General features: G+C 32.3%; 8 protein-coding genes across 10 annotated transcripts in view; 4 read left to right on the top strand and 4 right to left on the bottom strand.

The window, feature by feature from the left end:
• Positions 1-5081: 5081 nt before the first annotated feature.
• Positions 5082-9664, top strand: LOC130827923 (U-box domain-containing protein 35-like). The gene is made up of 8 exons (XM_057693827.1): positions 5082-5345; positions 5923-6011; positions 6110-6231; positions 6677-7339; positions 7422-7593; positions 7667-7768; positions 7860-8270; positions 8851-9664. Exons 1-8 carry the CDS (start codon positions 5174-5176, stop codon positions 9541-9543), a joined length of 2424 nt encoding a protein of 807 aa, XP_057549810.1. The 5' UTR covers positions 5082-5173; the 3' UTR covers positions 9544-9664.
• Positions 9665-11796: 2132 nt separating this feature from the next.
• Positions 11797-23467, top strand: LOC130827924 (U-box domain-containing protein 35-like). The gene is made up of 12 exons (XM_057693828.1): positions 11797-12205; positions 13099-13193; positions 14273-14394; positions 15388-15681; positions 16786-16839; positions 16929-16988; positions 17242-17310; positions 18195-18282; positions 18786-18887; positions 19945-20352; positions 21987-22503; positions 22998-23467. Exons 1-12 carry the CDS (start codon positions 12034-12036, stop codon positions 23174-23176), a joined length of 2160 nt encoding a protein of 719 aa, XP_057549811.1. The 5' UTR covers positions 11797-12033; the 3' UTR covers positions 23177-23467.
• Positions 23468-24923: 1456 nt separating this feature from the next.
• LOC130827925 (casein kinase 1-like protein 2) lies at positions 24924-34135 on the bottom strand. The gene is made up of 14 exons (XM_057693829.1): positions 33578-34135; positions 33430-33470; positions 31705-31774; positions 31463-31611; positions 31276-31371; positions 31100-31170; positions 28234-28295; positions 28022-28085; positions 27855-27939; positions 27634-27760; positions 27466-27548; positions 27322-27376; positions 26703-26824; positions 24924-26177 (listed from the first exon to the last, which is right to left on the bottom strand). The coding sequence occupies exons 1-14, from the start codon at positions 33654-33656 to the stop codon at positions 25899-25901; spliced, it is 1383 nt and encodes a 460-aa protein (XP_057549812.1). The 5' UTR covers positions 33657-34135; the 3' UTR covers positions 24924-25898.
• A 1535-nt stretch (positions 34136-35670) lies between these two features.
• On the top strand, positions 35671-44003 carry LOC130827926 (probable phospholipid-transporting ATPase 4). Its single transcript, XM_057693830.1, has 11 exons — positions 35671-36106; positions 36976-38902; positions 39013-39123; positions 39367-39643; positions 39715-39803; positions 39984-40071; positions 40160-40369; positions 40546-40671; positions 42344-42442; positions 42551-42742; positions 43123-44003. The coding sequence occupies exons 2-11, from the start codon at positions 37122-37124 to the stop codon at positions 43792-43794; spliced, it is 3645 nt and encodes a 1214-aa protein (XP_057549813.1). The 5' UTR covers positions 35671-36106; positions 36976-37121; the 3' UTR covers positions 43795-44003.
• A 1174-nt stretch (positions 44004-45177) lies between these two features.
• On the bottom strand, positions 45178-51699 carry LOC130827927 (coatomer subunit zeta-2-like). The gene is made up of 6 exons (XM_057693831.1): positions 51499-51699; positions 50970-51129; positions 47870-48017; positions 47683-47760; positions 46322-46406; positions 45178-46126 (listed from the first exon to the last, which is right to left on the bottom strand). Exons 1-6 carry the CDS (start codon positions 51520-51522, stop codon positions 46067-46069), a joined length of 555 nt encoding a protein of 184 aa, XP_057549814.1. The 5' UTR covers positions 51523-51699; the 3' UTR covers positions 45178-46066.
• Positions 51700-53498: 1799 nt separating this feature from the next.
• LOC130827929 (cytochrome P450 736A117-like) lies at positions 53499-56873 on the top strand. Its single transcript, XM_057693832.1, has 2 exons — positions 53499-54599; positions 55951-56873. Exons 1-2 carry the CDS (start codon positions 53682-53684, stop codon positions 56572-56574), a joined length of 1542 nt encoding a protein of 513 aa, XP_057549815.1. The 5' UTR covers positions 53499-53681; the 3' UTR covers positions 56575-56873.
• Positions 56874-61019: 4146 nt separating this feature from the next.
• LOC130827930 (serine/threonine-protein kinase AFC2-like) lies at positions 61020-65132 on the bottom strand. 3 transcript variants are annotated; one of them, XM_057693833.1, is made up of 12 exons: positions 64875-65132; positions 63776-63971; positions 63461-63487; positions 63222-63375; positions 63061-63109; positions 62854-62968; positions 62555-62646; positions 62237-62393; positions 62074-62138; positions 61881-61978; positions 61661-61763; positions 61020-61569 (listed from the first exon to the last, which is right to left on the bottom strand). In XM_057693833.1, the coding sequence occupies exons 1-12, from the start codon at positions 64974-64976 to the stop codon at positions 61423-61425; spliced, it is 1305 nt and encodes a 434-aa protein (XP_057549816.1). In that variant the 5' UTR covers positions 64977-65132; the 3' UTR covers positions 61020-61422. The 3 variants fall into 3 exon arrangements, with proteins under 3 accessions (XP_057549816.1, XP_057549817.1, XP_057549819.1); XM_057693834.1 differs by lacking the exon at positions 63776-63971 and having other exon boundaries at positions 64875-65031; XM_057693836.1 differs by lacking the exons at positions 62854-62968; positions 63061-63109; positions 63461-63487; positions 63776-63971; positions 64875-65132.
• Positions 65133-68858: 3726 nt separating this feature from the next.
• LOC130827932 (serine/threonine-protein kinase MHK-like) overlaps positions 68859-71076 on the bottom strand; it is an 8964-nt gene continuing 6746 nt past the window's right edge. The window contains exons 15-18 of the mRNA XM_057693837.1: positions 70565-70599; positions 70405-70453; positions 69563-69635; positions 68859-69296 (exon numbers count right to left, since the gene is read on the bottom strand). Of these exons, the coding sequence (XP_057549820.1) occupies positions 69173-69296; positions 69563-69635; positions 70405-70453; positions 70565-70599 (281 nt within the window). The 3' untranslated portion in view covers positions 68859-69172. The remainder of the gene's footprint in view (positions 69297-69562; positions 69636-70404; positions 70454-70564; positions 70600-71076) is intronic.

Consider the following 71076-nt stretch of genomic DNA (forward strand, 5'->3'; position numbering starts at 1 on the left):
AAATTTCCAAACAGAAAGTATTTTAACTGGGAAAAGATTGAATGTGACAGTTTGTGATTCAACTGATGAAAGAAATCCTTTGATGTACGGACCCAATGATGATCATACATTCTTTGAGAAAGGATTGAATGATGAGTATGTTCTTGGATTGAATTTGGATTTGATTGAATTTCATGGGTTAAAAAAAGGAGATCAAATTGGTATTTCTTATGATTGTTTGGATCATATTTTTTTCTTTAGGGTTTTTCTTGATACGTCAATTAAATTGTAATATTTTAGAATTTAGAATTTAGAATTTAGAATTGTGCGTTCTGAGAAAAGATTCTATATTCGATTTGAATGTGATTACTTGATTGATTCATTCTTACAGGTATTATATTGACTTTTTTTTTTATTGTTATTAATTAGTTTTCATTGATTCTTGAATGTACGTTGATTATATTGGAAAAAAAAACCCTAAAACCCTAATTTCAAGTACTATATCTAACTCCTTCCTATTCGCTTTACGTGCATTATCTCATTTACTTTTTATTACTATTTATTAATCACTTTTAATTTAAACTTTATTCTTAATCTAAGTTAAAATTTAGTCAAGTGGAATCTTCTTTAATTCATCACAATGCAAGGATTATTAATACTCCCTCGTTCCTTTTTGTTTGTCCACTATACTTTTTACGTATTTCAACGCAAATTTTGAGTCTCGATATCTCATACTACGCATAATAAAAATTGTAAAAATTATTTGTTAAAATTCTTTAAATCAAGACGAATCTAACAAGATCCCATATAAATATTTTTTGTCTTGAATATATACTTCAAAAATTAATTTTTCTCTCTCATTTAGTAGAAAATATTAAAGTGGACAAACAAAAAGAAACGGATGGAGAATTAATTTAAAATATTACCTCGACAAAAAGTAAATGAGACAAGTAAAATGAATAGGAGATAATATTATTTGTTTTTTCTCTGTCTTATTAAAATATGATATGCCATTATTATTATTATTATTATTATTATTATTATTATTATTATTATTATTAGCAAGTGAGATCATTTTATCGTTAGATAGGTCCACGCAAAAGACTTATTAGCAAAAAAACATAAAAAAATAATGAAAACAAAATTCCCACTTGTACAGAAAGTGGTTATTTTTTTAAATAGTTTGGACTGACCTTATTAAAGCCGTCTTACGGTGAGACGACCGCAATAAAGAATTACTGTATATTATTATTATTATTATTATTATTATTATTATTATTATTTGATAATTAAAAGGAATATAGTGACTCAAAAAAAACCTTTTACAACCTAGATTATAAAAGGAACACTTCCCTAAATACATAAGGGAAGCACCACACAACTAGAAAGCCAAACAACCAACAAACAAATCAGCCAAAACAATTAGGCAATTAAAATAGAAAACAACTCCAACTACAAAATGAGACTATTTCTACTAGCATCATCTAGCCTAGTAGCAACATGAAAAATGATAGTATGAGCAACTTGACTAAGAGATATAGTATTTCCCCCAAACACCTTGGCATTCTGTTGCTACCACACCTCGTAGAGAGTTTTAGTCCAAATCATAGAAGAGATAAGAGATTTGCTATTCTCTTCCTACACGCCTTGTTCATAATCTTCACAGCCATATCAAAAGAAGAAGGCCAAGGGAACTGAAAGAAAAGAGAAGTGAAGTGGTGCACCTTTCAAATGAACTCACAATCATTGAAAAGATGATCTCTATCCTCAATCCCATGCTGATAAAAGACACAACAAGCATCACTGATAACGCTTCATTGAAGAAGTTGAACCTTAGTAGGGAGCCTATCTTGGAAAATTTACCACATGTATAGAAAATTTCTAGGAGAAGCCCTATTATTACACCATAACACCCGCAAAAGAAGCTTAGGCTCAGAAGCAATCCTCTTAAATTAGGCTTTTTTTATGGTGAAGTTCCCATTAACACCCAAACTGCTCAGCTGATTCATATCACTTACAAGATTCCTACTATCAATAATTCTAGCCAACATCCAAGACCTCGTACTGGGAACTCTAAAGTGCATAATGTCAACTCTCTTGATGTAGTAAGCATTCACCCATTTAATTCATAATCTGTCTTTCTTTGAGGCCAGAGCCTACAAACTCTTAACGAGAGCAATATAATTTCAAATTTGAAGATTACACATATTCAAGCCCCTAAGAGATTTAGGGAAACAAGCATGAGCCTAAGAAATTTTGGGTTTAGACCGCTTTTGAGCATCTAGAGACCAAATAAAATCATTATAAATTTTCTCAATCATATGGGTAATTGACCTAGGAAGCAAGAATACCTGAGCCCTATAAGCATGAATACCATGAATAGTACTGTTCACCAATTGAACCCTCCCATCCATTGAGAGCTTCCTACTAGTCTAGTGTCGAATTCTGTCAGCGATCTTATCCACTATATGATGACAATTTTGAATAATGATCCTCCTCTTAGAAGAGAGACGAAAACCCAGGTATCTAAAAGGGAGTTCACCTTGAGGTATTCAAAGAGTCAGCAAAAACCTAACTTTCTCCTCCTCAAGAATACTAGCAAAGTAAATAGCACTCAAACTGCTATTATTATTATTATTATTATTATTATTATTATTATTATTATTATATTTTTTATGTTTATTAAATAATATATATAATTAATGATGGAAATGAATTAATGTGAATGATTTCTTAAATTTAAAAACAATACACGCAATGGCAACGACATATATAGAAATAAAAAAAAAGTGATGTGATAATTTAAATAAAAAATACAAATTCTCGTATAAAATGGTTTCATTTAGAGAATTTTAAATTGGGCTAGATAACCAAACAAGTAAGTTATAAAAACATCTACTTTCGTATTTAACATAATTTCATTTATAATGAAAAACTCTTGTACGAGATTGTCTCACGATGAATAAATTCAAATTGGTTCAGTTAAACAACTAAATTGCGTTCTAATATCCAAAGTGTTAATCATGATTTATCCAAAATGAGATGGTAAATATTTAACAACTAAAAGTGAGTATCTTAAATACCATAGTAAATACTTTAATTGGTTTAGTTTGATTAGCTATTTAGCCAATTTAAGACTATCTAAAAATAAGGATATTTTTTATGAGAATTTATAATTTGTAGTTTATATTTGTTTGATATTTAACACTTAACTTTCACCTTATAAATGGCTCTTTAGTTCTAATAGACAAAGAATTACTAGTCAATCTTAATCATTTAGTCTCATTGTTAAGTAACACAGAAATTAAAAAATTGATTATATTGAGTAAAAGTAGTAGTATGTATTTATGCAAAAATTTGAAATGTATAAGATAATTTATCAAAAAAAGGAACAAAATAGTATAAGTTAAATAATGTTGAAACTTATACTATTTTGTTCATTTTTTTGATAAATTATCTTATACATTTCAAATTTTCCATTTATGCATGATGGGGTTACGTCGAAAAATAAATATGAAATCTTGGCCCATGGGCCTTTTACATCTTATAAAGTGAACCCAAAATCTTGGGAAAATTTGAAATAGATAAGTAAAATTATCAAAAAAAAAAAGCATACATTAAGCTATGTTTCAACTTATTTCCAAATATAAGCGCCTAATTCTCAAACATGAGGTATGAGTTCTGTTTGCACTTACTAACTACGAACAAAGGGTTTGATTCAAAAAAAAAAGCCAAAAGAGTTGTTCGCACTTACTAATTGTGAACAGAGTTGTTGGTTTTTTTTGACCAAATATCCTGTTCGCAGTTACTAACTGCGAACAGGTTGGTTGAATTTTTGGACCAGTTTTCCATTGTTCGCAGTTACTAATTGTGAACAGAACCGAACCTGAGCTCTGGGTTGAAGGCGCTTACATTTGGAAATAAGTTGAAATATAGCTTAATGTATGCTTTTTTTTTGATAATTTTACTTATCTATTTCAAAAATTCCAATCTCGGTCCACATAATTTTTGAATGGCTTTTTAATGCAAATCTTGTATGAAATCGTCTAAGACAAACTCATATAATCAGTCCATTCTCTATAAAAAAAAAAAAAAAAAAAAAAAAAACACACACAGTATGAAACTAATTTTTTAAGAAAAAAATATTTCAAAATGTTATTCTAGACAATAAAATAGAAAAAAGTGCTAAAAAATTGCATCATTATCAACTATAAATCATGGGAAAATTATTTTTTCTCATACTCCATCAATCTAAAATGCTTAAAAGTAATTAATTTTTTAATATAATAAATGATAATAGATGATTATAAATGGCTTTAAAGTAATCAAATTTCAAATATGTATTAAAAACTTCTTTTTGTTTGATTTTTCAATTTCTTGCTTTTTGTTCTTATTTTCCAAAATTATTACATGTATATTTTCCGACACATTATTCGATTTTTCATCGCAATACAAAAAAAATCCTAAATTAAACACTATAACACAAAAAAAACATATAATTAAGAAGTAAAATGAATATAAAACTCTAATTCTTCGATATATAATCAATAAAAAAATTGAAACATGTGAACATTATCTAAAAAAATTTATTACTCATTGTTGCTCTCACAATAGATTCTAATAATTTGATTTAAAATTTTGAAGAAAAAAATTTGAGTTTTGTCACTAGACAACTCAAATAGGTACCTAGATCTGCCTCTAGGCAGTGTTATCTATATTATTATCTTAATTTTCACAAATAATATAATCTTTATTTGTGTATTACAAAGGTACTAACCTAGGTATTTTTTAATATGTTATAAAATCAAATAAGTTTGTAACATATAATATTATCATATGTTATATAAATTTATTCATGTACATTATATAAATATTGTATGAACAATGTGGCTATATGGTGATGTTAAGACAATTAGCTTGATTTATCATTGAAACCAACCCAATATCATTTTACTAAATTTAGTACTCTAAAAAAAATAATTGATAAAAAATTAATAAAAATATTAAAAAAAAAAAGGTTTATTTAAGCTTTGAATTAATTTTATGTTCTGGAAATTACTCTTCCGAAATAAGGGGATATAATTTAGATTAGATAGAAAAAATTCATTATTGGTTGCTTCGCTGAAAGAACGAAGCAACCAAAAAAAGGAAAAAAAAAGAGAAAAAAAAAATTATAGGCAAGGAAGATCTATGAATGGCGCCAGCAGCACCCATTGAATTGGGTCATAATGCTGTTGCAGTTGCTATTGATAAGGGCAAGAACAGCCAACAGGCAGTTAGATGGGCTATTGATCATTTCATGAAGGGGAATAAAACTCCCATGTCCGTTGTTTTGATCCATGTCAAAACACATAATTATAATCCTCGTTCGTACTTTTTTCATTCTTTTAATTCCGTTCATATTTTGATCGTTTAGTTTTTTGAATTTGTTTGTTCGTGTTTTTTTTTTTTTCATTCGAGTATAGACTAGAGGAAATTAATCTGCGAAAACATTAATAACAAACATTGGGAAAACTCGTAAACAACTTTTCTCTTGAAGAATTTCTCATTTTGTTATGTAGGTAATGGGATGTGGGAAAATTCACAAAGTTTTTAGGCATGGTGCGTTCTTAAAAATACTATGAAGAGGATTGAGGATATGATTAGTTCTTTTCTGTGTAACATTATTCGCTAGTTAATTTCCTTTTTCAATTCGTAATTCGCTCAAGTTTTCCCAAGAATAGCTTAAAATTGACTATAATTCGCTTTTTTTATTTGCAATTCACGAGGAGATTAGCAAATTTTGTGATACTGGTTCTTTCATACCAAAACATTTTACAACCTTTTTTGTCTCTAAGTACTTTAGTATCGGTCAAGCATGGTGCACATACCCAGATATTGATAAAAGATAAATTTGATCGAGATAAATTCTATGATGACTTTTTTGGTGGTGTTTTAATGTAGAGGCGGATACCGCAACGGCTACAACTCCATCAGAATCCGAAGTACAACAATTATTTCTTCCTTATCGAGGATTTTGTAGTCGAAAAGGGGTTAGTCATTCATAATGTCCTTACATAGTTTAATGTTCAAAGATTTGGCTAATTTTTAGGGTTCCTACATGACTTATGTAACGATTTTTCCCTTTTAGATAGATGCAATGGAAGTTGTACTCCATGATATTGATGTTGCAAGTGCACTTGTTAGCTACATTGAGGGCAACAACATTGGCAATATCGTTGTCGGAGCCTCGAATCGTAACGCTATCACAAGGTTGTTTGTTTTTCAAAAAAAGAAAACTAAAATTTTTGTTAATTGTGATTTGCAATTACGTTATGGATTTGTCTAGCAAATGACTGTTGGTTAGAACTGTTTGCTGGTTTGATCAACTATAAATATAGGCCGATAAGGCGATTGTTTAAGTCAGAACTTTAAGCCAATTATTATAGAGATGTTTGGTTAAAATCATTTGTTGATTGTTAGTTGTTTAATCCAAAAACCAATTTTAAAAAAACTACTCACTAAGTCACTATAGATTTTTTTCTTTTTGGCTTAAAACCCAACTTTTCAGTATAAAATGCCAAAAGTCAAAAGTCAACCAAAAAACTAATGATAAAGTCGTTTACCAAACACATTGTACGTCTTTAAGACGAGTTTTTCATACTACATGTTGAAAACAATGAGTCATGACTTAGTATGTGTTCTTAATTTTATATAGGAGATTCAAGTCAACAGATGTTCCCACCAGCCTAGAAAAATCAGCACCAGATTTTTGTGCAGTATATGTAATATACAAAGGCAAAGTACAAACAATGCGCCCATCAAATGTATGTCTAATACCCTCTGCTGCCAACACTCCTAGCTCAAGATCGAGCGTTACATCAGGCGGTTCCTCGACTTATTGGACTACCCATTCCAAGAACAGTTTCAGTGGGAGTAGTATCAGTGGAAGTTCGACCTCAAGTGTGGCCCAATCGGAGAGGTACTACTCATCATCGTCTGGTGGCAGCAACCCGAGGATTTCATATGGTAGCGACTCATCAAGTAACGTGCACAACCATAATAGACGGTCTTCTGATGGTTACAACAATCCTAAAGCACCCATGGGTGATTCACCGCGGGGTTCTTCTTACAATGTGAGGAGATCGGATGGTAATTATGGCAACCCAAATATGCAAATGGGTGAATCACCGCGTCATTCTCCTTACAATAGTAGGAGATCTGATGGGATGAGTAATGATTCACCGGGTCATTCGCCTTATAATAGTAGGAGTTCTGATGGTTATTCGGGCTACTCGAATCAATCTCCCAATCGAATGATCGGTATGGGGCCCCCACCTACACATCCTTATAGTAACAGCAGCACGGATTATAATTCCAGGTATCCCCACCCCAGTTTCACCCACGACTAGACCAGTAACTCAACCAAAAGCTTAAGCTGATCTATGAAATGATATATGCAGGAACTCATCAGAGACTTATTCATCGAGCAACTCGAGTACACCAAGTAGATACAATCAAGGACAAAATCCTTACAATGGGTCGAACCAAAGTAGTTACCAATCAACAAGTAATGTGTCTATTGATAACAACGATCAATCTACTCGAGCATCGACAAATTCAAATAGTTTTTCAGTAAGTTTCAACTTTCTAGCCTGTTTTACTTATACTTATTGCAACCATTAATTGGGTGTTTTTTGTTCAAAAGGAGGAACTTGATGCCGAAATGACTAGACTAAAGATCGAAATAAAGAACACCATGGAGGTTTATCAATCGATTTGTGAACAAGCATCTGTGGCAAAACAACAGGTATTAAGTTGACTCAGTCGTTTTCATCTGATCCTGCCCCTATATATATATGTACGTATATTGTCTTGATTTATATAAGATATGTTGTTAGGCGGATTCTCTTCAAAGTGGAGACGATGATGATATAGAAGAGATAAAACTAGCAAGAGAGGCTGCAATGGTCGTGGCGGATTTAGAGAGGCTAAAGTGCCAAGCAGCAATAGATGCTGCACAGATGACAGAGAGATTAGTAGAAATGGAGGGTCGTAAACGAATGATTATTGAACAAAAAGCAGCAAGACGAGAAGAAGAGGAAAGGAGAGGACGGAAAGCAAGTGCTATTAGCTATAGGGTGTACTCATTGAAGGATATTGAGATTGGAACCGATTACTTTTCGACATCTTTGAAGATCGGTGAAGGAGGGTATGGACCTGTGTACCGTGCCATGCTTCAGCACACTCGTGTTGCTATTAAGGTTCTTAGGCCTGATGTTTCTGAAGGGCTTAAACAATTTCAACAAGAGGTAACTTAAATTAGCAACCATTTTATGGATTTATGTTTCCTAGAACTTATGTAGTCCATAGCTATAAACTTAGTAGACCTTAACTGAACTTCAAAGTCACCAAATGTGTAAACAAACCAACCTGACCAAAAACTTAAGCCCAAGCTAGAATGTTGAAGTTTTAGTCCATCACACAAGAGATAGAATGTAAAAATGGTCAATCATTTGCGTAGGCCCGCCTGTCAAATGGATCAAGTTCATGTTCGAGTCATATATAAAAGGGTCAAAACCGTTTGACCCAAATCTAGCCCGTTTAGTTAATTGGGTTGAAAATCACAACCTTAACATAATCCGTAATAAATATGGTCAACCTGTTTTCAACCCATTCAATCCAAACCCATTTATTTCGGATTAGGTTTAGGTTGAGTTAGCAGGTTTGGGTCAGCTTTTGTCAGGCCTTGGTTTAGGTCGACTAATTTTCAAGGGAGTCGATCCAATAGGTAGAAGATTAAAAAAAACATTTAATGTCCCTTAAATGAGATGTAGTATGTAGCCCAATGAAATGAATAAAAAGTTTTGATGTAATGATTTGTTGTTGGAGATTGAGGTGCTGGGACGCATGAGACACCCTCACATGGTACTCCTAGTAGGAGCATGTCCAGAGTACGGGTGCCTAGTGTACGAATACATGGAGAACGGAAGTCTTGAAGACAGGCTATACAGAAAAAACAACACACCCCCGATCCCATGGAAAATTCGGTTCAAGATAGCGGCGGAGATAGGCACAGCACTACTGTTCCTGCACGATGCAAAACCAGAGCCAATGGTGCACCGCGACTTAAAACCAGCGAATATTCTCCTAGACGCAAACTACACAAGTAAAATCGGGGATGTCGGATTGGCACGTCTAGTACCAGCAACAGTGGCGAATCAAATGACACAATATCATATGACAGCTGCAGCAGGCACATTCTGTTACATTGATCCAGAGTATCAGCAAACAGGACAACTTGGGACTAAATCTGATATTTATTCTCTAGGAGTAATTTTACTTCAGTTGATCACTGCTAGACCTCCTATGGCCTTGTCTTTCCATGTCGAAGAAGCTATTGATGCTGGTACTTTCCATCACATACTCGATCCCTCCGTTTCTGATTGGCCTTTTCAAGAGTCCTTAGCTTTGGCTCAATTGGCTTTAAAGTGTTGTGAACTCAGAAAGAAAGATAGGCCTGATTTGGATTCTGTTATATTACCTGAGTTAATCAGGTTGAGAGATTTAGCCTTCTCTTCTTAATGTGTCTCTTTTTTTTTTCTTCCTACTCTCTCTTTATATGCAAATGCAATGCAACTTTAACTATCATTGTATCTTCTTGATTGTAAACTTATTTCTTGTACATTATAAACTAGCTAGCTAAATTATTAGGTCAAATTCAACGTCATCATTATTATCATATCCAGTTTATTCCGCTTATAGAAAACTATAATTAGGGCCGGTTTGGAGAGAAAAGAAAGGCGCCAACTCATACACACAAAGGAAAGTGTGGCCAAAGAGTTCCTTGACTCGAGAAAGATCCACAAAAAAATAAACATCAGTAGTCAACATATAAATAAATAAAAATAGGTAAAAACGAATAAAAGAATGATACGTAAAAAGGCAAGGGCAAAGATAAAATTCAACATAACGGATAAAAATATGAGCAAGGAAGGTTTTGAGCATGTTCAACATGCTCGACCACACAATATTTCGAGAAATTGGGGGTCTCAAGAAATTAAAGCTACAAAGTTGTTAGAAAAATATCATAATTTCTGAAATTGTACAGGACTTTTAAATAATTTATCTCAATTTTTAGCAAGGGTATGTTGCTAAAGATTATGGCACAAACAAAGCAAATTAAAATGCTTGTTGATAATGATCTAAATTTAGGATGCTGATAAAAGAATTCACCTCCATGACCACGTTTGCCAAGATATATATTGAATTTTTAATATCTCTAAGATCTAAATTTAAAAATTATAAAAAGTTGATAATAATAATCCTTGTGTTGAGACGAATCAAATAAGATCATTAAAAAATCAAATGGAACAATTTCACTGAAATAGAAGTTATATAATTTATACCGCCAATTAATTGATAGGCCAATTAATTGATAGGGTTCATGCGTACAGCAAAGCCATTTAGCATGTTAATGTGATTTGTCAGTCTGGTATTGGTTAACCAAGATGAAAAAAAATATATTATAATGATTATTCAAGATAATTTTTTCTAAAAATATATAAAAAAAAATATGGATATTCATATTGATTTCATATCTTTAAAATGATACCAACATTGATATAAATTTACAACATTTAATGGATGATTTAGCTCGCTTTGAGTTACAAAATTGATCATTTTTTATAGTAAAAGTTGGTTATTCAGAGGAAGTATAACTAATTAAGGGATGATTCAGCTCGCTATGAATTAATCTTTTTATTTTTAGACAGATTCAATCATCGATAAAATTTAGAGATTAATGTCTTTAAATTTCTTTCTGTTAAATCCTTATCATTTAAATTTGTTATTCAAACAAAGAAAATTTTATTATTTAATTAAAATGTTAGAGATCAAAAAAATTTTGAAAATCGATTTTAAACTTATCGGAACACAACAGTTCACTTTTATGATAATTATTAAGGGAAAGACAATTACGACATTTACATCGAAGCACGTATATTCCTTTCGTCTCGTCTTCACTACACGACATACTTAATTTGTTTCTCACCTATACACTTTAAATTTTCATCACACTTCATCAAAAACACCTCAAATTGTAACCAAATACAACCCTAAACACAAACCAAACGGCAAACAGCCTTCAAACCCTTGATATATTGTTAACCTTGTATGTTCCGATTATTGCCCCGAGCAAAAAAATCTATTTTTACGAAATATTTTCATATTTAATTTAACTTCGAGCAAAATTGAAGAAATTCTTTTCACGAAATAAAAGATAAATCATTGATCTTTGCTAATATGTTAGGTTTTTCATAGTATAGTATGAATTAAAGTAACTTTTTACTATTGAATACTCATATTTTTCTTGTTAGGAAAGAAAATGAATCACTCAATATATTTTAATTTCAAATTTCAAGGTATAATACTATGATAAAAAATTAAATGCAAACATTATTAACAATAAGTTTTGTATGAGACCGTCTCATGGGTCCATACAAGAAGCTCAAAATTAAACTTACATAGCAGTTAACTAGATAAAAACAGTTTTTTTCATTTAATTTTTAAGAATTTAAAAATTGGATCAACTCATATTAAGCTGTCTCATAGTATGACGGTCTTAATAAAAAATTTGTCAAATTATTAGTGGAAAACAAGGATTTTATTACAGCTAATTAACACCCATAAAATTATTACAAAACTAACGGTAGACATTACATTACTCGCGAAACGATCATAGAGAGAGAAAAAATTTTATATTTATTTAAAAATAGAAGTATTTATTTAAAAAAAAAATGTGAAATTTTATATTTCAATATTTTTCTTAAACGATCATAGAGAGAGAAAAAATTGGTGGAAAAACCTCCTGTTGGTTGTTAATGTTCGCGAAAAAGCGAAGCAACCAAGAGGAGGTTGAAGATTAAAGAAACCGATAAAGAAAACAATTTTATTATATGATCTGAGTTGAAAATTCATGAATATTTAAAAAAATTAATGCTCAATTAAGGTATTGATTAAGGGTGATTAATAATTGAAGGAGTTTAATTGGTTTTCATTTAATTTATTAAAAAAATGGCTATACCAGAAGCCATGGAATTTGGGCATAATTCTGTTGCAATTGGGATAGAAAAGGGGAAGAGTAGCCAACAAGCTGTACAATGGACAATTGATCAATTTTTGAAGGGTGCAAAAGACTTAAGTGTTATTCTTGTTCATGTTAAAACCCATAATCATCACATTGCTCGTAAGTGATTTATATATTTATTCAAAAATTATTTGTGTATTACAGCTTTATAAAGTTTAGCTCATTTATGAAATATAGTTTTTTTTGCGAATTTCACCTATTAAAATATCAATGTCTACAGCGTTCATACCATATCATCGGATTTCAAACATTTGAGATGTCGGAATTTTAGGTTAATTGGTCGAAATCTTGCGATTTGGCCTGAATACTGTAGAGATTGATATTAGGTGGTTGTAGTTCGCAAAAAATAAAATTGATGTTGTAATTTGAAAAAAGCCTAAATTTTAATGTTGTATTAATTCGTAAATTATTCTTTATTAAATAATTTATGTTATATTCTTCTTTATGAATTCGCAACACTATAACATACGACATAAATATTATTAAGAATGTCGTGGGGACAGAAGACATTGAATCAACTTGTGTGAATGATATCAAAGCAGATAGAAAAGTCTATTTATGAGAATTCAAAATGTAATAAGGATATCTTTATAAATACGTTGTTGAATGAAACGGAGGGATAAAAGTGTAAGATTTGAGCGGATAATTTATTTAATATTGGCTCTGATCCATGTCAAAATATCAACTCTATTCAGTCGAAAATCTTATTAATTCATGCTCGGAATCTTAGTAGGTTTTAGGAAAACTCGAGAAGAAAAATAAAAGTAAATGTTGAATTAAGAGAAGGTTGCTTATAGTACGGATTATTTTGAGTTAAAAGATAATAATGTTTATTTTGACAATAATAAGTTTTTATTTTGAGACCATAAATAAAAAATTTAAAATATTTATATTAGTTTTTCACAACAATATGTTTAAAAATTTACATGTTTATCTATTTTTCAATAATATAATCTTCTATAAGCTAATATTTGGGTGGTGTGTGTTTGTAGAGATGAATAACGGTGGTTCAAATGGTTTTGCACCGTCGGAATCTGAAGTAAAACAATTGTTCCTTCCTTATCGTGGATATTGTGGTCGGAAAGGGGTAAATTAATTGTTAATTTATTTTTTATGGGAAATTATAGAAAAAATTGACGAAAATAGTTTAACATTTCACCTATCCGCTATGAATATTCTCATCTATTGATTATATTCTAATAATTTCATCTTTAATATGTATTTGCTCCTAGTATAACCGGTGTGGAACGAGAGGGGTTGGCTTATGGTGGTTCAGGGGCTAGGGCGATGGTGGTTCAGGGGCTACTGTATATGCTGAGAGCAAACACGCAACAATAAAAGTTGCATTATCAGATAACAATCTAAAGGTGACATTATTCACAGCAGATGTGTGAAATGTTCGATTAAATTTTGACAATTTTTCCAAAATGATATATACATACAGTTCTTAAAACTGTTTTTAAGCATTAATTAAATTCATTTTTTGAAATAAAACTATATTTATGATTTTAATGCAATATATACAAATAGCGATTTAGTTTATACTTATATTTGGCTACATATTTTTATTTTATCTTTTTATCTACAGCAATATATATATATATATATATATATATATATATATATATATATATATATATATATATATATATATATATATATATATATATATATATATCATTATCCGATTATTATAACTTTATTCCAAAAAGTACCTAGTAAAAAAAATTTTGCCAAAAAATACCTAATAAAATTTTTTTCTTTTCCAAAGAGTACCACGTTACGTTTTCCTTCAGTTAACCGTCAAATATAACGGTTGACTGGTAAAAATCAAAAATTGTTCTTCCTCATATTCAATTTCTTTTCCAATTTTAATTTCGATTTTGAGTAAAAAGTAGAAGAAAAAGATAGTGAAGAAATTGAATTGGAAAAGAAATCGAAATAAGAAAGAAGAATTTTCGATTTCGACCAGTCAACCGTTATATTTGATGGTTAACTGAAGGAAAACGTTACTTGGTTCTCTTTTTGGAAAAGAAAACAAATTATTAGGTATTTTTCTACAAAACTTTTTAATTAGAAATTTTAAAAAAAAAATTATTAAATACTTTTTGACAATTTTCCTTGTTTTTATTTTTTTTACAAGTTTTATTTTGACCTTTATTTTAGGTGACTGCATACGAGGTGGTTATTCATGATATCGATGTTTCAAGTGCACTTATTAGTTTCATTGCCAAAAACAACATTGGAAATATTGTTGTTGGAGCTTCTAATCACAACGCCATTACAAGGTTTTTTCCAATTTCTTTTTTATAAACTAATGAATAAAATGATAGAAAAATCTGATCGTTTTATATGAGACCGTCTCACCATAAGATATAATTAGTCTTTTTTTAATAAATCACTTTAAAATTATAATTGATCACTTTAATACATTAAATATACATAGGACAGCACAATATTGGCCAGTAGAAATGATATCTCCATAAGACAGTCTCATTTAAGAATTTGTGTAGAACAATTTTTCGTGGATATTTTCATTAACAACACAAATTCTCATATGAGACGATCTCACGGTGAGACCATTTTAATTGGCTTAGCCCAATGTACATTTATTTTTAAAGTGATGACTTTTTATAGTTTCAAAGTTACACTTATAACCTTAAAGTGATCACTTACACTTTTAAAATGATCTCTTAGAAAAATGGACTCACTTATATAAACTCGTCTCATAGTGAGACAGTCTCATATAAGACGGGCTGAATGATCAAAGATATGTGTATTTCGGCCTAACCCCAAAACACTATAAGAAAAAACTTTTGGCGACAACATTATTAACTTTTGGGCAAGAAGAAAACTAAAACATTATTGGTTTTTTCTTTAGAATAATGGTTTATACTAATATGTATTATTGTTTGTTGGATCCTTCAAGCTCTACTCAAGTTCAACACAAAACACAATTTTTAGTAGTAGTAATATATATAAAGTCAAACACTATTCCACTATTTTAAAAATTTAGCCATATTCATTATTAAGTATATTTTTTGGGTTTAAATCTCACATTTTCGTATCAATTTCATGCATCTAGAAATTTACTATCTCTTTTCATCTAATCTATATAATTTTTTTCATTGAATTATATCTTAACCTTTAACTACAAATAAAAAAGTGACCTTGTATTTATCCTTCTAACAAATTCAAAAAGACAAATAAAATAAAAACATTACCGGTCAGATCCTATTTCAGAAATGAAAAAAAGAAAGTTGTTTGTGATGTTGGTATAGGAGGTTTAAGCAACAAGACGTACCAACAAGTTTAGAAAAATCAGCACCAGAATTTTGTTCGGTGTACGTAATATACAAAGGGAAAGTACAATCAATGCGTGCTTCAAATGTGTGTCAAGTACCAGCACGAACAAGTTTCAGCTCAAGGTCATCGTCACGGTCCCATTCAAGTATGGGTAGTGGTTTTGATAGTAAGTCTAGTGGCTCAAGTCATTCGGATAGATCATCGCAATCAAGCTTGAGTGGTGGTATCACTCCATACAACAACCTTGGCGGCTACGATAACGCACCCCGGTATATCTTTTTATTTCTTATGATCATTGTTTGTAGCAATCTTAAAATGGACTCAAGAGCATTATGTTACTATAGCTAGGGCTAGACATTTTAAACTGTCATTGAATCATTTTATCTTTTATGTTGATGGGTCAAAGATTTATAGTTCTTTTGTTAGGATGATTTGTCCCACTCGATGGATAAAGATGATGTACGCACTATATATGTCTTTGGAACCTTCCTCACATTGTTATATGGTTTTGGGATGGTATTTCTTGGTTATGAAGCGTATACACCTTGTATTTTTCCGATTATATGCTAGCATTGACAATAAGTATAGCCCAATTGAACATGGTATCAGAGCCGAAGGTTCAATTAGAAAGTGAATGTACTGTTAAGTCCGAAAAGCATGTCGTTCATACCCTAATTGATTATTCTCACATGCGAACTTGATGGGGGTTCTCATTTGAGGATGTTGTTGGGATAGTTTGTCGATGGTGTGCACACTATATAAGTCATTGGAGCTCTTCCTTCCATTGTCATATGGTTTTGGAATAGTATCTTCTTGTTTATGAAGTTTGTGCATCTCGTATTTTTCCAGTCAAAGTTGGCATTGACAATAAGTCCAGCTCTATTTGACATGGTATCAGAGCTAAAAGTTTGATTAGAAATTGAAAGGTACGTCCAAAAATAATGGCGTTCATGCCCTAATTGATTACTCCCATATGCAAACTTAACAGGGATTCGCATGTGAGGGGGTGTTGGGATGGTTTGTCCCACATCGATGAATTAAGATGGCATGCACTCTATACAAGTTATTGGAGTTTTTCCTCCCATTGCCATAGGGTTTTGCAATGGTATCTCTTTTGCTCCTGAAATGTATGCACCGCGTGTTTCCCGAGTCCAGTCCAATTTAACATCTTTGGTTTAGGATTATAACGGACTCCAGTATAATGGTTCATCAAATCATGCGCATTATTTATTTATGTGAAGTTGTAAATGATATCTGACACCTAAGCGAATCGAAAATAGTTTCTTTTGTGCGTCAAACCACTCAATGATATTATCGAATTGTAAGACCGTACCATTGTCGTAAATATGATTGTTTGATCGATGATTTACTAGGAAGGCACAAGCAGCTCATCCACACTCGAACGACAGCTATGAAAATCCATCCAGGTAAATGAACAAAATTTGTTTGTTAAATTAATTATATTTCTTAAATCAATTAAATAATTAAGTATTTTTATTGGTCAATAATTAACTAGAAAGCAAGGTATGGGGCATGCTTCAATTTCACATGGTTCAAGTTATGATAATTCTTCAAGGTATGCAAATGCTCCTATTTCTTTTTAATTTTTTAGATAACATTAGAGGCTGAGAAAAGGGGTTAAGTGAGAATCAAATTTAAATTTCTGTAAATTATTATTTATTTTCTAATTGAAACAAGATTCGATTTTTCGTATTTTAATCTTACAAGAACGTTATTTGCACTAATTTAAAATAGAACATTTGACTAACTATTAACAAGATTAATTGCACTTAATTTGCTCATGTTCATGATTTCCTGGTATGTTATAGGTATCAAGGAAGTATGGGCCCACCATCTCATCTACACAACAACACTAGTAGTTTCGGTAATAATCCGAGGTAATTTGCAAATTTTTATAGAAATTGTTTTGGTAATGACTTTTGGAATTACTTTTTATTGAAATGAGTTTGTCATTGACATTTTAGTTAGGTGAAAAGCTGACTTTAAAACTAAAATAAAAAGACTAATTTGTTGGTATTTACTTGGCTTTTGGCTTGTTTATTTATTTTTTCTTTAATAAACAACTAATAGTCAATATATAATTTTATCAAAGATCTCTTTAAACAACTAGTTTATCCGGCTAACTTAAAAACCAACAAAAAATAAACTTTCAGCTTGTTAAATAAGTCAATTAATACAGCCAACAACTATTTGCCAAACACCTCTTAGTCTTTCATAATTTGATTCGTTAATTGCTTTATTCGTTATTTCAAAAATGACTTTTACAATAAAATAATAGAAATAAGGAAAGAGAGGGGATAATTAATTAATAAATATAATAAATAATAATCTAATATAACATAACATTCTGTTGCAAATTTAAAGTAAATGACTTGAATAAAAGAAATAAAACCTATCTGAAAAACCATAAAAAGGTTAAAACACAAAATTGTGAAAAAGTAAAAAAAAAAAAAAAAAAGCTTTGCCAACAAAATAAACCTTAACAGTCCATTTGATTATTGGTATTAAATAGTGTGAATAGCAAATTGACAATGAAATGTTGGTGTAGTTTTGTAGAAAAAATTCGTAACAAGTTTAATGATATGTTTATTTTATTTCAATCATTTTATTTTCTTCGTAAAATTTCATTTCAATACATTATTATTGAGGGGTGTAATAAGACAACATTCAAATAATAATAATAAAATACTTAAAAACTAATAATAAAATACTTTTTTCGCTCTAAAATGTTTTACAAGATTTGGGTAATGTTGTGGTGCAGAAACTATAATAGAGAAAGTATGAACAAGCCTAGCGAGTATAATGAGCATCATCCTCGTACAACAACCAATCCCCAGAGCTACGTTTTTGTAAGTCAATTATGATATGTATTTTTATGATGAACTTGTCGACGTATTGGCATTTTATTAGTTGTCTAAGTAAATATAGTTATATATTTATAGTTTTGTATAGTTACAAGTTTAATTAGTTGTGTAAATTAATACTATTAATTAAAATAGCAGATATATTAGCTGTTAGAACATAATTATTTGATAAAATTTGTAAAAAATTTTAAATCATTACTTTTGATTTCGAGATGCAACAAGTTATAACGTTCTAAAAATGACCAAATTACCAACAAATACCACTTAAGTTGCTACCTTACTGTGTGGTGACTTTTTTGTAAAGTAGTGGTTAACACGTATAATTTCTTTTTGTTATTATTATCATAACGATTTACTATCATATTTTTTGTCATGAGTTTTAATTTTTATGTAATTAATAATCCATTGTAAATTGGACAATTTTAAGGAAAAATATAAAGTAATTAAAATAAATACATCTTTTTTTTTTTTTTTGTTCCTTAAATAAGGAGGAGATAGATACAGAGATGAGACAAGTAAAGCTTGATATAAAGAAAACAATGGACCTATACAAATCAGTTTGCGACCAAGCTTCACTAGCGAAACAGAAGGTAAGCCATTAAAACTCATAAAAAAAAAAAAACCAATTAAAAACTAAACTTTGCACTTTCTTTGTTTTTTAGTTACTTTGAAACACTTTTTATGTAGCCTAATTCATTATTTGGATTATTTATAATTTAGAGTTAAAAATTATGATATTTTAATATTATAAAAGTACGCGAATAAAATAAGATCTCACATAATTTTTTTTTATATTAGCTGCAATATGAAAAATAACGTTCGATGATAAATTGTAACAAAATGAGTTTTTGAGCAATTAAAAAACTGAGAAAGTATGTTTGAAAAAATGATTTCGGTTGACTTTTGGTTTCCCTTTTTTTTTTGTTTGATCAAATGGTTTAAAAAAAGTGTTTCATAAATACTTCCTCTGTTCTATTATACTTGTTATATTTAACTTTTTACACTATCTAATGTGTTATTTTGATCATTTATATATTGAACTATGCGTGTGTAAAAATTATAAAAAGTTAATATATGAAAGTATGCGATTAAAAAATTCAAACAAGATTCCACTTGACTATATCTTTCTTACACATTAGCCGTAATATATAAAATAAGATTGATAAATAGTGTTAATAAACATAATGTAACAAGTATTTCCAAACGGAGGAATTAATTTTCAAGTCAACTAAAATGTTTCCTTTTATTCAACTAAAAGTTACCTTCTAACGTAAAACTAAAAGGCTACCCATTGTAATTTTTTATTGGTTTTTGCCTTTTTATCATTTTTAAATAGTTAACAATAAATAAATATTTTTCACCAAATACCTCCATAAGAATCGAGTTATAGTCTAGGGGTGTACAAAACAGACCAGGCGGTCAGATATTTATCCGACCTTATAACCGAACTCAATTTGACTCTACTTAAAATAAATATACAATAATGTAAAAACCAATGTGCACACAAAATCCAATTTTAAATCAACCCAAAACACCTTATCTGAAATAGACCCAACAACCCAAACCAATCAACAACTATTTGCGAAAAAAAAAAAACATATAATGTTTGTTTGTACGTTTGTTTGTTTTATGTGATATGTAAAACAGGCTGATCATCTTCAAGGCAGAGAAGATGACAACATAGACACAATAAGACTAGCACGAGAAGCCGCAATGATAGTAGCCGAATTAGAGCGAAAGAAATGCAAAGCAGCAATGGACGCAGCGCAAATGACCGAAAAACTAGTAGAATTAGAGACACAAAAGCGAAAACTCGCGGAGGAACGAGTAGCTCGACGTGACGGAGACGATCAAAGGTCAATCGGAAGCTGTGTGAGCCACCGAGTGTACAACTTTAAAGAAATTGAAGTTGCAACCAATAACTTCTCTAAATCATTGAAGATTGGTGAAGGTGGGTATGGACCCGTGTATCGTGCTATCTTACAACATACTCCTGTTGCTATCAAGGTTTTGAAGTCCGATGCATCACAAGGACTCAAACAATTCCAACAAGAGGTACGTTAACTTTAGCCGATTCTAATTTGACTCGAAATTTTAACTCAAATTAATTTGAATGAAAATTAATGGGTTATAATCTGTAGATTTTTTGACTTATAATCTCGAAATACCAAGGTAAATTGGGTCAAATTCGATCTGAAATTAAAACCTAAAAATTTTTAGTTGTGACTTGAATCCATTCTTTTTGACCCATTTTCAAAAAATGGTGAACTTTTTAGTTTCTTATTGGGATTATTTTTTAGTTAGGACCCAAAGTATTTCTAATTAACTTTTGTTTGTTTAAAGCAGCCTTTAAATCGATATATTAACCTTTTTTTATAAGAAGATACTTTCTTTGTTTTCATTTGTACTTTTTATTCACTTTTTGCGTATATTTTAATGCAAACTTAAAAGTCAAATAATTTTAATTGAGAGTTTTTAAAATTTTTATAAGTAAATATTAAGAAATATATATTGAGACGAATATATCAAGATCCCACATCAATATATTTTTTAATATAGATTGATGAGAAATCATGGTCAAAGTTTGACACTAAAATTCATAAATTCTATTTGAGAACAAAATATAAAAACGAAGGGAGTACTTTTTATTAAAACAAAAATATTATTAAATTTGAAAATATTTAATAATAAGGATTTTAAATAATATTTGACGTGTTGGGTTGACACAAACCCAACTCGATTGAAAAATGATCCGAATCAAATTGAGACGACCTGAAACTTGAAACTCAGAAATTTTTAACTCAACCGTTTTGACCCATATTTTATTATTTCACATTGGGATCATTTGTAGTTGTGACCCACTACACTTCTAGTCAACATTTGTTTGTTGAAGGTAGGGATGCAGGCGGGGCGGGTCTAATAGGAGACCCGCCTCATCCCCGTTCCATCGGAGCGGGGATGGGTCCCGGTTTGATGGGTCATGGGGCGGGTACAGGTATAAAATTCATTCCCACCGCGGGGATGGGGATGGAGATGGGTTTTAGGTGATACCCGCGGGGATGGGGATGGGGATGGTGATGGGAATGCGAAATGAAATTGGATAGTGATGAGATTATTCTGGATTGATTTACTTTGGATGGTTTTGAGTTGATGTTGAAATACTTTTGTTTTAGATATGTATTTTTATTTGAGACTTTGGTTATATGTTTGTTTGAGACTTTGGATATGTAATTGTTTGAGACTTTGGATGGGTGGTGGGGCGGGGATGGTTTTAGGTACAAACCCATCAGGGCGGAGACGGGGAAAAAAATTATACCCGCTGCGGGGATGGGTACGGGGATGGGTATTGCATTAACAGATGGGGATGGGGATGGAAATTCCAATACCCGCCCCGCCCCGTTTGCATCCCTAGTTGAAGGCAGCGTCTAAAACAACATATTAACGTTTTTACTAAGCAAAACTTTCTAAAAACCAAAAATATTATTAAATATAAAAATATGTAATGATATGAATTTTAAACAATACTTGACATATTGGGTCGACACAAACCTAACTCAATCGGAAAATAATTTGAGACAAAATTAAGTCTACCCGACACCTAAATCACCTAATTCTATCGAAAAATAATTCGATTCGAAATTGACTTGCTAGTAATATGTTTTAAGAAAGAAATTATTTGGGTGCAACAGATAGAGGTGCTAGGGCGCATAAGACATCCAAACATGGTACTCCTCCTAGGAGCATGTCCACAATATGGGTGCCTAGTTTACGAATACATGGAAAACGGAAGCTTAGAAGACCGACTATTCCGTAAAAACAACACACCTCCAATCCCATGGCGAACTCGATTCAAGATCGCAGCCGAGATGGCAAGTGCACTTCTATTCTTACACGAAGCAAAACCCGAGCCATTAGTACATCGTGACTTGAAACCAGCCAACATTCTCCTGGACACGAACTACACGAGCAAGATTGCTGATGTCGGGCTTGCTCGATTAGTCCCACCCGCGGTTGCTAATCAAGTTACACAATACCATATGACAGCTGCTGCAGGCACATTTTGTTATATTGACCCTGAATATCAACAAACAGGAAAACTTGGTACAAAATCAGATGTTTATTCTTTAGGAATCATTTTGTTGCAATTACTTACAGCCAAGTCTCCAATGGCATTGGCTTATCATGTCGAAGAAGCCATCGATGAAGGTACTGATAAATTTGTTTACGGGCTTGTACATAATAAGACCTGCATAAGAAGAGAGTTAGTTGCACATAGACCCGATAAGGTTCCATCCTAAAACTAATTGGTTATAGGAGTAGTAGCCCATTAAGGTTATATGTTAGTCAACCACTCTCTAATTGTTCGATTTGGGATCACATGTGGATTATTTTTACAGCACTCCCCCTCACATGTGAATCCATTTCTTAATTGAGCGGGAACATCATTCTTTTCAAATCCGCAAATTTTTTTTATGGACGACCGAGATATTTTATTTCCATTTGATCGGAAATCGTCAGCTCTAATACTATGATAAATTTGTTAACGGACCTATACATAACAAGACCCACACAAGAAGAGAGTTAGCTGCACATAAACCCGTTTAGGTTCCATCCTAAAACCAATTGGATATAGGAGTAGTAGCCCATTAAATTTATATGTTAGTCGACATGGAATTACACGTGGGTTATTTTTCCAACAGGTACATTTTCAGATTTGCTTGATCCTTCTATTACCGATTGGCCTGTTGCTGAGGCTTTATCAATGGCTAAATTGGCTCTCCGATGTAGTGAGCTACGAAAAAAAGATCGACCCGATTTGGACTCAATAATTTTGCCTGAATTGGTTCGGTTAAGAGATTTTTCTGTCAATTGTTCATGATTCTAATCGGTGGCGAATCTTAGGCGGAAAGTTATGGGGAGCCCACATTATTATCTTAACAAAAACATATGTATTCTGCTTTGATTTCATAAATTTTTGGAGGGGTTGGCCAACAGATCCATGTTGGCCGACCTTAAGATCCGCCATTAATTTTAATTAATAATTTAAGTTTTCTTTTCTTCTGGGTTTTTGTTTCTCTCAGCGGCAGGTAGAGAGTGTGATGGTTGTGGCTTGTTATTATTTTAACATGCTGTAGTACCAGAAGCTGTTTCTAATTAATGGTTATTTGTTAAGATATACTCTTAGCTAGTTTCATTTTACATTATTATCTCTTTAATATTATCTTTTATTTTGGTAAAACTATTTTTTATTTAACAATTAAACTTAGCGTATTTATACGGTAATTCTATAGGGGTAAGGGGTTGATGAAATTAAAAAAAAAAAAAAAAAGGTATAAAACTTAATATCTAGTTTAAGATCATTTTTTAGCTTTTCTTAAAATATAACTTTATTTAGTAGATAACTTTTTTATTTTCAATTATTGTATTAGCCTTTCAATTGATTTTTTAATTAATAAGAAAAATGGTGGCTTAGAATTCATTAGAGTAATCAATTGTTGAGTTTATAACATGACCTAAAAATTTTCAAAGGGGCAATCCCTGTTTGGCCCTACAAAAAATGTGCCGTTGTCGATGGCGGCAAGTATCATGTTCTTCAAGTGAAATCGAATTCAATTCTCAGTAGTCCCTTTCATCCTATCTAATCATTAACCAAAAAAAATAATTAAGTGTAAAACTCAATTAAAATATTGTTTTAACTACCCATTAAACTTGATTTTGAAATATTCATCTAACTTATTACTTTCGTTAAAACACAAGTTCTTATACTTCCTCCGTTCCATATTAATTGAACATTAGAAAAAATGGCACTATTCATTCATCATTCATCCCTCTTAATTTGTCATTATTTTATAATCTAGAAATTAAAACATAATCAAGTAAGATCTTATTTGATTCATCTCATTGCAAAGATTATTAATATTAAATTTTTATAATTTTTTATTATACATAATTAAAAATATTAAAAATTAAATTATTACATTGAACAGTGTGAAAAAATAAATATTGCAAGTACATTGGAAAGGAAGGAAGTAATAACCAAATATTAGTTGCATGAATAATAACTAAATATTACTAAGCAGAATCAATATCAGAGAATTTAGAAGTATGATGCCAGGAAATTTTATTGAACATTTGAAGAAAAATTGCAATTAAATATGGAAAATACTCTCTCCACCCAATCAATTTGCGAAAATTTGAAATCAATAATAAAAAAAATTAACAAAATAATCTAAGTTTCAAATTTATTCCAAAAGTAAGCTTGAAATTCCTAAACCTGAGGTTTGGGGCTGTTCGCAGTTACAAACAGGTCAAAAACGACAAAATAGTTGTTCGCAGTTAGTAACTGCAAACAGCTATTTTGACCTGTTTTTGTGGAACATGCTGTTCATAGTTACTAACTGCGAACAGGTCAAACAGGTCAAATAGCTGTTCGCAGTTACTAACTGCGAACAACTATTTTGTCTTTTTTGACCTGTTCGCAGTTAGTAACTACGAACAGCCTCAAACCTCAGGTTTGAGAATTTCACGCTTACTTTTGGAATAAGTTTGAAACTTAAATTATTTTGTTAATTTTTTTTATTTTTTCACTTATTGATTTCAAATTTTCTAAATTTGCTCATGAATTATCATTGTCTTATTTCGCAACGGTTTTTCCCTATGCCTTATAAGATTCAACTATTTACACAATTGCTATTAAATTATCAAATTTTTTCTTATTCACTCCTCTCATAAAATCCCATGTAGTCCCACACCCATGCATCATCTAACAGAAAATTTGATCAAAATAAAAGGGAGTACAATATAGCAAATTTACTTGGACGGAATAGTAAGTTACTAACTATTGATTCCTTGGTGAGTACAAATCCAACATTATTTCCAAAGATATACAAACTCAAATAAATTAATCAAGACACACAAAGGTTATTTCATACAAATAAAATAATTTCTATAAAATGAAATTTTCCACAAAATTGAGTTGCATAAACCAAATAAATTGATCAAGTACTATAGAAAGGAATGATATACCTTCTAATGGAAGTACATACCATAGAATTAGTCCAATACATATATACATGATGCATATAAATAGACATCTTTCATCTTTTGATGTTAAGAACTACCCAAAATATTGATTATATTGTTTTTGATGGTTCAATAAATTTTGTAACAAGTAGGTGCATAAACCTTTTTTTGATATGGTATACGCTAGGGGAAGGGGCGGGGCAGTGAGAATCAAACTCATGTCTTTCTGAGAAAAGTAATACATGTTGCACCTGAGGTAAGACCTAATTCTCAAGTAGTAAACTGATCAGTGGCGAACATGTAATTTGCATTCAACCTCCATTAATGAGAACTAGGAGTATAAAAAAAACTTTACAAATGCTACCCAGAGTGTGCTTACCTCTTCCAATATCATTCCTTCCATTTCGGGCTTTAGCCTGTCCGAACAAATTTTATAGAAAATTAATAGGGGGAAGACGAAATGGAGCTTAACGAAATAGGACGAAGAACGGTAAACGTCCATATAAATAAACAAACTGTTGTGTTGAGATTAACATGGGAGAGAAAGTGAGGTCTAAAGGAGCTGGGCTAGTAGGTTATTACTCCAGCCTCTCTTCATTGCTAACATTAAGGCCTTCGATTTTCTTGATGGTAGATTCAAGAGTATGTTCATTTGACGTTACTCTAGCGGAAAACGAGGGAAGATGCTCTAAGGATACAAATGGTGAAATACGAAGCCCACTTTTTACTTTCTGAAGACCGGAATCCCCAGTAAGGCGAGTCGTATCTGCGTCACTCCAAGCAAACACTGCATCCCGACTGCTTGACCCTGCAGCACGTTTAGCTGATGTGCTCGTTCTTGCTAGGGAATTCGATAACTGCCAAAATATGCAAAGAAATCTATAATATGAATGCATTTTACAATCTTAAACAATCAAAACAACTGAACTTGGGAAAAAATAACATTGGCAATTTGACATTAGTGAGGATTGGTTAACAATGAGTCTTAGAATATTTGATCCTAAAAATACACTGAATGGGGGAGAATTGTTATATGAATAGTAAGTTCACTCACAAAGGAAAAGAGGGCAATATTGGCAATTGAGAAAGAAGTTTCTAGAAGTAATATTTTAGCTTAAAAATAAATTATTACTTCGTTATTTCTTGCTAAGGAAACCAGCCCCTTTCATGTATATATACGAAGGGGAGGAGAAGAAAAGGATTATGCTTTTGTATTGACAAGTGTTTGACACACTTCAAGAGCTTAAGTATGCTCGATATACTCACTTATCATTTCTAAATCTTTATTCACATTTCTGCTGGTTACAATATGTACATAGAAACGCACCCCCAACACCTACAAATAGTTATTACATGTGGAAAACATCTGAAAAAGAACTTACCATGGGATCTTTTGTGGCTGCTGGATCGCTTGTGGCAGGACTTTTCTGTTTCGGCAAGCTTGTTAATCTCCTACGAGATGAGTCTGCTGAAAACCAATTAGAAGGTCTCCCTTCCTCAGCACCTATAAGATAAAATTTACATCAGCTTTGTTGAACAAAAGGTGTATAGCTGCAATAAGAGTACAAAACAAGATAGAAGTTAATGAGCCACAAAACCTATAGTCCCATCAATTTTGGGGCTAGATGGATACTTATATCCTACTCCAGATATTCCTACAAAGAGGACATTTAATCTATCTAGAGAAGGAAAAAGTAATAATCCTAGATAAGTTTGTAGGTAAACTGAGTTTGCAGTTAGTGAACCATTATAAAACAGTAAATGAAGCCTAATGCTATATTCAAGATTCTTTATACAACTCCTTCACCATTTCTCTCTTTTATTATGAGGCTTAAACTTTCTTCCTAGTTCTTTATAGATTCCTCCTAATTAACCTAAGCCATCAATGCACAAATGCCTTTTCTTATAATGATCATATAATGATGTTGCCTAGTAGACAAGTATAACAGATCGAGTGGATAGGAACAATAATTAAAAAAAGATAATACAGCAGAAATATACCAGATTGTCTGTCATTGGCACCATGAGGTAGCCTGGAGCTTGGTCCAGCAGCACCCTACCAGAGCACAAGCCATTAATAAAGTAAATAAAGAGCTAACTGTGAGCGAGTATCAGTCAAATAAGGCCAAGATGATGTTCACTTACTTGAGCGCGAGGAGGAGGAGCAACAATCTGGGATTGCTGATATTTCAAGATGGTCCAATCGAAGACATAATCAAACTGAAATCCTGAAAATTAAAATGCAAACCACACTCAAAATCTGTGGCACCTCCAGAAAACATAAATACACATTAAGGCTAAAATCTTTTACACCTTCTCGAATAAACAGGTCACGGAAGATCCTTTTCAGATAGGCATAATCCGGCTTATCATCAAACCGCAGTGAACGGCAATAGTGAAAGTAAGATGCAAATTCTGTTGGATAACCTCGACATAAAGCCTAAAGGAAAATGACGATTTTAAAGACAATATTATTAAACAGAAAACCATGGGGGGGGGGGGGGGGTTCTACAGTACTAGGAAGACATTATTACCTCAATAGAGGTCGATACTTTTTTCTCACTAATCTTTTCATACTTCTGTTTTTTGTTCCCAGCTTTCAGCCCCTGCCAGGGAAGACTACAAGAAATAGAGACTCAACATCAAAAAAACAACTGAAAGCAGCAGAAGACTACAACTCATTTGCTTAACGAGCACTCACCTTCCTCTCAAAAAATACATGAGAACGTAACCCAGTGATTCTAAGTCATCCCTCCGACTTTGCTCTGTACACCAAAATTGAGTGTAGTGTTATCACTAGCCTTTTAAATGCCAATCCATTCAAATAACTAAACTCTAATGACTGGAAAGAAAAGAGACTTCTATTCTGGAAGAAAAAATGTTCCATGCACAATAGAACAGAAAAAAATATACCAATTCCTAGGTGAGTATTCATGCTTGCATATCTAGCAGTCCCAGTCAAATTCTTGTTCTCCCTACAATAAAGAACCAAGCAATTTAGTTTCAGAGATACACAATTTAAGTGTATGATTTCATCTTTCTCACCCCCTCTTTGTTATTTTCTTTTCTCATTTCTGCCTTTTCTTTTTGGGGGAAGTACATACAAGCGGTAAACCAGAACGTTCACAACAGCATAAGACCATTTGGGAAACACAAATCATTTGATGAAGCAGACTTCTAGTGAAATACCACAAAATTGTAAAGCCTTCATAACAATACTCAAGCAAAAAAGTAGCTTACAAATGAGCATGTGGACTACCTACAAACTTCATTTTGCTATTAGATGATTAAGCATTGACTTGTTTCTTCTAGAGATTCAAAAGATTATCAAGAACCTATAGAAAGACTACAAAATATTCTATTTCATGACCAAAAATATGTGGTTTGGAGAGGGAGAAAAAAGGAGAGAAGATGGTGAAGATAAAAATAAGAGCGGTAGTAGGGAAGAGAGGAGAGAAAAGAGAAGATGTGTGGAAGGATGATAAAGTTATGCACACTAATCAATAAGATTGAGTTACCAAAACAACAGACAAATGCGCTACCCTTTGGGCATCAGGCGCCCCAAATCGTTAAAAAAATTGAACTCCAAAATTGAACCAAAAAAAAAACCCAAAAGAAAAGAGTTGCTTCGAGACTAAGACTGCGTGTTTAGGGCTTTGAGGCACTCCCGACCAAGGCACTACAAGCGCTCTTAAGGAGCTCACATTTAGGAGTCACTAAGCCAACCCATTGCTCGCACGAGGCGCTTGCCTTAGTCGTGCCTCAGCAAGATTTTCAAAACTAAGGGAATAATAGATTCTACATTGGTTCAATAGTACAGCTAACATTTAAATTCATGCCTTACATCAAGGTAACGAAGATTCGAAATCGGTTTGATGAAAACAACATAAGTCAAAACCAATTTGATTCCAAGTAGTTTGCCATTTTGGGAACATCATATACACACATACACTTACTAATTTACTACAACCATATGTAGCAAATAGATCTTTGTGCACTAAGAGGCAAGCTTAAGATAATGTCAATATAATGTGATCTTAAATACCTGGCTAAAGATAAAAGGGCGTGTGTACATTTAAACTAGAGAAAGCTTACATAAGTCTAAGACTAAAAGATAGACATGCATGCTCATACATCACCCACTCCTTCACAAGCAAAGATGATTGAAGGAAAAAGACAACAGGTCCATTAGCGTAACTTGCGTCTATATGGTGAGCAAATAATCTTTTGTGGTTCCTCAATATTAGGAGTTTTCATAAGCGGGTACCTGGCATTTCGAATATCCGAAAAGTCAGGAACCCATTTTTAACGGCCCGTGTCCCGACCCAATTTATCCGAGTACCCGGATATCGAGTATCCAGAAAATTCAAGTCAGGACACTGGGTTCCCGATTTTAATTGTGTCGATTTTTTTATTTTGTGGCATAATTTTAATATGTCATGCAGTTAACACAATAAACATTTGCTGCAAAAAAAATTTAAATATAGCCAAAATCAGCATTTTGTAGCAGAATTTGCGAAGCTAGACTTGAAAATTAGATGAAGAAGAAGTACGAAATGAAGAGGGACTGAGGGAGTGACGCACTGACGCTCTAAGCAGTGACTAAGGACTAAGGTAAGGTTTCGTTATTAATTTTTTAACTTTTAATTGGCGCCTACTAATACAGCAACATTAATATTTTAAAAATTAAATTTTCCTCTAATATAACAGGTTGGCAGGTACCCGACTCATTGTATTTTGTGGCCCACGATCCAACCGGGTTAAGGGGGAACCCGTATCGTATTATTTTATTTATAAATTGACGCGCCATTTAGGACGCGGGTCAGCAGGTCGGGTTTTTTTGAACACCCTACTCAATATGATGAAATACCTTCGTTTTAGAAATTAAAAACTAGGGAATTCGTGAAGCTATAAATCGAGAAAAGCACTTGATTTGTTTAAAAAGAACCATGCAAACATTCATATAGAGCACTACACTATATTGTATTATCAGTCAAATCATAAATACACATCCTTGGTTTGCAGCCTTCTTTTTTACTATTATTATCTTCATTTTATTTTTCAAAAAAGAAAATCAAGACTATTTTTCACATTCTAAACATTAGTTGATTTGTCATCAATAAAGTGTAATTCAAAAATTGAGCACCCAGCATCGCCTTACTTGAGAAATTAGGTATTAGTTTATTGGAAACTATAAGGTAAACCATCAAGGATGAAGCATAGAAAAAAATTGTGAATGTTGTGGCAATTGCGATTACAGTCAAACCACCTCTTGATGTTATGACTCGTTTTGCAAACATCGCAGTGTGAATTGTTAACTTGAAGAAAATATATTGTATCATAGTAATTTTTGTTGAGCATATATTTAAATTATAATTTATGATAGGCTTTTTAGAACCTAATACACTTTTAGAAAAGATAACAAAGTCTAATATGTTAGAATAAGAGCTTAAAATGGTTGTTACACCATGACTCCAAATCACAAGTTATATAACAGAACGGCCTCATTATTATTCAATGGATGAGACAATTCAGTAAAACAACTCAAATCAAACATTCATTTATGATCTATGAGATAAAAAGATAAGTTAAATGTGTGGATGAGAATTAAAGTGTGCATCATGGCCAAAAATAGAAATGGGGCAAATTTGATGAGACGGACTAAAAAGAAAAGTGGAGCAAATTTCGTGAGATAGAGGGAGTAGTAAATTGTCAAAAGTTTAAGATTTTAATACAGAGAATATGTAATATGATTTGAAACACTCCAAAATAAACTCACCTATAAGGAATATGTTGATGGGTTGAACTGTCCCTATACTTCTTCGCTAGACCAAAATCAATCATGTAGACCTAAAAAGTTAACACACATAAAATGCATCAAAAATGAAAGAATCATAATCCGGAAACAATTTCCAAACTAAAATGCTTTTGACTCTCTAGATCATGCAATCACACCTGATTTGCGCGTCGACTTAATCCCATGAGGAAGTTATCTGGCTTTATATCTCGATGCAAGAAGGATTTACAATGAACAAATTCAACTCGATTGATCTGAGAATGTAAAATCAATAAAATTTCAATGATTCTAGCAAACAATGATTAAATGAAGACAGTTAAGGCAAAAATATTAAGGGAATACTACCATTTGATCAGCAAGCATAAGAACAGTTTTTAGTGAAAACTTTCTACTGCAGAAGTTGAATAAATCTTCTAGGCTGGGTCCTAATAAATCTATGACGAGAACATTGTAGTCCCCTTCGACACCATACCATCTCAAATTGGGAATTCCAGCTGCCATCATCAGAAAAATCAGAGTTAGAACAATATTAGAATTCAAGAACAAAATAAAAAATATTTGATCTAAAATAATTGTAAGTTCATTACTTCCTCCTTGTAGAATTTTATATAACTTGGACTCATATAGCAGTTGTGGATGCTTTGTTTTCACATTTTCCTGAGATATTGAAACAATCAAAGATTCAATGAAAAATACACAATTCAGAAAGTTGTTTCAATAATGGGGCATAACATGATCTTTAGGACAGAATAACATACCATTACCCCAATGCCAAATACCCCCGCCTAGATTATATACAACCTTACTCTTGTAATAACAACGAGGTGGTTTAAAACAAATCGAACATGAAATCACATCATCACCATGTTAAAGTCATAGTGCAAAAACAAGGTCACAGCACAGAGCATCGCATAGATAGCGTTGTAAATAAAGATGTAATAAAATCACATTATGGGTTGTTTCAAGGAATATCTCATGCTTTGATCCAAAATTTGGTCTTATGATAACTGCATCATCCCCATTACCGTCACCATGTCATTACCATAAAAGTATTGTACGTGCTTTTTTGAAAAGATTAGGTTAAGAATTGTTGGAAGAATTGCGATTGCGCCACATTTTTTCACTGTAGCTCAAGGATAAGATCCTAAAATGTAACACATTGATGTGTGGACTGAATGAATCAAGTTGGTTACTACATAATGTTTAATTTATGATTATAAGAAGCCCTCTTAATGTTCACACCCTTCATTCCAAATTAGCCTTGATACAAATTGATCAGCACTTATAAATCCTATTCTATGTTAGAGGATCAGCACTTATAAATGATTAAATTATGATTTGATGGACTACAAAATGATTAAATTATGATTTGAAGGACAACAGTTTCATGAATTATTAATGTATTTAGAGGATCAGCACTTATAATTCCCATTCTATGTTACCGTAAAAACGCATGTTATCTATTGAAGGTCTATTCATGATTCTTCGCATCATAAAGCTCAAAAATCTCTTTATTTTTGGTTAGTACCTAAAGTTTTCTTCCTAGTTAAAAAAGCCTCTTCTTTATCCTACAAGTACAATTAATCACAAACCACAAATAATGTCGCTGACAACAATGTATATCCAAGGACAAATAGCTGAGAAGGCATATAGAAACCGCAATGCAACTGACATCTTACTAAACCCCAGATTGAACATAAGGAAAAGATCTAAAGTGAAGCTCAATGAATATAGTGTTAATTGTCAGCACCCACTAAAATGACTCCCAAAACAATTTACAAAGCCTACAGCCACAAAAACAAGACTACTACCAAAACTCGACCAACACATGCCCAATTGACAACATCAAAACCAGATCTCAAAGCAACAATTAGAATTTAGAACTACCTAAAGCAATAACCCAATCAAAAACGCAAAAGCTTAAGTTAACATAGCAAAAGCAATTGTTGATATTAGTATAAAATCATCACCACACCCACTACTCAGTATTCCGCTCATAAAAGATTCATCAACAAAAAATTCCACCATATCATACCATAAACACATATATATCTTACATGAAAGACTCATATCGATGATATTAATCCAGCATTGTAGGAGTATCTAGTATCATAAACTCTGACCAGCCCATTGGACACCTCTAAACCTCATTCACCACTTTAAAATATAAAGCTAACAACTTTACCAATCAAGCATGCTCCAATCATAAATGAATCAGTCCAAAGATGTGAAATATTAAATTTTTAGATTATTAAACAGCACCCAGTACCAAAATTAAAATTCAAATTAAAATAGTGAAGCAAAATACTCACAAGCTTAATTGCCACCTCCTCATTAGTCTGTATATTAACACCTGTCCAACAATAAAATTAATCGGATTTAGCAAAACAATATATCTGAAAAACCCAATAAAAATTAAGAAACTTAATAATAAAAAATAAATAAAATTAAAGAACAAACCAAGTAAGATCTCTCCAAATGAGCCACTTCCGATCTTCCTACCAAGCCTAAATTTGTTGCCAACTCTAGGTACTTCCATGTAAATGGAATCAATTTATCAATAAACTTAAATTCAAAAATCAATCAAGAAAATACTAGCCCTAGTTAGGTTTTTGATTTTTGTTGAATAAATTGTAATCAAACTGGAAAAAGGAAACAATGAAGAGAGAATTTAAAGGTATTCCCCATGGAAAAATAAGAAATCACTCAAATCAATAAAATGATATGACAAATGATTTAAAGATGGGAAAAAATGAATGTCTAAAACCAATTTTTTTTTCTAAAATTTTTGATTGATTAAATTATTATTTTCTGAAATTTGTGAAAAATTTATTTATGCGATGAACTTTCGGAGATGGAGATTGAATAAATTTATCAAAAGGGAAAAATTTTGAGTTGAAAGAAAAAAAAATGGGGAAAGACCAAACAGGGGAGAGAGAGGAGTGTTGAGATCGATCCAACGGAGCCTTGCTACTATTGCGTTCATTAACAGCTTTTGCTTCTTCTAATCTCACGCTTAATTCATTCAAATTTAATATCTACTTATATTATTTATAATGTATATGTATATTTAATGTATCATTAATATCTACTTACTTACCGTATGCTTATAGTGTTCTTAAATGTCTGCTTACAATATCTTTAATATTCACCGAGTAAGCACACAATACTTACAATACTTTAAATGACTACTTACACTAACCTTAATACGTATGAGTAACTTATTCTATATTTTCTTTTATGGGTTAATTCAATTAAAAATGATCACTAAAAAAATGATCTTTCACAAAAAATTTTGTTTTTTTTTCTATTGGAGTGTGGGTGTGAGTCCAGTGTCTTTAGACCAAATTCGATTTAGAATCTAAATTAATGATTGATATGAATGTTTTTTATAAATTATGTGTTTATTACAAAGTAGCTGCTTATGGTGTTTTTGGCAATTGGCTTATTTGACTAATTGAAAATGTTGGTCGTTGTTGTTGGCTTTTAAATTAACTAAGAAAGTCAGCTATTTATGGAAATATTTGGTTACTTATATATTAACTATTAGTTGTTTATTTGAGAAAAAGTAGACCAATAAGTCAAAAGATAACAAAAAAAGTTAACTGGGATAACCTTTTTATATTGACTTAAAAATCAGCTTTTTAGCTGACTCCAAAGCCTATGTAACCAATAAGCCAATAAGCCAATAAGCTACTTTAGTTGTTTATATTAGCTACTTTTTTTAGTTGTTTGACCTGCCAATAAGCCAAAAGCCAAAAAACTAACCAATGAGCCTATGTAAAAGCTAAGTACCAAACACCCCTATGTCAAGTAGGTATTTAGAGTACGTAATTCATAATACATGAATTAGATGTTGATGGCACCTAAAGTAGGTGTTAATGTGCCTCGAGTAAATATTTATGATGCTTCAAGTAGGTGTGTATGGTACCTCAAGTAGGTGTTTATGGTAGGTAAAGCGTGAATAAAGTAGGTATTTATGATAAGCGGGCCATATAATCTAATTGAGATATATATAATAAGAATTATAGGGGCGGATCAAAGACTATAGAGATTTTTTTTACTTCAGAAAATAAACATCATTTGTTAACTATTAATCGTAAAACGGAGACCAAATTATATTTTATGTATGTAGATTTTAAACCGCTAACCAACCATATCACAGGAAGGTACATTACAAACTGAGCAACACTTAACTAATGAACTATTAGTGAATTTGTTAATTTATGCGATCCTTGTTTTCTAAGGGCCATAGATGATCGGACACGAATGGGCCTAATTATGGTAATTCCGACTTATATAAAAGAAATACTCTAATAACATGAAATCTTGTTTTATTCTTCTTAAAACATAATTTTTTAATACGTAATTTTCATAATTTTTTATTTAGTCAAAATAAAGATATTTAATAATATAAAAAAATAGCAAATATTGGATGACCGAGGTAGTTTGAACGTATAACGAAGCACTTTGAATGAATAAAAAGAAGAAAATACTGTATAAATTTAAATAAATAGTAAAATAGAGATATAAAATAAAATGACCAGACCAATGGTGCTAAATGCTAATTGGTTTGAACGAAGTTCTCAGGAGGACCACATAGATAGAGAGACCTGGTTATTTCTGTTTTCTCTCTCCTCCCCTGTCTTTCATTTCTCTCTGCATTTCCTCTCCTTTCTCTCTTTACATTTTCGTACATTCATTATGATCATTTTGATAAGGATCTCCACTTACAAATTGATATGATTCGAAATCGAAATGAATGTAGAAGAAGCATTTGTGTGAACAACCATCAAAATTGAAATATTGGTTCATATAGTCGATTTCGATCCTTTGTGAATTGTGATAGGTTCTAGTATTATTGTTGTTGTTGATAGAGGCGGTAACTTTTCGTTAGGATCTCTTTTGTTTTTAAAATTTGAATTTTGGTCTTTGTTTCGAATTTCTTTGGCAAGGATTTCAAGAATTCAAGCATTGTAATTATTGCAGGTAATTCTTCTTTTATTTTTAATTATGCTTTTAAATTTTAATGTTCATTAGATAGTTTTTTCCTTTTTTATTTGTTGATGAAAATTTTAAATCTTGGGTAATTTTCTTTAAAATTTTTCGGGTTTAGCTGAGTTGATTATTTTTGCGTTCTTTGAAAATTTTAATTATTTTTTGGACATTTCTTGGCATGGTATATTGGATATTCATTAATGCATGATCAGAAATCAGTTGATATCGTTCTTCATTCTTGGATCATCTTATTAACATTTTGATGTATTTTTTTTGTGTTTCCTTCGATTTGCTTTTATTTTTTTCTATTAAATATTTTTTGTTTATGGTTGTAAAAGTTATGTTCTGGTATATGTAGGTTTTCTTTTTGTTTGGTGACTTTGTTAATTATGAAATTTAATTCAAATGGGAGTTTAAGAGCTAGTTATATTGTGTTTTTGGGTACATTTATCATATTGAATTGTAACATATTTTAGAATTGGTTCAGATTAGCAAAATTCTTTTTAGGTTCGGTTTATGGCTCATTGAAGCTGCATATGATTTGCTAGCAAAGGTCGATTGGAAACATGTTTGTTAGTGCAATCACTAACAATGTTAATGTTGCGTACATCCGATCCTTTAACCTCATCCTAGGCGGGAGCCACTTGATGGCGTTTTGGTACTGTAATGTTGTTATTGTAGGTTTGTGGTCTTGGAATTATAGCTGTAACATTATTTTTTTGAATCTTTGGCTTGTTATATATATACGAATTGGAACTGGTTCATATTAGCAAAAATCTTTTTGGGTTCAGTGGTTCTATGGTCTTGGAATTTTAACTGGATCATCATTTTTTTGAATATTTGGATTGTTATATATGTAGGAATCGGAATTGGTTCATATTAGCAAATATGCTGTTTGAGCACAGGGGAATTCTAGCTGGAATTAAAAGGGTTAGATCCCTGGATTGTAAATTGCTTTGAGTAAGGTGCCTCAGCTGAAACTTGTTTGAATAAGAAAGATTAAGATATGGCAAAGGGTAAGATTAGGGGGAAGATTCGTAGGAGTCATCTCTACACATTTGCTTGTGGCAGGCCTCATCCAGGTAAGAATCAGGATCTGAGCTCATTGCCTGATGGACCTGGCTTTTCGCGAATCATATACTGCAACCGATCTGATCTTCACCGTAGAAAGCCTCTTAGATATCGAGCTAATAACATATCGACTACCAAGTACAACATCATCACTTTTCTTCCAAAGGGTCTATTTGAGCAATTTCGTCGTGCTGCCAATATGTACTTTCTCTTGGCTGCTTGTCTATCTTTCACCTCAGTTTCACCCTTTGGTTATGTTAGTATGATTGCTCCTTTGTCCATTGTGGTTGGGCTTACTATGGCTAAGGAAGGTATTGAGGATTGGCGTAGGTTTATTCAAGATATGAAGGTTAACAGTCGAAAAGTTAGTGTTCACAAAGGTGATGGCATTTTTAAGGATACACAATGGCAGAAGGTTTGTGTAGGAGATGTGGTGAAAGTGAAGAAGGATGAATTTTTCCCGGCAGATTTATTGCTTCTGTCTTCGAGTTATGAGGACGGTATTTGTTATGTTGAGACTATGAATTTAGATGGTGAGACTAACTTGAAAGTAAAGAGAGCTATAGAAGTAACCTTACCACTTGATGATGACACCTCATTCAAGGAGTTCAAGGGAACAATCAAATGTGAGGACCCAAACCCAAATCTTTACACCTTTGTGGGTAATCTGGAGTATGAGCGTGAGATTTTCCCTATTGAGCCAAATCAGATTCTTCTAAGGGACTCAAAGCTAAGAAACACTGCTTATGTGTATGGAGTTGTTATTTTTACGGGACATGATAGCAAAGTGATGCAAAATGCGACAGAATCCCCTTCAAAAAGAAGTGGGATTGAAAAGAAAATGGACCATATCATTTACATTCTTTTCTCGGTGCTTGTGTTGATCTCCTTGGCTAGCTCTGTTGGATTTTCTGTGAGGACCAAGTATGAAATGCCAGAATGGTGGTATTTGAGAGCACCCGATTCTCAGGGCTTGTATAATCCTAATAAACCGGCATTATCTGGTCTTTTCCATCTTATCACTGCACTCATTCTTTATGGGTACCTAATTCCAATCTCACTGTATGTTTCCATAGAGTTTGTAAAGTTTCTGCAAGCCATCTTTATTGACCAGGATATACACATGTATGATGAAGAGTCAGGTACACCAGCACAAGCTAGGACATCAAATTTAAACGAGGAATTGGGCCAAGTCGATACAATTCTGTCTGATAAAACTGGTACTTTGACATGCAATCAAATGGACTTTCTCAAGTGTTCTATTGCTGGCGTTGCATATGGGACTCGTTCAAGTGAAGTTGAACTCGCTGCAGCTAAACAGTTGGCTCAGGATCTAGATAATCAGACTCTGGAAAATACTATATTCAGAAGATCAGAAATTGAGTTGGAAACTGTAATAACTACAGGAGATGAGAGAGACCTTAAGCCTGTGATCAAAGGATTCAGCTTTGAAGATGATAAGCTTCTTGGTGGAAAATGGGTAAATGAGCCTAATAGGGAGATGTTGTTGTTGTATTTCCGCATTTTGGCAGTCTGTCATACTGCTATCCCAGAACTGAATGAAGAGACTGGCAATTACACTTATGAAGCAGAATCTCCAGATGAAGCTGCCTTTCTTGCTGCTGCCAGAGAATTCGGTTTTGAATTTGTCAAAAGAACCCAATCAACTGTTGTTGTTCGGGAGAGATACCCTAACTATGGGCAACCTGTTGAAAGGTCAGCTAGGGTCAACAAGCTCCTACTAAAAGATTTACTACACATCTTGCCCTGTTTTGATTCTTTTGAACTGTTTTAAAAATATATTTTTTCCGTGTGAACTTTTTCAGGGAGTATAAAATTCTTTCACTATTGGATTTCACAAGTAAGAGAAAGCGGATGTCTGTAATTGTGCGTGATGAAGATGACCAGATTCTTCTCTTCTGCAAAGGAGCAGACAGGTTTTTATCTTTGGTTTCACCATTGCTTCTTTACATTTCCAAAAATCAGTTTATGTAATCTGGGACATGCAAGCACTCATAACATTGTGCTGAAAGTAATCAGATTGGTTTGTTCTTTTCTGAAATGGGTCTGGTTTGTGGTTTCTTTTTCCTTCACATCCTGTAGCTTTATAACTTGATCTTAAATCTTTAACAACTAACAAGTGCTTACTTCAATTAACCATGAATTTGATGGATTTACAGTATAATTTTTGATCGGCTTTCAAAGAATGGAAAAACATATCTGGAAGACACTACAAGGCATCTGAATGATTATGGAGATAATGGGTTGCGTACATTAGCCCTTGCTTATAAAAAACTTGACGAGTCTGAATTTTCTGCTTGGAACAATGAGTTCATGAAAGCAAAGAGCTCCATTGGGGGTGATAGGGAAGCTAATCTGGAACGGATTTCAGACATTATGGAGAAAGATTTAATTCTTATTGGCGCCACTGCTGTTGAAGACAAGCTGCAGAATGGGGTATGTCTCTTTGTTGTCTCGGAAGTACGAGTTACTGTGATCCACCTAAGTTTACATCTCTCTTATTATAGGTGCCTGAATGCATTGATAAACTTGCCCAAGCTGGTCTCAAGCTCTGGGTTCTCACCGGTGATAAAATGGAAACTGCTATTAATATTGGGTTAGAATGCTCCTCCTTCCTTCTTAATTAGAAGAGGTAGCTAAAATTCATTTAGTCCTCTATTCATTGAGGGAGCTGGAATTTGCAGTGCAATATGAACATGATTGGATACTAGTTTTTCGTTTATGACTGAGGCCTGAGCAGAATCCAGCACACTAAATTTTTTTTCTTCTTCTACAGCTTTTCATGCAGTCTTCTACGTCAGGGCATGAAACAAATATGTATATCAACCATGAACTTTGAAGGGACCTCCAATGACTCTAGAGAGGTACCTATTATCTTCTGAAATATTCAGGAAACTTCATTTTAGAAAGTAAATTATGTCATACTAGAAAGTTTTGTTGGTGACTAACCAGGCTATCAAAGAGAATGTTTCACTACAAATCACCAACGCGTCTCAGATGATTAAGCTTGAAAAAGATCCACATGCTGCGTTTGCCTTGATTATTGATGGGAAAGGCTTGACCTATGCTCTAGAAGATGATATGAAGTACGACTTCTTGAGTCTAGCTGTTGAGTGTGCATCTGTTATATGCTGTCGTGTTTCTCCCAAGCAAAAGGCATTGGTATGCTGTCTCACTTTATTTGTCTTGAACACTATGCTATGTTACTGGCCTGCTGCTTGATTTTTCTTCCCTCTTAATGAGTATTCATTTGTGCTTTCACTCCCCCCCTTGGCCCCTCCCATTTATTTAATAAAAGGAATAAGAAAATATCTTATGTTTCTTTTTTCTGTATGTAGGTGACTAGGTTGGTCAAAGAAGGGACGAGGAAAACCACATTGGCCATTGGTGATGGTGCGAATGATGTTGGAATGATTCAAGAAGCTGATATAGGTATTGGAATTAGTGGGGCTGAAGGTATGCAGGTAGGTGGTGTCCATAACAGTTTTCCCCCTCTATCCTGTTACTTTCTTACATCTGCATAGTACCAATTGTGACGGTTGATAGTCATCGCCTTTGCTGCTCTTCTCTTTTCTTTCTTGATGTGCAAATTTTATTTAACCGCAAGCGTACGGTGTATGTGTTGTCTCAGGTCGAACACAAGGAAGCAAGTACAAGGAACTTGCTAATTTCTACTAATTATATTGCTCAAAGAGAAAAATGTTTGATTGATTTTTGTCTAACAAACTAAAAATGCAATATGAAATGGGCTAAAACTATATGATGAAGAGATCTAAGGTGTCGGGAATCCCCTAAATTTTTGTATGATCAATTTCTTGTTAGTGTCTATGAAATGTCGGATTAATTACGTGATTAAATATGATCTTGTTAATCTCAAACTCTCGCTCTGTTGATTAACTATTAAATTTAGACCCTATTAATTCGATTCTCACATGCTAGTTTAATTGAATGAATTAATAAGAATTTAACTAAAATTTACCCTAAAGCAAAGTTGATCCAAATCTTACACGCTAGTTCTTAATTAATTGCCCCTTATCAACCACTAAATAAACCCTAAGAAGTTAATTAAGAATAAAGATAAAAGAAAATAATGCAAAATTAAAGTATTGAAAAATGGGCTACACGGATTCCAGAAGAAAACGCCTAGTCAGCGGCCTCTTCACGACCACGCAGCCGCGTCGGCTTTTTTGGCTGACAATTTCAGCAAACTTCTTCATTTCTTGTTCGGTTATCGAAATTGGGCATATAATATACCGTTGGAAAGCTCTTGAAGTCTAGTTTTCAATGCCACAAACCTTGCATTAATGCGATCTTCCTATCAAAAGTCATGACCAAAAGAGTAGACATGTATCAAATTTCACCTCAAAACTTTTGCCTTATAAACACACTTTTACTCTTTTGCTCATTTTCTTTGTAGAACATCTTCACCTAAACTAAAATCCCCTTAGGAAACTCCGTCATTATTAAAACCCATAAGAATTATGCTTAAAACAATCAAAACCACTCAAAATCAACATGAATAACCAAAAAGAGTAAAGTAGCATAAATCTTCAAAATAAGCACGGAATTACTAACAACGACCATCATTAAGGAGTATAAAATGATATAAATAAGTGTAAATCATTGCACTTATCACATGTACACTACTAAGTGATGAGGTGGATTGTTTTGCTATAAAAGTTTTTTTAAAAAAATTAATGAGGTTAATTGTTGAGATTTCATCAAATATCTTTTGAGCTACCTCTAGCGAGCTAAGATTCTTAATCGAGTTCATTAAGTACATTCAGTTGTAATATATGATCTTGAGCTATGTAGATATTATTTTGTGATCCTTATATACATTCAAACAGCTATCTAGAAGGCACATTTTAATTAGTTGTTTACCCCTCCGGTTATTTGAATTTGCACCATAAGACTCATAAAACCCACGTACTTGAATCACATGGTGCAAACTTGGAAAGAGGAAATACTTTACTATGGTTCTGCGGCTCTGCCATGTTGCATCACAGTGTCTTGCTACTAATTACTGAAATAGTCTTTTGTAGTTCATCACTTATTGAGGTTTCTTCACCTACATATGTACTTTCACGTTGGAGAGCATGATTCAGGCTTACCACAGTTTTCAGCTTTTTGTAGGCTGTGATGGCGAGTGATTTTTCCATTGCACAGTTTCGGTTTCTGGAAAGATTGTTGCTAGTACACGGACATTGGTGTTACAAGAGAATCGCTCAGATGGTAAGGAATTCAAACTCAAACATTGTCTATGCTTGAAACACCTGCACACATTAATGATATCTTATTTAATTATGAACAATAATTGCTTAATTTTGTCTTTGGGTACAGATTTGCTACTTCTTCTACAAGAATATCGCTTTTGGTCTCACACTCTTTTACTTTGAGGCCTTTGCTGGCTTTTCTGGGCAAACTATCTATGATGATTGGTATTCTCTTTCCTTCAATGTAATACTCACCTCATTGCCCGTCCTTTCTCTTGGAGTTTTTGAGCAGGATGTATCTTCAGACGTTTGTTTGGAGGCAAGTTCTCCTTTAAATGCAAAACCATGCCATATTTGTTTAGAAAGTTGATAATTGATATCGTAATCCCAAGTTTTAACCATTTTCTTGATGTTTATTCTTCATCCTGTGGTTTGATTCAGGATCCAAGGTAATTCAGAAGCACCTTCTCATAATAGTCTGAAGTGTCTTGTGTTTTTCGGACTTTGTCTACGGGGTATATATACACTATACAGTTTGGACTATTGTGAGAAGGTACCTCCAAAACTAGTGATTAATTTAAATAAACAAAAATGGGTTTAATATAAAATGGGTGAAACGAAACTTGGGATTTATACTATTACTTGTCAGAATCTTCAACATTTATATATAAGTTGTATAACGTTGCAAGTAATTTTCAGTTCCCTGCGCTCTATCAGCAAGGCCCAAGAAACCTGTATTTTGACTGGTATAGGATATTTGGGTGCATGGCGAATGGTTTTTACACCTCGGTTGTAATATTCTTCTTCAACATCATCATCTTCTACAATCAAGCATTCCGTTCTGGAGGCCAGACTGCTGACTTGTCAGCGGTAGGGACCATCATGTTCACCGGTATCATATGGGCTGTTAATGTTCAGATTTCCCTCACAATGAGCCATTTTACGTGGATTCAACACTTGCTCGTATGGGGTAGCATCGGAATGTGGTATGTTTTCCTCCTGATCTATGGTGCAATGCCTTCAACAGTCTCCGGGAATGCTCATTCGCTGCTAGTCGAGGCCCTAGCCCCTGCACCCATATACTGGGCGACTACTCTCTTGGTCACAATAGCTTGTGTTCTCCCGTATTTTGCCCACATTGTGTTTCAACAAACTTTCAACCCTCTGGATCACCATATAATCCAAGAGATCAAGTACTACAAGAAGGATGTCGAAGATCAAACTATGTGGGTCAGAGAACAATCGAAGGCAAGGCAAACAACCAAGATCGGTTTTACTGCTCGGGTAGAAGCCAAGATCCGACAGTTGAAAACCCGACTCAACAAAAAGCACTCCGGAACTACTACCGTCTATCAATCTCCTGTATCATAATTCATATTTCATTTCTTCTTTGGCTTTAATACTTTCCCCATTTTGGTAGGTCTTAGGGGTTTGGTTTGGTTTTGTTTCCCATAATTTGTTTGATCCATTTTTTAGGAATTTGTAGTCCCTAATAAACAAGAGCTTTTGTGAAGCTCAGTTGTATGTTACAGCTTGTGAATTACTTGATTTAGATGTATGCCTTTGTTCCAATCACTGTACATCCTCACTACTTAATCCTGCCTTGGCGGGAGCTACTAGATGTGTTCCGTTTCATGGAAAATATATTAGTTGACTATAGTTTTCCATGAAAAGGTATTTTTTCATGAAAAATGCAAATAATGATTTTTTTTGTTTGGTTTTTAAAAAAGCTTTCAAGAATAACTTTAGATGTTACGGATGGAGAAAAGGAGAAAATTTTGTGGAAATTGTTTGCAAAGGCTAGAAATACTACTTTTCACCCATGTTTTTCATATAAATCCTAATCAAATAAAAATTGAGAATTTTTTTACCGTAAAACCTGTTATGGCAGCCCAAATACCTCTCCTAAGTGGCATTGAAGTAAACTAGTATGTTGTTATATATGGATGAATGACGAAGGAGAAAAGTATGACGACAACTCTATATATTACATTTTTTTCCGATTTTTTAAGGTGATACTTATATATATGTAAAAGTTTATTTTGACCTTCTTTAATGAACTGATAGATAAAATAAAAGTCATGTCAAATTTTATAATGTTCCTCCACAAAAAATTGCAATGTCCTCGCAATTTCGATAACAATCTTGACTCTTAATGTTGTTGACGCATCACCTCATGATGTTACAACTCTTTCTCGGACATTGTAATATAAATTGTTAATTGCAAAGGATATCCATTTTTATAATAGTAATTCGAGTTTTCTACGACATATATTCGAATTTTATAAAAGATTTTATAGAACCCAATACATATTAAGATAAAGAATATAATAGCTAATATGTTAAAATAACATCTTATAATGACTATTAGTTAAAATAAATTTACTTTTTTAGAACCCAATTCATATCAACAATTGGTTTAAATAAATTTACTTATAAACTTTTACTTATATATAGCTAAAGATACATGAAGCCCAATATTTTGATTAACATGCGTGTTTTGAAGAGTACCATTAAAAAAGGGAAAATTATTTTTAAAAATTCCAATTTTGGATGATTTTATACTAAAAATCCTAATCTTGGATTAATATTTAAAAATCCGAACTTTAAGAGGTATTTTATTTTAAAGCACTTGATCAATTGGTGATCTATAGAAGAGGTTAAACATGATACTTGTCGTCATTCTAATGGCTCACAAAAAAATAAAACAAAATAAAAACTAAAACCAAATTAACAAGAACGAAAAATGCTCCTATTTTTAGCCCCTTCCTAACTAACCCCTTCGCCACCATCACTGTTAACCTAACCAAATCCCCACTGCCGCCAACCAACAACCTCCTTCCTCCCCTCTTCTCTCAAATTGGTTTTGGTATCACGGTGGTCGTAGAGGAGACAGAAACGAGATCTAAGAGCCTGAGAGACTCAGAGTAGCGCAGAGGTGGAATGGGTTGGTCGCTGTCTCATGGCTGTGGAGAGGGAAAGTTGGCATAAGAGATGACTATTTTAGGGTCCTTTGGTTCAAGTATGGTGATTCTTAGTAGTGGTTGTAAGAGGGAAACCGGCCTAGTGGTGGATTTTGATGGTGTCAGTGGCTAAGGGAAGGTGGTTCAATGGTGGGAACTGGGAAGCTAAGGGGTGGGAAGTGGGGTGAGTTTTAGCAGTTTTCCTTTTTTTTTCGAAGTCTAAAAAAATCAAATATAACTAGTTCAACTGATTGCGGTCTTGCAGGTCATTAAAGACTTTAAAATTAAATTGCCATTAAAATTTTGAATTTTTAAGTATTAATCCAAAGTTAGAATTTTTAAAAGTAATTTTCCGATAGTAAATCCAGACAAACGACCAAATAGCAATAGCTGTAACGTTATATGATCCATGCACTTTTGTGTATATAACGAGTTATACACAGCATCAACCAGATTTCTCGCTAGCAACTCAACGGTATCAGCCTCCCAAACATTTTCACTAAGGAAAACAAATATAATTTCTATCAAAAGGCGAAAAGCTCTTTAAACAAAGTGCTTAAAGTTCTTTGAAAATCCAAACATCACCCACAATATACTGCGAAAATTGCATCATCAAACGGGCGACAGAGGAAGAATCAGAGGTAAGGTAACATGGTTGAAAATTTATATACTTGAAAAGATTAGCTCAAAAGAGATCTTGTCAAGTGTTCGCGAGCCAAAGCCAACGCCTGAGATATGGTCTGTGAGCACAATAATTTTTTGGTCAGTTTCTTCATAATCAAACGAGTTTACTGGTCTATCTTTTATTACAAAAGGAAAAAGTTTATCAATCTGATAGTGAGCAGAAACATACATTTGATAAAATGGTGAACAGCAAGGGGAAAATAGTGACACCCTAAATGAGCAATAAGGAAAGCATAAAAAATAGAAATCACCTGTTCAGACAAAGGAGCGGCAGGATCAACGCTACTGGTTGCAACTTTAGAAGCAATGACATTACCATCGGTCTCAAGAATCATCCTGCAAGTGAAATGAAGAATGAGCCAGCCAACCATAACAAGATGATAGGAAGAGCAATTCAAAGCTTTGCAGCTGATTCCTGGAACTCTCGTGAAGTCCACATGACATATTTGCATACTATGCACATGATAACCATTTAGAGGTTCAATCTCCCGTTTCTGGCAGTGTATCTTGAGGCAACTTCAAGATGAGCTAGTCAAAAACACTCAATTCTAGTACATGAAGAAAGAGCCATTTGTGGTGATAAGGATTTTAGTGAGCTACGTAAATGGCATAAGCATGCCCTAAACTAATACTACAACATAGAGAAGGGCAAAATTAGAACAAAACAATTGGTTCAGGCTTTTAGATTTGCTCTTTTACTGAACTCGTTTTCTCAAAATGATGAAAAGAACATATGCTACATCTTTCATAGTGCATACATAGTCAACATGGATTAGGTCTTTGTTTTATCATATAATAGATGACTAAAAGACACAGAAGCTCTGCTTGGGGCCTAATACCAACTTATGCCCTACCAAGGAATGCTTGAACATCCTTCTATTTTTACCCGAGTTTTCCATATAAATCCTAGGGTAACAATTTGGTTTATATTTAGATATAACAAAAAGACATCCTTTGTTTCTTAGTTCTAACTATACATAAATGAGACGTAGCAAGAAGCTTGAAGGAACCATCAAATATGGCCAACCAAACAGTATGATCGTCTTTTCTCCCATAGAACTCTGAGGGATCCAAGACCTCAAAATATCAAATAAGGCCTAAAATCAAATAAATTACTATCACTTTTTCAACACAAAAACTGATGATTGTACAACAAATATTGAGCCCAATGATAAAATTACATATGATAAAAGAGGCTCCCTACGCTTTAATTTCAACTTCCAGCCTATTCTTAAATAGCACAGATCATTCAGCAAGAGAAGCAAGAAGACAAGCAAACATGATAGCCATTTACTCTCACAATATATGCATCCTCGCCATGTACATATTCCTAGCCATCTGCTTCCTACATCCTACTTCGTCAAAGACAATTAACTAAGCACTTAAAAAAACAAAGAGATAGAAACTTAAAAGGTACACCATGACTACAACTCTCTGACTGATTGCATAGCTTCACTGTCATTTTTGCAGTAAGTATACTACTCCACCTCAGACATGAACTTTATATGTTTGGATATCATGCATCATTATGGCACAATATCAATAAAAATTCTGTATGCAGCACAAGAATGATGATTACACACAAAAATCAAGAGTTGGAATATTATCTTACCCTCTATCAACTATCTCATCAAGGCATAGAAGTATGAGATCCAAGTTCTCAAGGGCCTCACTTTTGTCAACCTTGTTCCTAGACACACACAGAAATACACAAGTACAAATGGCCAACACGCATAAGTTCAAAATCATCAAATAACCAACAACGTATATAATACAAACCAAACCTCTTAAAAGGCTACCTCAGTAATAGGGTTACAGCATCAAAGAAACCCTGAAGAACGGCATCCAAAATGAGTTCATTTTCATCATCGCCTCCAGTTACAAAGAAGTGAAGGTCTTGGACAAACTTATAAATGACTATGTTGTTGTCAAACATTGTTATCTCAGCTGCATAATAATGATGTATAAGGGCCCATACATGCGCACAATGATATGTCATGAGTTTATGAATGTAAGAGTTTCAATTAGTGTATACGAACAGTCTTTGAGCTTATAGTTTTTTTTTCCTGGGAATGCTTCAATATTTAACAGATGTATACAGTCCATCCAACCCAATTTTTTCAAGTTACTCCCTCGGTTCCCAAGAGTTTGCAACAGCACAATAGTGCACGGTTATCAAGAAAATGGTGGGTAAAAGTGAGAGAAAATGTGAGATATGAATATGAATAAACGTAAGCGGTGGCGACATTACGCGAAATTAAAATGTTAAAAAGTAAAAGGGACGGAACAAATTAGAAAAGTTGGCAAACTCATAGGGACATTGGAAGTAACTACCTAGTTTCATGACCCACATACATATTTCATATTTCTTCTTTCATGTTTCGATATTCCCATTATACTTACTGGTTACTTCTCACAAATTAATTACAATTCTATAAGTAAATTAAAACTTAAATAGGAAAATCATTTTGAGATATGTAAAGATCAAAATATAGGGTCATTGATGATACTTAGATAGTCATCAAAGTATAGCACAAAGACTAATCCTGAACATATATAAATTATCTGAATATTTTGCAATACTCTATCCTATTCACTATTATTGTTCCATTTATTCTTTGCATCTTATCCAATAAATTATTTTAATCCTAAATATCTATAATTGGGTATAATTAAAAATTATAAAAGTTGATATTCGTAGAACTTACATGGAGACAAATCAAACAAAATCACACTTAACTAAGTTATAACTTATATATTAAGAATAAAATACAAATTAAGAGTGATCGCTGAATAGTGCAAAAAGGTAAATGAGACAATGATGGTAGATCAAAGGGAGTACACAGTTGGAGACATAAGAGGCTTAATCACATTATTCAAGTAAGGTTTACCAATCATAAAGCAACTACCAAAAGATAAACTATTTCAGTATTGATCCAAAGTTCAAACATAATCAATAAGCAGAGATAAATAGGGCTCATCTCATGTACCAGCAGAGATCAATTGGACTCATGGTTTTTATACCTAATTTCACATAATAGCTCTAGCATTAGGTATATTTCAAGGCAAGAAACAAATATGAACACTCCAATATTGAGCATCTTACATACCTTGGAGATAAGATGAAAAGGTGGGTTAATCCTTTTCAAAGCAAAGGTATCTTTCACCAAAACTGAAATGTGATGACCAAATTTTCAGTCAGTCTCGATTCCATATAATTTAGTGATGAAGGAAACTGAGGCACAATCACTATTTCAAATTTCAGCAAGTAATCTTTTTTAGCAACATTTACATATGCTGATTTGTTTTGGTTCATGTAACGGACTCATATTGTTGGGATTAATGTTTTGGCATTATTCCATCAATTTTGGATATTAAGAGTTAGAAAACCAGAAAACTCAACTTTAAAGGAATTGACGTGAACAAAAAACTTCACTAACTCTCTTAATTCTTTTTGGCCATAAATTTTTCAGACCAAATCTGAAAAACAAAGCAGGAATTCCAAAGATCATTAGAGTCTCAAAGAAGTGACCTATACAACCCGTTCTTTATCCGAACACCAAATTCAAACACTTGAATACACACAATTTTAGAGATATCTAATGAATTTCAAACTCGAAAATTCCTATTAACGTCTTCATTCATCTTCATTCAGACAATCCCATTCAAGTTTAACAATTATCAAAACATGATGCCATGAATTGAAGTGTGAATGAAGACCACATAATTTTTGTTCTTCTATCCTGTTGTTCTACTTTGTTAATCCTTCATTCCATTACCTGCTTTCATCTGATTTGAATGTTTGATTTCAGTACTGTTCTTTTTTTTACTTTCTCAATTCTCATTGTTTTGGAGGTCTTTATCGCAAATTGGGTACCTATTCAAACCAAAACAGCTTCTACAATTGTTTGGCTAACTGTGTCGAATCCCCAAAGAAAAAAAAAAGAAGAATTAAGTCATTGGCTAAAGATTTAATACTGCAAAATGCAGAGATATAACAGGTGAATGCTATATGCAACATCTCTCAATGCTCATACGATCTCAGAAGCCTGTTTCAGTCTGCAAATTTCATTAAGCCTTCAGGTCTGCTGAAAAGGGTTGAATAAGCAAGAATAGGGATATTTCAGGTTCTACTTATACCATTGTCAACGCAGCTCCCAAAAGTCAACGTCCGCAAATCAAAATTATCCTTATGTAATGTACTTACAACAGAGTTGAATATTAAACCATAGTTCTCCAGCAAGGGTAAAACCAAAAATATTATAAACATTATGATACGGCAATCGACAGCTATATTAGGGACTTACAACATGCAAGTATCTTTTTCCTTACAAATCAGATGCAACTCATGTCCACTTCACTTTGCAACTAAATCCAATAGTTGACAAATTTCACAATGAATGTCCTTCTCAAGAACATAACTCATTTCTGATCTAAGAACCATCTTGGAAAAATTCAAACTCAGTCCAAAAAGTTCTTTATTAATTTTGCAACCTCCAAGCAGACAATAGGCTGCGTCTCAGAACGTCTAATATTTAGACCTAACAAATTCTGCAGCTTCCCAAAAAAAAATCAAAACTGACATGCAGTAAAGCCTTTACTAACCTATTTGTACTCTATCATGCCGTCTGACAGATCATATAAATTACACATTTCATATGCACAAAATCCCTATGCTCAAGGCCAAAAAATCGGTTTGAGAACTATTTAAACCACAATGCAGATCACACATAGACCTACCAAATATACTAGACATCGCTTACAAGCTCAACGCCCATGAAGTAAACAGCAGCAAACAAACACAGCAATTTAAAAAATCATATAAAACTAATAAAATCATGCATGTTCAGATGAACAACCTTCACAAGAACCAAAAAAATCCCTCAAATCATAAGTTACCTTCAGTCCTAGCATTAGTCTTCTGAGTTTTAGTAAACACAGATTTCTCAAACGCTAATTTCGCTGCATTCGTTGGCCAATCATCCGAATAATATTTGACAGCTACCCTCTTTCCTTCCGAATCAAGCAACAGTATGTTCTTCACTAGTGGACAAGAATCCTAAAAAGCAATCGAATCACAATAAAATATATGAACTCGTCAATCACAAATCATACAACTAAATTAAACGTATAACAAACAATGCATACAAATTTGATGTGTATAGAGAATTTCAGCGCCAAAATGCAGGTATTTTATTTATCAAAGAATATATCATCTAACCTAATGAATGTTAATTTTAACTAAAAAGTAAGCATAATAGATAGAAATTCAGATCAAATTAGGGAAAAGCAGATCGAATTAGAATTTTAATTTACTAGAGGGAAATTAGATAAAATTAGGTGTTGTTATGTTTTAGATCAAATCGGATACAAAATCAGTAGCAAAAATTGTTGAAAAAGAAAGCGTTGGATCAAAGAGAGAAATTGCCTGATATGCAGAGAAAGAAGCCATTGTAGATGGAACGGAAGATCTGAAACGAGAGTAGAAATATGATCGAAGGAAAAAGATCGAGGGAAAGATAGGGCCTATATGTTGGTGCGGGGATGTTCGAGGCGAGTCAGGATGACAATGTGTTGGATTCGACTGAATTCGACCAGACTTGAGCGGGTGTAGACTGTAGAGATGGTAATAAGTTGAATTTGACCGGATTTTATATATTATGAATTTGATTTTGATAAAAGTCGAAAAAAATTTTCTTTACTTAACTCCGACTTAAAATGGAATTTTATGTATTTTAAATTTAGTCTAACATTAATCTGTTCACCTACATTAGAATTGAATTGTGAAATTGAAAATTAAATTCGTTTAACAATAAGAAGACTCACAATAATAATATTTTTCAAATAATATAATTTATTTGAATACTGCTTAACAAAAAAGTCCTATCAATCCAACTTTATAGCTTAAATATGTTATGATTTGCTAAAATTTTACTTAATAACAATTTGTAAATTTACATCAATATTGTCTTTTGAGTAAGCACATTAAAATACAAACATTTTCTTAGTCTCGAGAATTTTTTTTTTTTATTAGGGTTCAATAACTTTTTTTTTTATATATAAGGACAACCAATTTGACTAAGACTAATCTAACCAAAGATATCTCAAAAATAAAACCTACCTTTTTAAGTAAGCATGAGAACATTTGAGGGGATTATGGTACATTTTATTTCCTTTAGGGTCATGAAATTTTCAGTTAGGTCAAAGGCATAAATAATCGACTGCTTTTGTAATCATATCATCAACATATACTTCTAAATTTCCACTAACATAGCTTTTGAAGACCTTGTTAATCATTCGTTGACAAGTTTTACGACACTCTTTAAATGTAGAAAGAGGATATGAATATGAAAGTATACAAAGAGAAATGATGTGATGGACTAATGGTTTGTGTTTGTCTTTAATATATACTTTGATAGTAAGAATATATTTATTATCTGATAATTGTCAATTTGTCATACGATCACTAATATGAGATTGAAATTGGGATTGACCATTTATGTATTTGGATTATTCTTTGACTTACAATAAAAAAATTAGAATGAGGATAATATGCTCTGTAAATTTTCATGTTATTTACCATGTCATATGTTTAATATATATGTGTACTAATGAAGACAATAATTTATTGTGTAAATTTTATATATAATTTTCGATCACCACATAATATCACATTTTCAAATAGTAATACATTTGACTGAATAATCTGAAGAAAATAAAATTGTTCAAGGAGAACAAACACGACTATCAAACTTATCAAGAGATACTTTTCATTATCATTCACATTATTTAATACCGACTACTAGTTAGTAATATTTATTTATCTTCAAAGCACTACATAATGATTCCGCACGCAGCATAAAATTACATTATTAATTAGAGGTATACCATATACAGTTTTCTGATAACTGTTCCCAAATCCCAACTTCCCTCCTTATCTTTCAAATACACATTATTTTATAAAATGACGATTTATATACTACGTTCTCGTGAATTTGTTATATTTTTTCGTCTTGTTTAATTACAACTTTTCCTTTTATAAATATAACTCTCATCACATTTTTTTAATTTTCATTTATACATTTATTGGTGATGAAGACATAAAAATTGAGTAAATGGTATTAAAATAAATAGAAAATGTATAAACGAGAATCAAAGAAAATACTAGAAACATTTCAATGAAAAAAATAATACAAACTCAAGGAGCTATACATATTAAAATAAATTGTGTTGCAAATTCATAAGAACAAAGGATTATTTTACAAACGACTACTAACTGATAGTTGATTAGAGTAATAATTAATCTGACTATTAAAGTTAAATGATTTGACTATCAAATCATCTATCTGTATCTAAAAAAATAAAATTATCTGATGACCTAAGAATGAAGAGAGCTCCTATAAATATGGGTTTCCAATTATATGCATTAGAGTGCAAGTCAAAAGCGTGTTAAGGTAGAGTTTTGAGCAAATCCTAATCTCACTAAATTAGAGTGTGCTAGTTAAATTAAAGAGTTGGTAAATATTTTTAAAAAATTAAGTACACCTTTAGAGTTTCTATAAAACAAAATCTTTATCTTATTATGTGCATGTAAAAATCTCAAAAAAAAAAATGTTAGAGAATTCAATTTACATGGATATTTTCTCATACTCTCTTCCATGTATTTTCCTAATATTATTACTCTACAAATTATTTATGAAAAAATCCTCAAAAATCCATAATTTACCACCATCTCCACCAAAATTACCAATATTAGGGCATCTTCATAAAATGGGTTTACACCCACATCATGCCCTAAAATCTTTATCCAATATATATGGAGATATTATGTTGATGTATATGGGTAATAAACCTACTCTTATAGTCTCATCATCAAAGGTAACAAAAGAAATTATGAAAACCCATGATGCTATAATTTCTAATAGATTTCAATTTAGTATAAATAAAAAATTATTTTATAATTGCATGGATGTTGTTGCTTCTCCTTATGGAGAATATTGGAGACAAATGAAGAGTATATTTGTTCTTCATTTATTAAGTACTAAACAAGTTAAATCTTTTAGGGGTATAAGAGAAGAAGAAACTAATTTACTTATTAAAAAAATTGAAAAAAATATTGGGTTAAGTGTTAATTTAAGTGATTTATTTATGGTATTAACAAATGATCTAATATGTAGGGTTGCTTTTGGAAAAAAATATAGTGAAAAAATAAAAAAAAATAATGGGGTTGATTTTAGGGTTATTAAAGAGTTTGTAGAGCTTTTAGGGGTGTTTAATATTGGGGATTTTATACCATGGTTAGGTTGGGTTAATAGGTTTAATGGGTTAAATGAAAAGTTAGAGAGGGTTGCTAACAAGTTTGATATGTTAATGGAAGAGATACTTGAAGAACATTTAGAAAGACTTAATGAAGGTGATAATTGTGATGGGAATGAAGAAAAGGATTTTGTGGATGTTTTACTAAAAGCTCAAAAGGAAAAATCACTTGGATTTAGTCTTCAAAGAGAGAGCATCAAAGCCATGATATTGGTATGTAAAATTGTCCTTTTTTTCATTTGTTTTACTAAGTATGGCTCTTTCTATTTCACAATATTAGTTAAATTTTAACTTTTACACATTTTTTCAAGTATAATTCAATCATTTATATGTATAATTAATTCAATTCATCTTGTATGAGATTGTCTCAACACTGATCACTTTAATAGATTAATTGTGCTTCAGACAAACCAATAGAGATAGTCTCATTATGAGACCATCTCATTTAAGAATCTATGTAATTAAATATGTTGTATAAAAAATTATAAAATAATATATATATTAAAAATCTGCATATCGAGACGATATTAACAAGATTACACGAATAAATCATGTTTAAAATTTCTCTCTTTATATATGAAATATTTTAAATGTAACCAACAATATAAAATAGAGTGAGTAATGTTTTTCTATAACTAGCAAACAATATCTAGTTATAAATATTAATCGATTTAATAACAGGCGTGGAAATTTAAATTGAATTATCAATAATGAATGGTAGTAATAATATTATTATAATGAAGTACCTAATTTGTTATCATCGTGATCGTTTCTCTATATAAATATTTTGTAAAGTTATTTATTTTTATAGTAGGGATCAAATATAAATCATTAAGTTGGTAAAATCTTGAAAATAAAAAAAACACGTATCTGTATATATGAGGTTTAAAGGGGTACATATATACAGATTATAGGGATACACATAATTTTGCTGTCACTAAAATAAAAGTTGTCAATATTTACAAAAATATCATTAATGAATGTGGTAGCCGTTATAACATGTTAGTTTTTACCAATTTAATTAGTTTAATACATAATTTTAATAAAAAACTAAATTCATCAAATATTTAATCCCAACATCCTTTTCACTTGCAAGTCTTAAAGGAGTGTTCTTAGCTAGCAATTGAAATGTATATACTCCAAGTCCAAGATTTTGTTGATTGTTTGACCGAAAAGTCAAAGATATTGTCTATTTTAAAAAAATTAAGATTAAGATATTGACAAAGTAATAGTATAAGATATTAGTTAGCTACCTATCCTCCTTTTTCTCTAGAGGCTTTGAGAGGCATTAACAAAGTAATAAACACTTCTTTAAGGCTCTTACTATAAGTGGCCCTAAGTAAATATTCTTTGAATATATTATTATTTTGATATTGTCTATTTTTATAAAATAAGATAAGATATTACCATCAAAATATTTTATCTATTAATTTTTTAAACCAATTTTCCAAAAAATTTAAACTAGTTATTGAAATATGAAAATGTTGTTTTGTTTTTATATTTAACGTTGTGTCATGACCTTATAAAAATTTAAGACGGAAATTTCTCACTATTTTTCATACAGGATGCATTTGCAGCAGGTACAGACACAACTTACACTGTATTAGAATGGGTAATGACAGAACTCTTAAGAAATCCAACCATAATGAAAAAAGTACAAATTGAGGTAAGACGATTCTCGGGTAACAAAGATCACGTAACAGAAGACGATTTAGAAGACATGAAGTACTTAAAAGCAGTAATCAAGGAGACTATGCGATTGTACCCTCCGATTCCCTTAATAGTCCCTCGTGAATCAACAGAGGACGTAAAAATAAAAGGTTATGAAATCCCAGCAGGAACTCTTATTTTCATCAATGCATGGGCCGTCCAAAGAGACCCAATAGTTTGGCCAGAACCCGAAAAGTTTCATCCTGAAAGATTCTTAAACTCAAAAATAGATTTTAAAGGACAAGATTTTGAATTGATTCCATTTGGAGGAGGAAGAAGGATATGTCCAGCAATATCATTCGTGATAACAAATAATGAGCTAGTATTAGCGAATCTACTGCTTAAATTTAATTGGACATTGCCCGATGGAATCAAACCCGAAACCTTAGACATGTCTGAAAGCACCGGTCTTACTATACATAGAGAAACTCCTCTATTTGCTTTTGCTACTCTAGAGAACTTATCCAATAGCAAATAAAACAATAAGATCGGGATTGGATGATGCATATGAAAATGATATTCAACAACTACAATGAAAACTAGCTATTGGTTTGTTTCTATTAGTCTTAAACTTGTTTATACTTAGAAGTATGTTGTTAGAATATTGTTGGTGTGGATGGTTTCTTGTGTTGCTTAATTCAGCCTTTGTTAATATTTGTTGTAACTTGTACGAATTCTACATGGTGACATATTTAGGATATGACATGATCTACATGTATGAAATTTAGAAATAATCAAATAATTATATCTTAAAGTTTTGTTTTGTTACGTTTTTCATTTTGATTCGTTGTATAAAATTTGTTATATTTTATTTTTTGTCATGACACGTAATTTTAGATCTCAAAGCGAAAGATAAAAAAGACACTGAATAATATAATACTCCTACTCTTTTTATTTTTTATTTTTGATATGGACCTTGTACATAAATAAATTTTTTAATTTGGACCCTAAAAAATTTGGAACCCTAGACGATTACCGCTTTGCTCTTACTAACCGAAAACAATATATTCTCATCACACATTTAATTTATCTTTTCATCAAATCATATATTTTTCTTGATTTTTTTTTTTTGGTTTTGTTGATATTTCTCACAATATGTATTTGTAGCTAGCACATGTTGTGGAACATATATAGTATTATTAAAGTAGTAGATTTCATAAATATTTTTAAAGTATGATTTGTTTTATGGTATACCATATATAGCTTTCAATGCTCTCTAAAAGACAGTCTTGAATCAAACAGGAAACTTACCTTAACTAAAGCATTAAGTTTGATTGAATACTTAAGAGAAGTAGTAGATTTTATTTTATAGAAGTATGATTTGTTTTTATATTGTAAACCAAAATTAAGCAACATAGCTTTTGATGCTCTCCAAAAGACATTCTTAAATTAAATAGAAAAATTTTCTTTAACCAAAGTATTAAGTTAGATCGTTGACGATCCTATGAGAAGGATATGAATTATAATGAAGGACAAAAAAAGTAGAGAAAAACATAAGAAAACAAGAAAGAAATAAATTAAAATTGACTTGAATAAGTTGCACTTGTACCTGAATAGAAATAAGTGTAGTTGGAAGCATCCAATATGTGTCCTAGACTATTGCTTGATCCTTTTCACTTACCTTGTTGTGCCTTGTTGTTCTCAATTTTTTTTTCTACTTTTTCTCTTGTATTTTATGTTAGTTATTTATATTTTTCATTAGCTAATCCCTAGTCTAGCTGGTGTTATTTTTTGCAGAAAGTTTTTCTCACGAGGACAAGATGTCTCATATCTCTCTATTTGGGTTAAAATAGACCACAATGCTCTTTGTCCTTTTTTTGGAGAGGGTAGGGAAATGGCTTGTTTATTTCCTTTTTCATCCGGATCCTATTTACAAGTGAAATAATAGATTTATAAATACTCCTTTCTATTCGGCTTATGTGTCTCATTTCCTTTTATGGTCAAGTTACCTTAATTGTTCCATTTCTATTTTTTGTATGGGTTTTTGACTTTTATGCCCTTAGTAACTTTATCCTATTTTCAATTATACCCTCCATTACCCATACTAATTTTCTTTCCTTACATTAAAAAACCCATAATACTACTCTCTTTCCTACCCCTAGGGTCCCACTTTTGACTCTTCTTAAAATCCATAAAAAGTCAAATGAGACTCCTAAGGTGAATAGGAGGGAGTATAATGTAAGTTTATTTGAAATTGAAGTTTCCTTGTTCTAATACACATCATCCTACCTCTCATGATAGCAATTATTCTTGATTCTTCCAGTTTATCATCATCCAATTAAACACGAAACTTGAGCTAAAATTAAGGGGTTATAGTTTACATTAAAAATAAATTATAGAGCAAGGTTTGAACTTGTAATTTCTTTGTCATTATATCAATTGCTATACCACTTTTTAGTTAGCTTGAATTTACAAGGTGTCATTGTATATATAATATTATAGTGCAAACAAATTGAGGGAGCGACACAGATCCGAACAATAAGATTAAGAAAGTGGTGTGAAAATTGAAATTGTGTAGAAAATAGAAATTATTAAAAAGGGGAAAAGTAAATGTGTGGATAAAAAACTTTTAAAAGTAGTGAGCATATTACCCAAGTTGAAAATGTTGTAAAATAGAAAAACAAAATAATGGAAAATTACATGTGGTGATTCTGAATTTTTGACTTTTTTATGTGGTAGATAAATTTTTTTAAAATTTACTTGGTGACGTTGACCTTATAATTATTCCACGTGGTAGACAAAAGGGACGTTTATTTTTGTTAACTTTATGCTATTTTTACCCAACATAATGATATTTTTTTCAAAAAAAATAAACGTCGTGATCACCCTAATTGACCGATATATTTCGAAATTCAGTTGTAATAAATTCTTAATTTAACCAAAAACTTAACGTTTTGACTACCACATGAAAATGTTAAAAGTTCAATGTCACATAAAAATTTAAAAATATTTGTAAAAAAATTAAAACTCAAGGTCACCACATTAAATTTCTAAAATAAAATAAATGTTAGACAAACTCAGAAAACATTGAAGTAATTAACATTGTCTATCCATGATCCATCATATATATAAAACTACTAGAGACCAGAATTAGTATAATTAAACAACAAATCATTAACATCTACAATGTTTTCGCTAAGATCTCTTGCATGTGTTGGCAAAGACACCCCATCCTCAATCATTAATATTTTCTTTGTTCTTTTTTTCTTCACGTTTATTTTTTTTATAGTTTTAAAAGCAAATTTTAAACCTAAATATTTCTAAATACACGTTATAAAAAAATACATAAAATACATAGTAAAAATCTTAATCAAATTTCTCTTTACATAAAATGAAATATTCTAAATAGAAAGAACATCAGAGAACGGAGAAAGTATTATTTTCAAGTTAGTATTAAAGAAAACAAATTTTCAAGTTATGTTAGTTATGTGTCTTAGATCAAATAAGATTTTCATAGGATGAGATTTGGATTTTGTTTTTGTCGGAGTAAGTATAGGTACAGTCGTTTTTTGAAAAGGCCATAAGATCAAATTTCACCTTATTTTCTTTTTCCCTCATTCTAAATTGTAGGATGTTCTAGATCAGTAATAGAAGTTGTTAGCAATAGTTTGTAATGCATGTTAAACGACAAGCTGGGATGAGTCAAGAAAGCTTCAAAATCTAAAATGCTACATGCATGGGAATTGCATGGAGAAAGTTACTTCGTGTACGTCTTGTACATCAGAAATTAGAAATTGCATAGATAACAATTTCATAAATTTTTGTATGAGACAGTTTCATCATGACACGTTCCGTATATATGAATTGAATAGTTCAATTAACACAATTATTAGCATATTCTTTGTTTTGAGGTTATCTCACCAAGAGACGGTCTCTTACAAGAGTAGCTCTAACAATTTTAGAGAGAAATGATTTGAAATAAAAGATTTGAATGGAATAAGTTTCTGTGAGGGAATGAGTTTTCTCTTCCTTTTCTCTGCCTTCCTTTTATTTCCTCCTAAACAAATAAATGACGTTCTTCGTATTATTCTCTCCCTTATTTTCCCTTCCATGTCTTTTTCTTGTTTTCCTTTCCTTCCTCTCCTACATTTTTATGCAAACATAATGTTAATATAATTTTTAGAAAAAATTGTCCAGAATAATCTCATCTATTGTCTATCTGCTGTGAATAATCCTTACTATATTGATTATTTTTAAAAATCCAACCTTTATATATTATTTGCTAACAACACCCCTTTCCACATTTTAACTGGCTATTATAGATATTTACCACAAAATAGGAGTAGAGTAAGACCAACGAAAAAGTATAAGGAAAACAAGAAATGAGTTTAACGGCTAGAAAATACCTACAATAGGCAATTAAAATATGGAAAGGAACGTTGTCAGCAAATAATATACAAAGATTGGATTATTAAAAAATCAATAGTATATTCACAACGAATGGCCAATAGATAGAACTATTCTAGACAATTTTTCCTAATTTCTATGCAGACAAGCGTTTCATAAATTAATCTTCAAAAGTTCATTAAAATCAATGAAATAAGCGATCAAAGCACCATTAATTAGCTTGTTACTTTTGGCATTATTTAATCAATGATTTTTCTTGTGATTTAGTTTTATAATTAAAAATGGATCTTTACTTTGTTCAAATCAAAACGTTGATGAGGGTAGCCTGTTTTCTTTTTCACAAGGTTTGATGTTGTCCAACTCTTTTAACCCAATCTAACTCTTATGCATTAGCTTAGGGCAAAGGCAAAGGCAAAGCCACATGTGATGCAGGCCAGCACCTCACCCCACATCCTTGCAGTCTATTTTTGCTTTAGATCCAATTGGATTTAGGTTCATCCGTAATGCAAGAAGTTCAGCCGACTGAGAATTTGTTTTGGCAGCACCTAAATCTACTAGCCCAGAAACATACATTGATGTGTGCAAGTTCGACTTGTATTAGTCTAAATCATCAATTACAGAACCTAACCAGTAACCACCACTACTTTCGACTCGAGTCTGAGAACGTTAAGATATAAACTAAAAAATGTGAAACAAAAAGTAGAATACAACGTCGGACAGCATCCGTCAATAAATTTTTTTCTCTACATCTTAAAAGATCTGTACACTGAAGTTTGATACTCTGCTCCCTTAAAAATGAAATTCTCATTAAACATTTCGGGGAATATGTCAACACAAGAACAAGTAATCCATTTGGATCAGCAAGGATCAACTTCTTGAGTCTTGGTTTTAGTCGAGTTTGATTTTCACTATGATCAATCTGCTTTCCCGGTCTTGCCTGTACAGTACCCTCCTTTTCGCATAATCAAACAAAAAATAATCACCTTCTTAGATGATCTTGAGTAAAGAATGGATGTCGGAGAGCTTCACGAGCTGTGAGCCGCTCCAATGGATCATATCTAAGAAGACCTTGCAGAAGATGTATAAGAACACCGCCTGAATGATCCACATGCTGCATTACCAGATTCTGGAACAGAAAACCATACAGATAAAACATACTCAAAACATGCATCAGGAGAGAGGAAGCAATCACTTGGCCTGTTGACAGATGTTATTACCGGGAGACGGGGGAGCTTAGTCACCGCTCTAATACTATCGCGAGAAGTTGCACCTTCTGGCCAGTCTAATCTACCTCTTCTAACATACTTATCTGCATGTCGACTGCACACAAAAACACAATGCAGAAAGCTAAGCAAAGTTCAATAAAAGCACTAATTTTGCATATCGTGGCTACAGCGAACAAATCATTGCATCACTCTCCAGTGAAATGGTACTCACTCTACTCTCTTCAGCATATGCTGTGGCAATGGACCAAGCACTCTCTCCATCATTGCTAGGTGTTCCAAATTTTCATGTGTCTGAAACAAGGCTTCTCCCTGCAAGGCAACAACAGACAAAACAAAGGATTAAGATAATGTATTGTTGTGCCGAGTGAAAGCCTCCATTGCTAGCATCATGAAGAGGCACTTACAGAGCACAGTTCCACCAGGATACAGCCAACACTCCAAACATCACACGGGTAACTCCAACCAAGACCTACATGTAACAGGAAATCTCAGGGAAACAAAACAAGACATATAATACCAGACCAGAGGAAGGGGGAGCATGCACCAAAAGTGTTTCAAATACTTTACCTAGAATAACTTCAGGAGCACGATAATGACGTGTCGAGACGATATAGTTCTGGTCTGCACGCTCATATGTAGTACTACCAAAGTCGATTACTTTAATGGAACTTGACTTGGGCACTTTCTTGTAATATGAGCTATCCCAGGGTGATCGAGAAGACCCCTGCAATGAAAGTTCAAAACTTTGCATCAGCCAGATGCACGGCTACAGAAAACATTAATGTAAATTAACAGCTATACATCACACCAGAGAAGACACCAAAAAACAAAACAAAAGAGGCATATGAAATATAGCTATACACAGGAAGTAGCTGAAAATCGGACCTTGTAATCAGGAACCTTATAATAATCTGGTGTGACTAATAGCACATTCTCAGGCTTCAAATCAGTGTGAATAAGATGATGGTCATGCATAACTGCAACATTTTTTAGAAAGCTCCATGTCATGAATAATATGAAAATAGAGCCCCAAATAGGACAGACACTTTCATAAACAATTTCCTAGATAATGCTAATACTAATATTCTATTGGAACTACAAAGAGCACAATAGATGTCTGTTATAGTCGATGCCAGGAATAAAACTGAAATTGAAACTAAAGGGAGATATATTTCTGTACACACATGCTACACAATCCAATAGTTGTCTTCCAATCTCACGGACAAGATCAATAGGAAATGAGCGGTAACTGTTTTTGCGAAGGAAATCGTATAAGCTTGGTCCAAGCTTCTCAAAAACCTGTTAAGACCATTTCAATTCACTCATGATTTTAACCCCAAAAATTTGTAATTTATTTGGGGGGAAATCCATTCTAAATCAACTATACTTACAATACAGATATGGTTACGATAGTCAAACCAGTTCCGTAATTGCACACAACTGCAAGGAATAAACCAATTCAACCAACACAATCAAGCTTAATAAACCTCCATGACAGTACCACCATTGGCACCAACCAGAGAGAAGCAAATAGAACAATGAAACCACTTACCGGTTGCCCCCTTTATCATGTTTACCAAGCTGTTGCAACATGTCAATCTCAATCATTGCTGCCTCCCTATACTTCTTGATTCCACGCACAATTTTTATGGCAACCATTTCTTTACACTCACGATCCCAGCACTCCAATACCTGGCCAAAGGTACCTAAAGCACACATATGTAGCACTGAAATGAGAAACAACTCTTATATCAACCATCATCATCTCAAATCTACTAAAACTTAGCTTACCTTCACCCATTTTGCTATGGATCTTATCTGCATGAAATCAAAAGATAAACACAATTTAGAATAAGGAAAATGAAAAATGAATCTAATAATGCAACTTAATAGTCTGTGGGCAACTTAGCAGTTTAAGCAAATTACATTATTATCCATAAAGTTGCACCCATTTTAGATTTGTATGATAAACTTACGCCAAAATGAACACAGCCTTCTACACAATTCATGATACATGATAATAATTACTGATGTATCTAATTCGAGCGAGGCAACCCACAAATCACAAAGTAAAAGAACAGTTAATAATAGAAAGAGTGTAATTACAGCGAGAAGTAATATTTTCTCCAAGCTCAAACACGTAATGACCATCTTTGTTGTCATCCCTCCATGGGGGGGAACCATTTCGTGCAACTCCCTTGACATACAGAGAACTAGAAGCAACATGTTCTGAGGGAGCAGCTGTAGGTGCATAGCTTGTAACATTCCCAATGTCTTGCCCACAAAAAATACCTATCTGGGCCTACACAGAACCATCCATCCATGTTTCGCTCACGTTAACATAAGAAGCAAAACATCTTTCACCACTTTTCATTCATAATTTTTTTGATATAATTTCACATCATATTTTACCCCCAAAAACATAATTTCCCAACTCTTGATACTAGAAATTTCAAATAAATTGTACAAAGTCGTCTATAGTTTCAAAGACCAACTCCAAACAATTATAGCTCACCATTTATAAATAAATTAGAACCAAAAAACATAAAGACGTGCAAATAAGTCAAACTTCAATTCAGAACTTACAACTCTACAGTCCAAAAATTTAACCACCCAAAATTTGCAGGCAATGCAAAAACAAAACCACAAAATATAACGCCCAAATGAATAAGATCTCATAAAATATAAAGATACAAGTCTTCAAACATTTTTCAAAAAAATTTATCGTAATAAATAAAAACTCTTTAACATATATAGGGATTAAGTAATATCGGATATAATAATCAATTAACATAATACAATTACCTAGCTGACCAACCAAATCAATAGATCCATACATCATTAAAATAGGGTTCAATTTAGATTCTTTTGAACCAAAGATCCATAATTTACTACTAAAAAGCATTCAAAATTCAGTAAAAAAAATAGAATATCACCAACAATTGTAATCAACTTGAAATTCCCAATTCGGACAAGATCTCAAAACCTAACCGACATAATAACCACAAAAAAGTTTCAAAACGAATAACTTTTCAAAACAATCTCTTAGATCGAGATTGAATCAATTAATCAACAGATCTAAATAATTTATAAGAATAATCAACACCCGAATAAAGAATAATGAGATATACAACAAACCTAAACCAGATCTAGTCGATAAAATACAAAAACAACAATTAGAAAAACAAAAGAATAGATGAGATACCATAGGAGTTTCTGGGGCAACATCCCAACACAAACGAGGTCGTTTTCTGGGTCGACGATCCAAGTGAGTCAAAGGAAACTCAGTCACTCGTTCCATCTCCATTGCTAACAGAGCTCCAAGGAATTACGAAGATGAATTAAAGAAACAAGAGAGAGAAAGCGAATTGATGAGAGAGAATTGCAAGTTTTCGGAAGAGATGAGTTGAGGAAGAAACCCTAATTCTAACCCAATGGAATAATAAAAAGGGGGATCCGATGAAATCGGTAAGGCGGTTCACAGATGAAATTTAGGCATACGCGTGTCGAAATCTGGTCACGTTGGGTAGGGCTTTAATCTAAACCATGGTTAACTTTGTTCCTAACTACGATTGATAGCCTGGTTTGATTGACATATTCTTCGTAATATTATATTTAGAGATGGCCGATCTGGATCGGCCTGATTTAAGAAGCGGGCTCGTTTTAGGCCGGCTCAAATTAGTTTTTTTAATTCAAATTGGTCCATTTAAGTTTTGACAAATTCTTTATTAAGACTATCTCATCATAAGACGGCTTAATATGGGTTGGCCCAGATTTAAATTTCTTAAATTTAAATGAAAAACCTGTTTTTATTTTAGTTAACTGCTATGTAAGTTTAACTTTAGGCTACTTTTATAAGTTTGTCTTACAATGAGACACATACAATTCTTGCTGGTTAGTTTTAGATTAGGTCTTTAAAGTTTAAAATTAATTTTTTACAAAATTTCGTATACAACAGTTGCATGAGTGCAACCATGGGGTCTAGATTTTTTATTGAATTTTTTTTAATATTGAAGTAAATAGCGTAAACACCAAAAAAACAATAGTGATTGGAATGTGGAATTTTGATCATGAGATTAATGAAAAACTTAGATTAATATGAATAAATAATCTAGCTATACAATGAATTACCCTTATTTCCATCTTAGACATGCCCTACTACTTTTATTTTTTATATTCGCTTCTTATATTTAAATATTCTACAACTTTAACACTACTCCTAATTTTTTTTTAATATATGGGTTTACATAGAGGAAAATTATTAACACACAGAAGTAACGTGTGGAATAGCGACAGCAAGAAGAGGAGTATTTCTATGTATAGTAAGACCACTACTTTCAGACATATCCATGGTATCGGGTTCGAATACTGTTGGGGATTAAAAATTCTATATATTTGAAATATCTAAAATATCCTTGGTCAATGGGTCAAGGGTCAAAGTACAAGTCAATATCGACCCTTAAAGTCAATAACTGTCAAAAATACATAATCAGGATATCATACAGAAGTTTTCCACTTTCGCTTCAACTTAAGACACTTCTATGAGTAACTGCTCACCATCTCAAGGTAACCTCCATCACTAGGTCATTTCCATGGTCATATTCTCCATAAGGCATCACTACCAAAATAACCAATTGGCAGTTACAACTTACATACATAGACTCTTATAAATATATCATCCTTCTACAGAAAGAAGGTTACACAATTATACTCACTCATACTCATACTTACACTTACTATTTACATTTTTCGGTTTGACTTAAACATCGGAGAGCTCTACCGGGACATCAACCTCCGATTTACTCTTTCTTTGTGGTTGCAGGTACACCACTTGCGGAGGTCAGATCATCTCAATTCCCTTAATTCGAAGGTACTTCCCTCTCAAAGTCCCCTTTATAAATTCGACAGTTACTCAGAAAAACAACTACCATTGGTCATATGCAATTAAATTTGAACATAAGTGTTGCTAACACAAACTCATCATTAGCAATAACAAATAATATTTCTGGACAAATCCTTCTTTCTAATTCAAAACGAATAAACTCCATATCCTTCCCTTTGTAGTCTATCGAAGAATTCAAGAATTTCTCGGGACGAAACTCTTCGGGAACATTCTTAATTTTAGAGTCTCTTTGTATAGCCCAAGCATTAAAAGTAACTCTTATTTTTATAGGAATGGTGTATCCATTTATTATTACGTCTTAAGTTGATTCACGAGGAAATAATAAAGGTACTGAAGGATGCAATCGAAGTGTTTCTTTGATCACCGCTTTTACATACTTTATTTTCACTAAATCATCTTTAATTATAAGATTTTTCTTTCCGACAATTTCACGTACTTCTTTTTGAAGTTCTTTCATGATTTGAGAATTTTTTAAGAGTTATGTCATTACCCATTCTAATACCGTTTGTGTTGTATCAGTTCCTGCTACAAATACATCCTACAACAAAAAAAAGTATATTAGACTCTATTGTCGTCTTAATTAATTCTACAAGCTTATTCCGATAAAAAGAAGTACAGTACAAAAAGAGCTCATTTAAAAATGTAACTCCAATAGATAAGAGAAACATATACCTTTATGGATTTATTTAACCTATGTTACAAGAGTATAGATTAAGAGTCATTAATTACCTCTTTTAACAACCTTATCAAAAAAAGATTCTCTAAATATTATTTTTCTTATAGGCATGAATATATTAATTAGAATACATAAAATATCACTATTTCTCTAAATATATATTGAAAAGAATACTCGTAAATACATTGAAAAGAATACTCGTAAATATAGCCGATTAAATGAGATAATTAATGAACATATATTTGGGATAAATGTAACTAAATATTATTTTTTTTGCAAAATATTCTAAATCTAATATGAATGTAATTGATAAGAATGCAGGCTTATGGAGTTAGCTTCAACCTCACTCAGTCTGATCCGTTGCAAAAACTTCTCTTATTCTTTCTCGAATTAAGGGACTCTTTTAGCCGCGCTCTCCTTTATAGGTATGAGTTGACGTCATCATACCCTCCCCAGATCTTGACCATTTTTTATAAAAAATTCTGAATATTCATTGCATGAATATTATGATTTTATTTTAGTTAGTGAAGAAATATTATTATTTTTTATAAAAAATTCTGAAATAATTTTCATATTTTTTCCTTACCTTGACCTACTTTATAATTAAAAAATCATTAAAGCACCTACAATATTCATTGCATGAAAAATTGAGTTGACTATTCAAGGATATGTCAGTTTGCCTAACCAACGTTTTGGAATCTGACAAGATTAAACTAATAGAGTCCACAGGGAGAACATAAGGCTGGTGTGGTGCTCCTCTTTCATACTTCTATGACAACATTTAGCAACCATAAACAATTTTTTTGAGATACTTTTACATCCTTTAAAATTTAAATATTAAATATCATAATATCTTTTCATAGCAATGGGGGATTATAAATATGGTTTCCTTTTATTGTAAATTAAGACTTCATCTCTTTCTTTGACTTTTTTATGGTGTGAACTCAGTAAAACATAAAAAATATTTAATACTCCTTCCTATTCACTTTAGGAGTCTCATTTGAATTTTTACGGATTTTAAAGGAAGTCAAAAGTGGAATCCAAAGGGTAGGAAAGAGAGTGGTATTATAGGTTTTTTAATGTAAGGGAGGAAAATTAGTATGGGTAATGAAGGGTATAATTGAAAATAAGATAAAGCTACTAAGGGCATAAAAGTCAAAAACCCATACCAAAAATAAAAATGGGACAATTAAGATGACTTGACCATAAAAGAAAATGGGATACATAAACTGAATAGGAGGGAGTAATATATATAATATTAGAAATTAAAGCACATAAGTGGAGCATTGTCTAATACAGTTAAAGACTTCCTATGAGTGAAGAAAGATGTCTTTATTAGGAAGGACACCTATTTTGCATTGTTTTGTTGTAGAGTATATAGATATTTTGGAGTCTTAACCATCAGTTTAAGCTTTTGGTTGAGGCCTTATGATATATTATATACTCTAATAAATTCTCACCATCTAAGAATTAATTTTCCTTTTCTTTGCTTGTATTGAATTCTTCAAATATACCCCGATAAAAAACATCAACGAACCTTTAATGCCTCATTCAACTAGATAAGACTAGAAGAACTTATCATTAATAAGATCAAAACTAAAATGACACAACTATTTGCACTAATTGCTCTAGGATAAGTAAAGAACATAAGTTGAAAATATTTAAATAATAAAAAATTAATAATTTTCTTTAAAGTTAACAAATAACCTCAATCTTATGAGATTAAGACTCTGTCATTAATATTCTTGTGTCACTAATGTTAACATTCTATCATAAACGTTCACAATTAGCTCAAAAAACCTAAATGCTATGATCAATCATCACTACAACCAATTTTTGGGTGTAGGTAAAAAGAATCAGAAAAAATTTAAAGACTCTAAACTACCTCCTATACTAAGTTTAAGTATATCAAAAAATGAGCAACTCAATGGAACTGGCTCAGCCGGAAAGGGGAGGCACCCACCAACATTCGGCCGTCTAAATAACTTGGTTGCGTGGCTACGAAACCTTCTGAACGAGGAACAGAAGACGAGGGATATGCAATTGAACTGTTAAAAGTGAAACACGAATTAGTATAAATTTTGTTCAATTAGACTGGACTTATTGTAAAAGTGAAACACGAGGTGCACACATTTCACAAATCAAAGAGATATATACCATCCAAAAACCGTATGACAATGGAAAAAGGGCTCCAATAACTTATGAAATATGCACACCATCTTTGATTGTTGATGTGGGATAAATCATCCCAACATTTAGAGAAGTTTAATTAAAAGACAAACTGCATAGTAATATTTTTAGTTAATCTACCAACCTGAATGAAAACGACAATGTGGGATTAGTCGGAGGATTCACCCGATTTTGAATAGCTGATAAAGCCGAACAAACTGGAGAAAAGAGAGTTACATTTAGTTACTTGAAGCACGCGAGAAGAAATTTTTTGAAAGAAAAGGAAAGCTACACTAAGACATAATCAAATCGGAAAACAAAGCATCCTTAACCCAACTTGGGGCAACATCAACCCAAAACTCATTGCTAACCCTAGAGGCAGCCCTACGAGCTAATTTATAAGCCATAACATTACATTCTCGATAACAAAACCGAAATAAAAGAGACGTAAAAAACTTCCTCAAAGCAAGGTTATTGTCGAGGAAAGGTTAGATATGAAAGCCACACGGCCACCTTGCCATTTTAGGTCTCGATGATGTTCTTGCAATCCCCTTCCACAATCACCTTCGGCCAACAGTACGAGGGGTAAGCTCTAACAAGGCTAAATAGTCCCATCGACACATATGACGTATGATTCTTCACTTTCTGTAAGATCCGAGTTTTCTCCTGCCCTTTACGATTCTGGTTTCATTTAAGGGTTCGACAAAACCTGAATCGTAAAAGACGGGAGAAAATTCGGGTGTTACACTTTCTAACTCTAAACTACAAGCCATAAGTCCGAATGAGTTAGCCAAAATCTAACTCTCCTTCCATCATGCAAGTCGAGATAGTCTTTTCATACAAAGAACGGAAAAATTCCAGGTTGAGCCTAGCTCTTGTCACGCTGGCTTCTGATACCATGTCAAGGAACCAACCCAATCAAAAACTTAAGTTGATGGTTAAAACCCCAAGACATGTTATATACGATCATAGGCAACAGAAACTTACATGATGGCTCTTGACGACGATCTGGGAAATTGGAGTAGAGCAATGTATCCTGAGACATCAAAATATATTGCTAATCAGAAGGTAGCTAGTTTAAAATTAGAAGTACAAAAATCAAGTGCACCCATTGAACATTATTGGGTCTCCATAAATATGCACTAACCTGCTGTGGCAATCCAGATACACTAGGTCCTCTCTCTGCAAATGACATAATAGATATTAGGATTTATAGATCAAAATTCCATTAATCTATACTAGGCCATGGGGACTATGGACAGCATTCCAAGGGGTGTTTAATGGGCCGGATAAGAGCCGGGTCAGGCTTAAGAAAATATGAGTCGGATTGGATAAGTGCCTTTAAACTTAATATGAGTGATAAAGCCTGGCCCAGCCCATTTTAATTATTAGAAATTATTTTAATCCCCATTATCAATTTATAATAATTAGATTATCATTTATAATAATTAAATTTAAAAAATATTAATAATCCCTATTAACATTGTCATTCATAATATTTAATTATCCATAATTATACTATTTACAAAAACCCGTTTCGGACCCTTATTGAGCCCTCTTATAGCCCGCTTCATTTTAATTATAATAGAGCAGTTTTTGGACGGTCATTTTTTGTCGGGCTCTTACAAAGCCCTTCTAAAAACGGGCAGGATAAGGGCT

The sequence above is a fragment of the Amaranthus tricolor genome, chromosome 11 (genome assembly GCF_026212465.1).
Source record: "Amaranthus tricolor cultivar Red isolate AtriRed21 chromosome 11, ASM2621246v1, whole genome shotgun sequence".
Classification (NCBI taxonomy): domain Eukaryota; kingdom Viridiplantae; phylum Streptophyta; class Magnoliopsida; order Caryophyllales; family Amaranthaceae; genus Amaranthus; species Amaranthus tricolor.

Bases quoted from the DNA above. Each gene is read 5' to 3' on its own strand.
- LOC130827923 (XM_057693827.1), top strand. From the start codon at position 5,174: ATGGCGCCAGCAGCACCCATTGAATTGGGTCATAATGCTGTTGCAGTT. The intron at 6,012-6,109 runs GTTAGTCATTCA...TTTCCCTTTTAG, and splicing joins GATTTTGTAGTCGAAAAGGG to ATAGATGCAATGGAAGTTGT. The intron at 7,769-7,859 runs GTATTAAGTTGA...ATATGTTGTTAG, and splicing joins CATCTGTGGCAAAACAACAG to GCGGATTCTCTTCAAAGTGG.
- LOC130827924 (XM_057693828.1), top strand. From the start codon at position 12,034: ATGGCTATACCAGAAGCCATGGAATTTGGGCATAATTCTGTTGCAATT. The intron at 15,682-16,785 runs GTATATCTTTTT...ATGATTTACTAG, and splicing joins GGCTACGATAACGCACCCCG to GAAGGCACAAGCAGCTCATC. The intron at 16,840-16,928 runs GTAAATGAACAA...ATAATTAACTAG, and splicing joins AGCTATGAAAATCCATCCAG to AAAGCAAGGTATGGGGCATG.
- LOC130827925 (XM_057693829.1), bottom strand. From the start codon at position 33,656: ATGGAAGTACCTAGAGTTGGCAACAAATTTAGGCTTGGTAGGAAGATC. The intron at 31,171-31,275 runs GTGTGATTGCAT...TTAACTTTTTAG, and splicing joins TAAGTCGACGCGCAAATCAG to GTCTACATGATTGATTTTGG. The intron at 28,086-28,233 runs GTATATTTTTTT...TTTGGTGTACAG, and splicing joins GAATACTCACCTAGGAATTG to AGCAAAGTCGGAGGGATGAC.
- LOC130827926 (XM_057693830.1), top strand. From the start codon at position 37,122: ATGGCAAAGGGTAAGATTAGGGGGAAGATTCGTAGGAGTCATCTCTAC. The intron at 38,903-39,012 runs GTCAGCTAGGGT...GAACTTTTTCAG, and splicing joins TATGGGCAACCTGTTGAAAG to GGAGTATAAAATTCTTTCAC. The intron at 39,644-39,714 runs GTATGTCTCTTT...CTCTTATTATAG, and splicing joins AAGACAAGCTGCAGAATGGG to GTGCCTGAATGCATTGATAA.
- LOC130827927 (XM_057693831.1), bottom strand. From the start codon at position 51,522: ATGGCTTCTTTCTCTGCATATCAG. The intron at 47,761-47,869 runs GTAGCCTTTTAA...GTGTGTGTCTAG, and splicing joins GCTGTAACCCTATTACTGAG to GAACAAGGTTGACAAAAGTG. The intron at 46,407-47,682 runs GTAAGATAATAT...TTTCACTTGCAG, and splicing joins GATGAGATAGTTGATAGAGG to GATGATTCTTGAGACCGATG.
- LOC130827929 (XM_057693832.1), top strand. From the start codon at position 53,682: ATGTTAGAGAATTCAATTTACATGGATATTTTCTCATACTCTCTTCCA. The intron at 54,600-55,950 runs GTATGTAAAATT...TTTTTCATACAG, and splicing joins GCATCAAAGCCATGATATTG to GATGCATTTGCAGCAGGTAC.
- LOC130827930 (XM_057693833.1), bottom strand. From the start codon at position 64,976: ATGGAGATGGAACGAGTGACTGAGTTTCCTTTGACTCACTTGGATCGT. The intron at 62,394-62,554 runs GTCCGATTTTCA...CTTTCATTGCAG, and splicing joins ATAAGGTTCCTGATTACAAG to GGGTCTTCTCGATCACCCTG. The intron at 61,570-61,660 runs GTAATAACATCT...TTTCTGTTCCAG, and splicing joins CTAAGCTCCCCCGTCTCCCG to AATCTGGTAATGCAGCATGT.